This window comes from Manis javanica, chromosome 10 (assembly GCF_040802235.1).
Source record: "Manis javanica isolate MJ-LG chromosome 10, MJ_LKY, whole genome shotgun sequence".
NCBI lineage: Eukaryota > Metazoa > Chordata > Mammalia > Pholidota > Manidae > Manis > Manis javanica.
The window spans coordinates 66,475,190-66,547,278 of NC_133165.1; the positions used below are offsets into that span (position 1 = coordinate 66,475,190).

The window sequence follows — 72,089 nt, forward strand, 5'->3', positions numbered from 1 at the left end:
GCCTAGTGCTGATAGTTTGTAACTTCACCCTGGGTATTTCCATACCCGGCTCCATGTATTGGGGTTCTTTCCTGCAGAAGGGAGACAGCATACAGAAAAAGTGAGCAGCAGCATTGGCTTCTATGCAAATGAGATGGAGTTGGGGCAGCCAATAGTTGGCTAGTCAGAACCCATGCTGCATAATAGCTTACCTAGCTCTTGAGGTGAAACCAATTCTTCTTGACTTTGAGTGAAGGGGAGACATTTTTTAAAAACTGCTGAAAGTACTCTTACACTACCGAACAATTTAATTACTGAATTGGACATGTGGAAGGCTTATCCAAAGCTGAATATACTTTAGTCTCACCTCTCTTGAGCTAGAATTTAGAACAAGGTAGATTCTGCAGGAAGCCTAGCCAAGAAAGATCCCTTCTCTGAAGTCCCTGGTCTCCAAAAGGTGGATTAAAGCTTTTTGATCCCGCAAGTGAACATATATGGGAGGTCACAATTGTTCATTTCTATGCTTCCCGTGCTAGATATTCCCTTTGCCCCCTACTGATCCACTTTCCATTCTCTTCCACCTGCTCTCTGCTCAAGTGGGTGACCTTTATGGACCATATCAATGGTACCTCTTCTCCTCTGACTTCCACTTGAGTTCAACCAATGGGAGGCCCTTCTAGGAGATCTTAGGTCAAGAGAGGAGTAATATTATCAGGTATTTATTTTCCAGGCTCTTTCCATTGTGTGCCACTACTGAAGGCTATAGCTGAGTCAGGCAGTCTTCTTGGACAGTTACAGATAAGTTTTAGTAACTAATTGCTGCCTTTGGCCCTTGAGGCTCTTTCTCATCCTACAGCTCTTTATCATCCACTATTAGTTTCTCTTAACGCTGCCCATTCCCTCATAAATGAATACTCTATTAAATTCTTCTCCATGTTCCCGTTAAGTGTGTCATGTCTTTCCTTCCAAGTGCTGACTGACACGTCTTCCCAGAGAATTCTGAATAATATCTGTGCTTGTAAGGATTACCAGCTCCCCATCTCTCACTGTACGTAAACTTCCTAATTCGAATTTATGTTTATAAAGCATGTATCTCAGGGGCTGGCAGGTATTATTATATGTTCAGTAAGTGTTGGCTCCCTTCCATTCTTCTCATCCTCAACCTCACTCTCATCCTCCAGGTGAAGTGGATATTATTATCCCTACTTCTTTCAACAGGTCCCATTGAGGTTAAATAACTCTTGCCCAAAATGGCACAGCTGGGACTCAAGCTGAATCTATCACATTGCCCCTTATCATTACTTCTCACTAAATGATGATGATGTCCTATTTACATTTTAATTGCTCATTATTACCTACTACAGTGACTCTCACACAGTAGTTGCATTAAAAATATTTGTTGAATGGTGGAATGAATAAATTGTCATTATTTATACATTTCTCTAGTTTCTGTATAAGTTGTAGGAAAATACATACGATGATTACCAATTTTGAGTCCTATTAGCTCCATAAAAAGCGATGTCTAAAGTTGAAAATACGTCCACTCATATTAACGTTATTGTGTTTTGTTGTGGTCCAGCCCTTCACATGGACTTTATATTGCAATTTCAACTTCATTACATTCCAGAAACAAATTATTGAAAATACAAAGATAAATACATTTTACAAAGCACAAAATAAGCACTTGTAAGTAACAACACACTTTAAAACCATGGCAAGAAATGTTTTATTTTTTTAATGTATTTTCACACTAGTGCTGAAGAATAGTTCATGGCAAACTACAGTGTAGCTTTCACGTGTGTTTTTTTTGTTTTGTTTTTTTGTTATCATTAATCCACAATTACATTAAGAACATTATGTTTACTAGGGTCCCCCCTTCACCAAGTCCCCCCCCACCCCATTACAGTCATTGTCAATCAGTGTAGTAAGATGTTGTAGAATCACTACTTGTCTTCTCTGTGTTGCACAGCCCTCCCCATGCCTCCCCCACCACATTATACATGCTAATCGTAATACCCCCTTTCTTCTTCCCTGCCCTTATCCCTCCCTTCCCTCCCATCCTCCCCAGTCCCTTTCCCTTTGGTAGCTGTTAGTCCATTCTTGGGTTCTGCGATTCTGCTGCTGTTTTGTTCCTTCAGTTTTTCTTTGTTCTTATACTCCACATATGAGTGAAATCATTTGGTATTTGTCTTTCTCTGCCTGGCTTATTTCACTGAGCATAATACTCACCACCTCCATCCTTGTTGTTGCAAATGGTAGGATTTGTTTTCTTATGGCTGAATAAAATTCCATTGTCTATATGTACCACACTTCTTTATCCATTCATCTACTGATGGACACTTAGGTTGCTTCCATTTCTTGGCTATTGTAAATAGTGCTGCAATAAACATAGGGATGCATCTGTCTTTTTCAAACTGGGCTGTTGCATTCTTAGGGTAAATTCCTAAAAGTGGAATTCCTGGGTCAAATGGTATTTCTATTTTGAGCTTTTTGAGGAAGCTCCATGTTGCTTTCCATAGTGGTGGAACTAATTTACATTCTCACCAGCAGTGTAGGAGGGTTCCCCTTTCTCCACAACCTTGCCAACATTTGTTTTTGTTTGTCTTTTCTATGGTAGTGATCCTTACTGGTGTGAGGTGATATCTCAGTGTGATTTTAATTTGCATTTCTCTGATAACTAACAATGTGGAGCATCTTTTCATGTGTCTGTTGGCCATCTGAATTTCTTCTTTGCAGAACTGTCTGTTCAGGTCCTCTGCCGATTTTTTAATTGGATTATTTGCTTTTTGTTTGTTGAGGTGCGTGAGCTCTTTATATATTTTGGATGTCAACCCTTTATCGGATCTGTCATTTATGAATATATTCTCCCATACTGTAGTGTACCTTTTTGTTCTGTTGATGGTGTCCTTTGCTGTACAGAAGCTTTTCAGCTTGATGTAGTCCCACTTGTTCATTTTTGCTTTTGTTTCCCTTGCCCAGGGAAATATGTTCATGAAGAAGTCGCTCATGTTTATGTCCAAGAGATTTTTGCTTATGTTTTTTTCTAAGAGTTTTATCGTTTCATGACATACATTCAGGTCTTTGATCCATTTTGAATTTACTTTTCTGTATGGGGTTAGACAGTGATCCAGTTTCCTTCTCTTACATGTACCTGTCCAGTTCTGCCAGCACCATCTGTTGAAGAGACTGTCATTTCCCCATTGTATGTCCATGGCTCCTTTATCATATATTAATTGACCATATATGTTTGGGTTAATGTCTGGAGTCTCTATTCTGTTCCACTGGTCTGTGGCTCTGTTCTTGTGCCAGTACCAAATTGTCTTGATTACTGTGACTTTGTAGTAGAGCTTGAAGTTGGGGAGCCAGATCCCCCCCCGTCACTTTATTCTTTCTTCTCAGGATTGCTTAGGCTATTGGGGTCTTTGGTGTTTCCATATGAATTTTTGAACTATTTGTTCCAGTTTGTTGAAGAATGCTGTTGGTAATTTGATAGGGATTGCATCCAATCTGTATATTGCTTTAGAAGGATGGCCATTTTGACTATATTAATTCTTCCTAGTCAAGAGCATGGGATGAGTTTCCATTTGTTAGTGTCCTCTTTCATTTCTCTTAAGAGTGTCTTGTAGTTTTCAGGGTATAGGTCTTTCACTTCCTTGGTTAGGTTTATTCCTAGGTATTTTTGTCGTGACCCTTCAGGGGCCGAGGCAACACGCCCAAGGTCTTGATTCTTCTCTAGGCTTTATTGTCTAATCTCTCATGGTGGTTACAGCAGTTGTCGGGCAGCTTTTCTCCCTCCCGGAGGGCTCCCTTATATTCAGTCACCCAACCAATCCGGGACAGTATCATGCGTGACCTTTAAGCGGATAGGTGTCACGCGCCACTCTAAGCGGGCAGCACGAGCTGTGCACAGGTAGGGAAGTCTGCTGGGCCAATCCCCAACAAGCTCTAGGGTGTTGTCCAGCTAGAGTGGGGCTCAGCCTCAGCCGTAGGCTGGGCCCCCACAATTTTATTCTTTTTGATGCAGTTGTGAATGGAATTGTTTTCCTGATTTCTCATTCTATTGGTTCATTGGTAGTGTATAGGAAAGCCACAGATTTCTGTGTGTTAATTTTGTATCCTGCAAATTTGCTGTATTCTGATATCAGTTCTAGTAGTTTTGGATTGGAGTCTTTAGGATTTTTTATGTACAAAATCATGTCATCTGCAAATAGTGACAGTTTGACTTCTTCTTTACCAATCTGGATTCCTTGTATTTCTTTGTTTTGTCTAATTGCCATGGCTAGGACCTCCAGTACTGTGTTAAATAACAGTGAGGAGAGTGGGCATCCCTGTCCTGCTGCCGACCTTAGAGGTAAAGCTTTCAGCTTCTCGCTGCTCACTATGATGTTAGCTGTGGGTTTATCATATATGGCCTTTATTTTGTTGAGGTACTTGCCCTCTATACCCATTTTATTGAAAATTTTTGTCATGAATGGATGTTGAATTTTGTCGAATGCTTTTTCAGCATCTATGGAGATGAACATGTGGTTTTTGTCCTTCTTTTTGTTGATGTGGTGGATGATGTTGATGGGTTTTTGAATGTTGTACCATCCTTGCATCCCTGGGATGAATCCCACTTGATTATGGTGTACGATCCTTTTGATATATTTTGAATTCGGTTTGCTAATATTTTGTTGAGTATTTTTGCATCTACGTTCATCAGGGATATTGGTCTGTAGTTCTCTTTTTTGGTGGGGTCTTTGCCTGGTTTTGGTATTAGGGTTATGTTGGCTTCATAGAATGAGTTTGGAAGTATTCCCTCCTCTTCTATTTTTTTTTTTTTTGAGAGGGCGTCTCTCATATTTATTGATCAAATGGTTGTTAACAACAATAAAATTCTGTATAGGGGACTCAATGCACAATCATTAATCAATCCCAAGCCTAATTCTCAACAGTCTCCAATCTTCTGAAGCATAACGAACAAGTTCTTACATGGTGAACAAATTCTTACATAGTGAATAAGTTCTTACATGGTTAACAGTGCAAGGGCAGTCATATCACAGAAATTTTCAGTTTTGATCACGCATCATGAACTATAAACAATCAAGTCAGATATGATTATTCGTTTGACTTTTATACTTGATTTATATGTGAATCCCATATGTCTCCCTTATTATTATTATTATTATTATTTAAATAAAATGCTGAAGTTGTAGGTAGATGCAAGATAAAGGTAGAAAACATAATTTAGTGCTGTAAGAAGGCAAATGTAGATGATCAGGTCTGTGCCAATAGATTAAGTATTAATCCAAGCTAGACAAGGGCAACAAAACATCCACAGATGCAGAAGATTTCTCTCAAAACAAAGGGGGTGAGGTTCTAAGCCTCACCTCTGTTGATCTCCAATTTCTCACCTGATGGCCCCCCTGCGACTGTGCCTGTCTTAGGTTGTTCCTCCCTTGAGGAATCTTACCCGTTTCTGGCTAACCAGTCATCTTCCGGGGCCATACAGGGAAATGTAAAGTTGGTAAGTGAGAGAGAAGCCATATTGTTTGAAAAGGTTAGCTTTTTACTTCTTTGCAGATTTATGCCCTGTGGCTTCTATGCCCAGCACTTGTCTCGAGGTATCTTTACCACCTGGAGGAATTATGATACTCGGTAATTTTCTATATGCCTCCTCTTCTATTTTTTGGAAAACTTTAAGGAGAATGAGTATTATGTCTTCTCTGTATGTCTGATAAAACTCTGTGGTAAATCCATCTGGCCAGGGGTTTTGTTCTTTGGTAGTTTTTTGATTACCGCTTCAATTTCTTTGCTTGTAATTGGTTTGTTTAAATTTTGTGTTTCTTCCTTGGTCAGTCTTGGAAGGTTGTATTTTTCTAGAAAGTTGTCCATTTCTTCTAGGTTTTCCAGCTTGTTAGCATATAGGTTTTCATAGTATTCTCTAATAATTCTTTGTATTTCTGTGGGGTCCGTCATGATTTTGTTGTCATATGTTTCCATATATTGCTTGATCTCTATTTTAATTTGGTCATTGATTCATTGATTATTTGGGAGCATGTTGTTAAGACTCCATGTGTTTGTGGGCCTTTTTGCTTTCTTTGTACAATTTAGTTCTAGTTTTATACCTCTGTGGTCTGAGAAATTGGTTGGTAGAATTTCAATCTTTTGGAATTTACTGAGGCTCTTTTTGTGGCCTAGTATGTAGTCTATTCTGGAGAATGTTCCATGTGTACTTGAGAAGAATGTGTATCCTGCTGTTTTTGGATGTAGAGTTCTATAGATGTCTATTAGGTCCATCTGTTCTAGTGTGTTGTTCAGTGCCTCTGTGTCCTTACTTATTTTCTGTCTGGTGGATCTATCCATTGGAGTGAGTGGCGTGTTGAAGTCTCCTAAAATGAATGCATTGTATTCTATTACCTCTTTAGTTCTGTTAGTATTTGTTTCACATCTGCTGGTGCTCCTGTGTTGGGTGCATATATGTTTATAATGGTTATATCCTCTTGTTGGACTGAGCCCTTTATTATTATGTAATGTCCTTCTTTATCTCTTGTTACTTTCTTTGTTTTGAAGTCTATTTTGTCTGATACAAGTACTGCAACAACTGCTTTTTTCTCCCTGTTGTTTGCATGAAATATCTTTTTCTTTTTTTGAGAGGGCATCTCTCATATTTATTGATCAAATGGTTGTTAACAACAATAACATTCTGTATAGGGAACTCAATGCACAATCATTAATCAACCCCAAGCCTAATTCTCAACAGTCTCCAATCTTCTGAAACATAACAAACAAGTTCTTACATTGTGAACAAATTCTTACATAGTGAATAAGTTCTTACACGGTGAACAGTGCAAGGGCAGTCATCACAGAAACTTTCAGTTTTGATCACACATTATGAACTATAAACAATCAGGTCAAATGTGAATATTCATTTGATTTTTATACTTGATTTATGTGTGAATCTCACATTTCTCCATTATTATTATTATTATTATTATTATTATTATTATTATTACATGAAATATCTTTTTCCATCCCTTGACTTTTAGTCTGTGCATGTCTTTGGGTTTGAGGTGAGTCTCTTCTAAGGAGCATATTGATGGGTCTTGCTTTTTATCCATTCTGTTACTCTGTGTCTTTTGATTGGTGCATTCAGTCCATTTACATTTAGGGTGATTATTGAAAGAAATGTACTTATTGCCATTGCAGGCTTTAGATTTATGGTTACCAAAGGTTCAAGGTTAGCTTCTTTAGTATCTTACTGTCTAACTTAACTCACTTATTGAGCTACTATAGACACTGTCTGGTGATTATTTCTCTCCCTTCTTATTCCTCCTCCTCCATTCTTTATGTGTTGGTTGTTTTATTTTGTGCTCTTTGGTGTTTCCTTTAACTGCTTTTGTGGGTAGTTGATTTTATTTTTTGCCTTTAGTTCATATTTGGTTGGTCTGCTTTCTTTACTGTGATTTCCTTTTCTCTGGTGACATCTGTTTAGTTTTAGGAGTGCTCCCGTCTAGGGCAGTCCCTCTAAAATACCCTGTAGAGGTGGTTTGTAGGAGGCAAATTCGCTCAACTTTTGCTTGTATGGGAATTGTTTAATCCCTCCTTCATATTTAAATGATAATCATGCTGCATACAGTACCCTTGGTTCATTGCATTAAATATATCATGCCATTATCTTCTGGCCTGTAAGGTTTCTGTTGAGAAGTCTGATGATAGCCTGATGGGTTTTGAAAGGAAAGGAGTGACACACAGCAGCAATTCACCGGAGAGTTCCGCTTTATTAGGGAAAGGTGCTGGGTTATATAGGAAGGGGCATAGGGTGATTGTGGTGTTACTTCTACGGGGCTGTTGGCTGTTGGCTAGGTGCTGGGATTGGGAGGGGGGCGAGAGGTGATTGGGCTTCAGGTGGCGTCAGCGGGAACCGAGGACCCCAAAAAGAAGCCGGAAGTCTGCCATCTTACTGGTGGGAACCCTTCATTCCCCCCTTTCTCCTCTATGGGTTTGTGGACATTGCTTTCTCTCTGACTGCTTCTTGCTGAACAGGGGTGGAGAAGGGAGTGAGGGTTTGAGGATTGGGAGGAAAGGGTTGATAGGATTCCCCACAGTAAGGATGAGTTAGATGTGGACTTCTTCAGGTTGGAAATCAGTGAAGGTTCCCTGTAACCATAGGTTGAGGACCTGTTGATTCCAATGGTGCCAAGAGGATATGGGTGTCAGGAGCCAGGCGTCTGCGGCTATTGTTTCCAGGAACAGTTTCCAGCAGAGAGAGGGGTCCATCTCAGCATGTGGTGAGGAGGTCACGTGAGGGTGAGGGATCTTCTGTGGCCAGAAGCTGGTAGTTCCTGAGTAAAAGCTGGTTGAAAGCTTGATTAGAGATTTTTCCGACTTGGGATTTGATGAACTTTATTATACAGGGTAATAAGAGACAAACGAGAAGAATGACTATTATGGGGCCTGCAATGGGCCAGAGCCAGGTGAGGAGGGGTTTGTTAGTATTGAAGAGAATGGGTTGGAATTGGAAGCAGAGTGGAGACTGGAGGCAAGGTCGGTGAGTTTGGTGATGTCAGTTTCTACAATACCGGATTCGTTGATGTAATAGCAGCACTCTTCCTGGAGGAAGACGCAGGTGCCGCCCTTCTCGGCTGTAAGCAGATCTAGGGCCCGCCAGTTTTGAAGGGTGACTAGCTAGCGAAGTGACCTGTCTTTGGAGAGAGGCTAGGGAATCGGCAGTGGATGTCAGGGCTCCCTCAAGTTTGGCGTCGAGATCTCTAACTGCCCATAGAGAGTGACCCAAGGCTCCTCCCGAAAACCCCACCCCAATGGCTGAGGTGATCAAAGAGATACCGACCATGATGGGAAGGAAAGCAGCCCTTTTTGTGCGCGAGTGCAAGGGAGGTTGGAGCTCAAGGAATTCTGCCATGCTGTAAAGTGTAAGCTGTGGGATTAGGGTGACGAGAATGCAGGGTGTATCGGAGTTGAGAGGCAGTGAGTTGAAAAGACTGCCATTACACCAAAAGAAGTGTCCCGGTTGTGTAAAAGTCTTAGAGCCAGAGGTAGGAGTGTAGATAGAGAGGCAGTGAAGTGTGCTGGAGGGGGGTGAAGTTGGGCCTACACAGTGGTGGATGGTGAGATTATCTGCGTATTCTGGTTCCCATAGGGGTATGTCTGCCAGGGGACGGAGGGGTTGTCCTTCTGCATGGAAAGAGTAGTTGGAAATATTGAGGGGCACTGCGGCCAGCAGTGGGCGCTGTAGTGATGCGCACAAGAAACAATTGGCGGTGTTTAGGGTGTGGTTGAGAAAGATGGTGGTGTCCTGAATGAGCTGTAACCAAGAGTAGGAGGAATAAGAAGATGAAGAGGTGCCATCAAGAGTTTGGATAATGACTTTCTCGGAATGTCTGATATCTGATGCAACTTGAGAGATCTGGGAGCGAGAGGGAACATACTCTCGAGAGATATGAAGGGTACCGTGGGGGGTCGAGGACCCCTTGTAGTAAACTGAGGCTGTTACTCCAGCAGCCCATCGAGAGTCCCAGGGATCTGGGATTGATAAGGAGAATGAGCCATTGGGATATTTCATGAAACGGTTGGAGGAGTAATACTGTGGGTACTGGAAGTCACCCATGTAGTGAATGGTGCAAGACCAGTAGGGACATCCCCCGTAGGTGTCTTGCCATCGCCTGCAATAGGCTTGTCTTTGGTCATAGAGGAAGCAGAGGTAGGGAGAATAAAGATAGCTGTAAATGAATACTTCGGTGGAGGGAGGAAAGTGGAGGTACAAAGGCTCAGAGCAGCCTTTCAGAGGGCAGCCTGATGTGGCAATGAGGGCAGTAACTTTTGTTTGATGCTGTGTGTAAGTCTGCCTGACTTTGAATTGCCATACAAAGGAGGGTGGGGCGGCGGGGAAGACAATAGGAATGAGGGAAAAAAGCGAGAGAGCAGTAAAGGAGGAAAAAGTCATGATTCGGGTATGGATGGCAAAGGGGGTGCACGGGAGATATGGAGCTTCAAGGGATCAGAGGGATGAGGCGTGGTAGAGTAGACAGCATCTTGGGCTGTATCTGAAGGACTCTGGATTGTGACTGATGGGTCTTGGGTGTCCAGAGAAGGTGGGTCTTGGGTATTTGGTTTCAACCTGGAGATATGAATCCAAGGGGTGACAGAGTTATCAGGCAGTGAGAGCTTGGCGGCTGAGGGGGTGCAGAGAATAACTGGGTGTGGACCTTCCCATTTCGGGGTGAGAGAGGGCTGATCCTCTGCTGGCTTATAAAACACTAGTTGGCTGGGCTGTAAGACAGGAGGATTTAGGGAGGCGGATGGATCAGGAAGGAGCCAATCCTGATATTTCCACAATTCAGTGTGGAGGAGAGAGAGTAGTGGAAGGGCTATATTGGGAGGAATTGGTCCTTTGTGGGAAGGGAGCCCCAGGGGTAGAATCGGGCGGCCGTACATGATCTCAAAGGGTGACAAGAAGGAAGGTTTCTTTGGGAGGGCTCGAATGCAGAGTAGAGCTAAGGGAAGTAAGCGAACCCAGTCAAGGTGTAGTTCTAGAGATAGTTTGGTCAGGATGTCTTTTAGAGTCCTATTGGCTCTTTCTACTTTTCGATAAGGACAATGTAAATGCCAGGGGAGCGAGAGCGACTTGGAGAGGTTCTGGATAATTTGGGCAGTGAACTCAGGGCCGTTATCTGATTGGAGGGAAGTGGGCATCCCGAACCTAGGAAAGATCTGGGTGAGGATAGAGGCAACCACAGGCGCTTGTTTGTTAGTAGTGGGGAAAGCTTCGACCCATCCTGAAAATGTATCTACTAGCACGAGTAGGTATCTGGTACGTTGTACAGGGGGCATGTTAGTGAAGTCTATTTGCCAATCTGCAGTGGGGACATTACCCCTTGCTTGATGAGCCGGGAAGGGTCGGGCTTTGAGGGGGGTATTAGGGTTAGTGCGTTAGCAGATGGTGCACTTGCAGGTGATTTGGTTAAGTAGGGTTTTGTCTTCAGGAGAGAGAGGAAAAAAAGATTGTAAAAAATGGATCAAGGATTGTGGGCTGGGATGGAACAGGTCATGTAAGAGGCGGAACAGAGACTCTTTGTCCTGAGAGCAGAGGGCATCTTGTGATAAGGCTAAAACTGCAAGGGCAGACGGATTGTTGTCTGGTGTGTTTTCTGATAGGGCAACTGACTGGGCTACTCTGTCAGCTTTGTTGTTACCTCTTGCAATGGGGGAGTCATCTTTTTGATGTGATTTGCAGTGGACTATGCCTAGTCAGTGTGGGAGTTGTGAAGCCTCTAGAAGTTTAGTAATTAAGGCTGAATTAGTTATGGAATTCCCTTTTGTGGTGAGGAGGCCTCGTTCTTTCCATACTGCTGCGTGGGACAAGAGAATGTGGAATACATACTTGGAGTCAGTGTACAATGTGAGAGACATGTCCTGGGCCAGAGTGCAAGCTCTGGTGGCTGCAATGAGTTCAGCCTGCTGATTGGTTGTACCAGGGGGTAGGGCTCGTGCCTCAATGACATCTTCGAGGGAGACTACTGCATATCCTGAGTAGTGGGTGCCCTCATGTTTAAAGGAGGACCCATCAGTAAACCAGATGAGGTCGGAGTGTGAGAGGGCTCCTTCGGAGATCGTGGAGTGGCACGGAAGGAAGTTGTGAAGGGCTTCCAGGCAATCATGAGAGGGAGTATGAGGAGAGTAGGGCAGAGGAAGAAGAGTGGCCGGATTTAGGGGCGGGCAGGGGAGGAAAGAAATGTTTGGATTTTGGAGGAAAGAGGATAGTAAGGTCAGGAGTCTGGAGGGAGAGAGAGTCTGTAAACTTTTGTAGGTTAAGAGATCTTTTAGGTGATGTGGGGACAGAATGGTAAGGGGTGCTCCGAATGTTAGTTTATGAGCTTCTTTCTGCAAGAGCTGTCCAGCTGCTAATGCCCGTAGGCAGGGGGCCCATCCCGGAACTGTGGGGTCTAATTGCTTGGAGAGATAAGCTACTGGGGCAAAGGATGGGCCATGATATTGGCCTAGGACTCCTAGAGCTTGACTGGACCTCTCATGAATGTATAATGAGAAGGGTTTTGACAAATCAGGGAGATGGAGAGCTAGAGCTTCTACAAGGGCTTGGCAGAGCTTAATGAAGGAGTGTTGGGGTGAGGATGATAATAGTTCTTCAGGGGGGCCCGTGCTGAGGTCATATAGGGGTCTTGCCAACAGGGAGAAGTTAGGGATCCACGCTCTAAAATACCCAGCCAGGCCTAGAAAGGAAAGGATTTCTGTCTTGGTTTTGGGAACGGGCAGGTCAGAGAGGAGTCGTTTTCTGTCTAAGGTAATGGACTTTCTTTGTTGAGACAGAAGGAATCCAAGGTAAGTGACAGAAAGGGAAGAGATTTGAGCTTTGACGGGGGATACTCGGTAACCTCTGGAAGCTAGAAGGTTAAGTAGAGACGCAGTGTCAAGTTGAGACTGTTCCCACGAGGGACTGCAGAGCAGAAGATCATCTACATATTGTAATAAAGTGGACTCAGGGTGATCATGGTGAAACTGTTTGAGGTCTTGAGCTAGGACTTGTCCAAAAATATGGGGACTATCTCGGAAGCCTTGTGGCAAACTGTCCAAGTAAGTTGTACAGAATGTCTGGTGTATGGGTCCGTCCAGGTGAAGGCAAAAAAATCTTGGGAGGAGGGGTCTAGAGGGATAGAAAAAAATGAGTCCTTGAGATCTAGGACTGAGAAGTGGGATGCGGAAGCAGGGATCTGCGATAAAAGGGTGTATGGATTTGGAACTAAGGGATGGATAGGGACAACGGCTATGTTGATGAGGCGAAGGTCTTGGACAAGGCGGAAAGATCCGTTGTTTTTTTTAACAGCTAATATGGGGGTATTAAATGGGGAGTGAGTGGGTCTGAGGTAGTTTTTGTTTAAGAGATCTTGAATGATGGGTTGGAGGCCTATGAGGGCTGAAGTGGTTAGGGGGTATTGGGCCTGACAGATATACTGAGAGGGGTCACATAATTTGATAGAGGCAGTGGTACATAGGGCCATGGAGGGGCTTGTAATGTCCCAAACTTTGGGATTTACAGGGTGTATAAGGGCGGAACCGGAGCTTTCATTGGGTAGAGGGGGGTTGTCGGCTATGAGGGCCATCAGAAAGGGAGTACTGGGGGCTGTGGGAGTGGATATAGTTATGGAAACGTGGAGGAGGGAAAGGATGTCCCGTCCTAGTAAAGGGATGGGACACTGGGGCATAACTAGGAAGGAGTGGGAGAAAGGTATGGGACTGTCTAGGATTGTGCATAAAAGGGGGGGGTTTAATGGGAAAATCTGTTTACCTCCTACCCCGACTATAGGAGTAATGGCTCGCGTGGTAGGGCCCCGGTATTCTCGCAAGACTGAGAAGGTGGCTCCTGTATCTAGGAGGAAGGAGATGGGGCGACCATCTACTGTTAAAGTAACCCTGGGCTCCTGTTTGGTGATGGAAATGGTTGGGCGAGAAGCCCCCAGGCCCCATCAATCTTCTTCTGCCAGCCCCACTACAGAGGGCTTAGGATGGGGTTTTTCGTCCAGCCTCCCCTTCGGGTGGTTGGGCAATCAGACCCCCAGTGGCCCTTTTTGTGGCATCTGGGCATGGGGTGGTAGGAGATCTGGGGGAGGGGCACGCCCTTGACCAATGTCCCTCTTCCGCACTTGAAACAAGCTCCTGGGGGGGGCTTGTCTGTAGAGGGGTACCCAGGTTGTGGTTTTATCAGCTGGGCCAACATCTGGAAATTGGCCTGATCAGCTTTTTGTTTACGGCATTCTTTCTCCTCCTCCCGGTTATGGAAGACTTTAAAGGCCACTGTTAGGATCTCAGTCTGTGGGGTAGTGGGGCCCTGTTCTAACTTTTTGAGTTTAGCTTTAATGTCGGGGTAGCTTTGAGCTAGGAAGTATGTCATAAGGACCTGTCTTCCTTCAGGTGTTTCTGGGTCCAGGCTGGTATACTGTAATAGGGCTTGAGTGAGTCTGTCTAAGAACTCAGAGGGGGTTTCGTCTCTCTTTTGAATTATGTCTTGGAGCTTTTGAAAATTGACTACTTTACAAGCTGCCTTTTTTAGACCTGCTATTAAGCAGGAGGCAAAAATATCTCGAGAGTGGAGACCCACGGCGGTGTTATAATCCCAGTGTGGGTCTTGTTCGGGGACAGCAGTGGGGCCAGGGGGACAGGTGGGGTCAGTCCTGTGGGTTTCGGTAGCATGCGTTTGGGCGAAGTCCCAAGCTCGTCTACGCTCCTCAGGGAGGAGAGTATTGGCCAGGAGCATGAAAATTTCATGATGCGTGAGGCTGTAAGACTGGAGGGCCCATTGAAACTCCCTGATGTATGTCGTGGGATCAGTGGGAAAGGAACCTAGGCGTTTCTCTAGTTGGGCTAAATCTCCTATGGAGAAAGGGACGTGAACGCGCACGATGCCTTCGGATCCTGCTACTTCCCGGAGCGGGGCGATAATTTTGGGAGGCCCTTGGGACCGAGTCTGAGGGGGACTGAAGGGTTCTGGCTCAATCTGTGCAGGGGAAACAGGTAATTGGGGCAAAGCCACGATAATTTTGGGAGGCCCTCAGGAGCGAATCTGAAGGGGCAAAGACGGACGAGGCTCTTGGAACTTAGTTAGAGGGGGGCTGAAAGGCTCAGGCTCGATTTGCGGGAGGGGGGAAGTTGAGGGGGATGGAGGAGGAGGGGGTGAGGTGCAGGAAGAGATGGTGGAGGAGGGGGAAGGGAGAGGATGGGAGGCTTCTGCGGGGGTGGAGGCGGTGGCAGAAAAAGGGGGAGGGGCTGTTGTAGGAGAAGAAGGGGAAGGGAGAGGACGGGAGGCTTCTGCCGAGGGGAAAGAGGCAGCGGCAGCGGCGGTAGAGGAAGGGGGAGGGGCTGTTATAGGAGAAGAAGGGGAAGGGAGAGGATGGGAAGTTTCTGCCTCAGGGAAAGAGGCGGCATCGGCGTAGGAGGGTGGAGGGGTTGTAGGAGGGGGAGGGGCCGAAGGGGGAAGTCTGTATGGCGGAGGCTCGTCGCCCAGGTCAAAGGTAATTGAAGAGGGACTGGGAGTGTGTGGAGGAGAGGGAGATGGCTTGCAGGCTAGGAGAACTTGGGGCGGGGAGCAGGTGGTGCAGAGGCTGGGATTTTGAGCTAGGAGGCGAAAAGCTTCAATATAGGGAATCTCCTTCCATTTTTTCAGGCGCTGGCAGTAGTTAAAGAGATTGCGAGTGATGTTAGGATCAAGAGTTCCCCCTGCAGGCCATTGGTTGTTATTGTCTAGGGGGTATGTCGGCCAATCTTGGGAGCAATATTTACGGAGAAGTTTTGGTTTTATATCAGGCGTCAGGGAGAGGGTAGCCAGATGCTTAAGCAGGCATTCAAGAGGTGAACTTTCAGGGAGGGATGAGGAGGCTCCCATGGCTAAAGGACAGAGAAGGAGACAAACAGGGGAAGACAAACGGAGATCCTCGGACTGGAAGCAGACCACAAGGAGACAAAGGGCATCCCCGATGATCCTTGGTGGTCTGCGGAAACTCGTATACGAGTCAGAATTTCTTAGGAAGTGTGGGTCATCACCCAGACTTCCCTAAGAAGGCAGAGTGCCGGAGTCACGAGGTACCTAGCGCTAGGCGTTTTCGGCAGACAGAACAGATTTCGGCGGACGGAACAAAAGGAGGAGGGGGCAGGGAAAGGGAGCATTCTCATCCGCAAAGGAGTCACCTCGTTTAAGGCTGTTGGAGGGGGGAGCCTGAGAGTCTGCCGCAGCCATGAAGGCCTGAGGCGGGGATTTATGGCTGTCAGAGGAGGGGCCTGAGGGTCCGCTGCAGCCGTGAAGGCCTGAGGCGGGGATTTATGGCTGTCGGAGGAGGGGCCTGAGGGTCCACCGCAGCCGTGAAGGCCTGAGGCGGGGAGAGTTCCCTCCTCATCCCCGAGCATCAGGGCCTTGCTGGACGATCACGGTCAATGGCACTGCGATAGCTCGGAGAAGAGTGGCCCACCCCGGGGAAATTTTGCTTAAAAAGTTTCAGCTGAGGCGGGGGTTTATGGCTTTTGGAGGAGGGGCCTGAGGGTCCGCCGCAGCCGTGAAGGCCTGAGGCAGGGAGCATTCCCTCCTCGTCCCCGAGCGTGAGGGCCTTGCCGGACGATCACGGTCAATGGCACTGGGATAGCTCGGAGAAGAGTGGCCCACCCCGGGGGGAAAACTTACCTAAAGGCCAGAGAGGAGTGGTGAGTGTGATGAGCCAGCACCAGAAAAAGAGGACGAGGGCAAGCTGCTGCTGGTGTTGGGGGGAAGACGGGGCCCAGTTGGGGTGTCCCGTCTCCCGGGTTTCGGCACCAATGAAAGGAAAGGAGCGACACACAGCAGCAATTCACCGGAGAGTTCCGCTTTATTAGGGAAAGGTGCTGGGTTATATAGGAAGGGGCATAGGGTGATTGTGGTGTTACTTCTACGGGGCTGTTGGCTGTTGGCTAGGTGCTGGGATTGGGAGGGGGGCGAGAGGTGATTGGGCTTCAGGTGGCGCTGGCGGGAACCAAGGACCCTGAAAAGAAGCCGGAAGTCTGCCATCTTACTGGTGGGAACCCTTCAGGTTTTCCTTTGTAGGTGACCTTTTTTCTCTCTCTGGCTGCCTTTAATATTCTGTCCTTGTCCTTGATCTTTGCCATTTTAATTATTATGTGTCTTGGTGTTGTCCTCTTTGGGTCCCTTCTTTTAGGAGTTCTGTGTGCTTCTGTGGTCTGAACAACTATTTCCTCCCCCAGTTTGGGGAAGTTTTCAGCAATTATTTCTTCAAATACACTTTCTATCCCTTTTTCTCTCTTCTTCTTCTTCTGATACTACTGTAATGCAAATATTGTTCCTTTTGGATTGGTCACACAGTTCTCTTACTATTGTTTCATTCCTGGAGATCCTTTCATCTCTCTCTGCATCAGCTTCTCTGTGTTCCTGTTCTCTGATTTCTATTCCATTAATGGCCTCTTGCACCTCATCCAGGCTGCTCTTAAGTCCTTCCAGAGATTGTTTTATTTCTGTAGTCTCCCTCTGTACTTGCTCCTTTACCTCTTGCATATTTCTCTGAAGATCCATCAGTATGGTTATGACCTTTATTTTGAATTCTTTTTCAGGAAGATTGGTTAGGTCTATCTCCTTCTCAGGGGTTGACTCTGTCATTTTGGTCTGGATCAAATTCTTCTGCCTTTTCATGGCGATAGAGTTGTGTGGAGCTGGCACATGTGTCAGCTGGGAGAACGTCCCTTTTTGCCGTCTTCCTCTCCTGGGAGAACAGTGACCCCTAGTGGCTTGTGCTGGGCAGCTGCATGCAGACAGGGTGTCTGATTCTTGCCCTGCTGCTGTGGAAGAAGTTCTGCCCATTGCTGTGTGTGTGGCTGCTGCCAGTATTGCAGAGTCACGCCAGATGGGGAACAGGTGGGAGGTTGTTTATCACCATGAGGGGCCTCCAAGCTGTGCTGCTGCCCAGGGGTTTGGGGCGCCCGGAGTTCCCTGGGATTCCCGGTTATTGGACTGATTGCACTGGGGTGCTTCTGTCCAGCTGTGAGCTCCCTGTCCCTTTAAGATTTTCAAAGGGCACTTGCTTTTCTTTTGTCTCAGAGGCGCCAGCTGCAGGGACCCACTCACAGGTCTTACTGTCCTGTTTCCCTAGCATCCAGCACACCACACACTGTCTGTCTGTGCTCTCAGTGTGGATGGCTAGTGCTGGGTATTTAGCAGTCCTGGGCTCCCTCTTCCTCCCCTCTCCGACTCCTCTCCTCCCACTGGGACCTGGGGTGAGGGGTGCTCAGATTCCTCCAGGCTGCATATCTTACCCCCTTCACGAGGTGCTGGGTTCTCACAGGTGTAGATGTAGTCTGACTGTTGTCCTGTGTCTTCTGGTCTCTCTTTTAGGAATAGTTGTATTTGTTGTATTTTCAAAAATATATATGGTTTTGGAAGGAGATTTCCACTGCTCTACTTATGCTGCCATCTTGGCTCCTGCCATGTTTTTATTTTTTAATCAGGTGTGTGAGTTATTGTGATTACAGGTTTCAAGTGCCAGGCTCCATCCTGAATCCAAACGTATGGCTATACTGCATAATAAAATCTTAATTTTATGCTTTTCTTTTTTAAAATAAAGTTTAAATTTTTTCTTGACTACAAAGTTAAGAAATATATATTGTGGCAATATTAAAAACACAGAAATTTGTAAATAAATAAGGAACTAAAAATACTCATAATCCTTCTACTCCAAAATGATATTAGCATACTTGATATCATACATACTTGAGATAAACTTTTTTTTTTTTGGCAGTATTGATCACGCTGACAGCCTGTATGTAATCATGTGCTATAGGTTTAATGTTCCAGTCCTGGACTTTGAATCTTGAGGGAATGTACAAAGGAAGAACACTTAGTTGATAGGAGGTGGCTGCAGCTGAGTCAAAGATACAGCATTCTAGCAATGAGCTAACAATTAATGGTAGAATTCAGTGGAGTGACAGCAGTTGTCTCTTGGCAACAGTACTAGTAGTAGCTTCCTGAGTAGTCAATCTATCTCTATGGCATGATCCTAACTCTATTTTGTCTTCTTCAGTTTCTGCCCATTTTCCAAACTTGGTTCTCAAGCCACTTCATCAACTGTGAATTCACTGATATCTTCACAATACATTTCTTTCTTATTTATGTCAATTTGAGTTTTCTTTTACTTGCTGCTGAATGCATTCCAAGTAATTTTTTAGGGTGAACCTTTGAATTTGCCAGTGCTAGACCTATAAAAACTGCAATTTTATACATTTGGTTTTGTGGAATTTGGTAACAGGAAGTGCAGTGGTTGAGATGTGGAACTGATTGATTCAGGGAGGAGAGTAAGAGGGTGTGATGCTCCCTCCACTTTTCTGGGCTTTGCAATAAGTCCATCTTATTTAGTCACACCAAAATAACTGGTTTAACCAATAGCCTCTGAAGTGGATTATATAAATCTATTCACTGGGATATGGAAAGATATTAGACCTTGTACTTTTATATTTTTTCATTTAAAAATTAAAAAATTAACCATAATATTTAATATATGAATTGGCACTCAATCATCTCTCAATTCATATGTCAAATGGTTTTATGTCACTAAAGAATGCAGCAGGCATGAATCTATGTTTTCTGGGGCTTGATATATCTGTATTTTGGGAGCTTTCTTAAAGAAAAGGAAAACTGTGAATACTAAATAAAGTATGAAGGCAAAATGTTAACTTAGAAGAAGAAAATAAACACAGGAAATCCATGTCATGTGATTTTCTCATAAAGGGAAAGAAGTGTACAGTGAGTTAATAATTTTATGTGCCTCATTACTGAATGTATTTTTGCCAGTAGAGACTTCCCTTTAGGCTTTAAAGAGAACCAAATCTTCCACTTACAATTTTGCATGTCTTTTTAGACTGATTTTTGTAAAGAAAAGTATCTGATCCCATGCATTTCAAACTCTGTTTCTCCTCCAGTATTCACATACATCTAGTGCCTAGCATAATTGAACATACTCATATCACAGTATGATCTCTGGCCTTGCATCTTTCTACCACAGAAGCTGGATGAGTTGTCACAGTGGCAGTAAAAATATTCCTGAAAAGGATCACTATATCAAAATGGCTAACAATAACTTATACATAAATATTTTCCATTAAACCAAAATTAATCACCCTTCATTCAACTTCCTCTTAGATCCCCAGAAATGCCTATTGTCACTCCAACCACCGCCCAATGAGGAGGCAGTGTATGACATAGAGGAAAGTGGAGTGGAAAGGAATAGTGCCTTGAAACATTGTGGAAGGGACCCACAAAAGTGAGGAGCTTTGAATCATGAACTGCAGGTGTTTCCCTCACAACGCCTCCTGCTGGGAGACAATCCTGAGGAAAGAGGAGGATTTATTCCCAATACAGAAGATTCCAAAGGGACTCCTTCACACAAGCACTTAATACAACTTAATACACTTTCCTTGCAGTATGATACATGGCAATTTATGACAGCCCAGTTACATAGACTTACAGATTATACTTTCCAGCTTTAAGGTAACCATCAGAAAATGCCCTAGTTTCTTAAAAAGAATCCTAAGAAACCAAAGGCAAAATGTTAACTTAGAAGAAGAAAAGAAACACAGGAAATCCAATGTCATGTGATTTTTCATAAAGGGAAAGAAATGCACAGTGAGTTAATAATTTTATATACCTCACTATTTAATGTATTTTTGCCAGTGGAGACTTCCCTTTAGACTAGGCATTAAAGAGAACCAAATCTTCCACTTACAATTTTGCATGTCTCTTTAGACTGATTTTTCTAAAGAAAAGTCAAAAGCTAGTACAGTTATGAAAGTACAGGGAAAAGGTAAGAAAATAGCAGAGCCAACCCTTGTCTACTCCTGGTGAGTTCTTGCCAGCTCCATGAAATGAAAACAATGATGATGTAATAATATTTGACAAGTGTAGGCCACAAAATTTCAAGAAGACTATTTGAAATATGGATTTACATCCACTAATTATAATATGAAGCCATTATGATTAGCAAGACATTTAAAACTCTAGTTTATTTCATCCTCTTAACATTTTATATTTATATGGGTGTTCCTGATGTAAAAATGTTAATATAAAATGCCTAACTAAAATAATACAAGTATTTCAGCTGCATGATTAAAAATGTTATACTTGTAGAGGGGGATAAGTAATTTAAAAAATTTTTTTTATTAAGCTATTATTGATATACACTCTTATGAAGGTTACACATGAAAAAACAATGTGCTTACTATATTTACCCATATTATCAAGTCCCCACCCATACCCCAATGCAGTTGTGCTACACTGCTCTCCCTGTGATCCCCACACCATAAGCACTAAACATAATGTCCCTCAATACCCTTCTCCCTCCCTCCCCACCACCCTCCCACAGCCCTCCCCTTTGGTAACCACTAGCTCCTTCTTGGAGTCTCTGAGTCTGCTGCCATTTTGTCCCTTCAGTTTTGTGTCATTGTTACAGTCCACAAATGAAGGAAATCGTTTGGCACTTGTCTTTCTCTGCCTGGATTATTTCACTGAGCATAATGTTCTCAAGCTCCATCCATGTTGTTGCAAATGGTAGGATTTGTTTCTTTCTTATGGCTGAATAATATTCCATTGTGTATATGTACCACCTCTTCTTTATCCATTCATCTACTGGTGGACACTTAGGTTGCTTCCGTTTCTTGGCTATTGTAAAAAGTGCCTGATAAACATAGGGGTGCATTATGTCTTTTTGAATCTGAGAAGTTGTATTCTTTGGGTAAATTCCAAGGAATGGGATTCCCGGGTCAAATGATATTTCTATTTTTAGTTTTTTGAGGAACCTTCACATTGCTTTACACAATGGTTGAATTAGCTTACATTCCCACCAGCAGTGAAGGAGGGTTCCCCTTTCTCTGCATCCTTGCCAGCATTTGTTGTTCTTAGTCTTTTTGATGATGGCCATCCTTATTGGTGTGAGGTGATATGTCATTGTGGTTTTAATTTGCATTTCCCTGATGATTAGTGATGTGGAGCATCTTTTTATGTGTCTGTGGCCATCTGAATTTCTTCTTTGCAGAACTGTCTCTTCATATCCTCTGCCCATTTGTTAATCAGGCTATTTGCTTTTTGGGTGTTGAGGCATATGAGTTCTTTATATATTTTGGATGTTAACCCCTTGTCAGGTGTCATTTACAAATATATTCTCCCATACTGTACAGTGCCTTTTTGTTCTCTTGATGGTGTCCTTTGTGTAGTCCCATAAATTCATTTTTGCTTTTGTTTCCTTTTGTCAAGGAGCTGCGTTCAGGAAGAAGTTGCTCATGCTTATATTCAGGAGATTTTTGCCCATATTGTCTTCTAAGAGTTTTATGGTTTCATGATTTACATTCAAGTCTTTGATCCATTTTGAGTTTACTTTTGTGTATGGTGTTAAACAATAATCCAGTTTCATTCTCTTGCATGTAGCTGTCCACTTTTGCCAACACCAGCTGTTGAAGAGGCTGTCATTTCCCTATTGTATGTCCATGTATCATATATTAATTGACCATATACAGTTGGGTTTATATCAGGGCTCTCTAGTCTGTTCCATTGGTCTATGGGTCTGTCTTGTGCCAGTACCAAATTGTCTTGATTACTGTGGCTTTGTAGTAGAGCTTGAAGTTGGGGAGTGTAATTCCCCCTGTTTTATTCTTCCTTCTCAGGATTGCTTTGGCTATTCAGGCTCTTTTGTGGTACCATATGAATTTTAGAACGATTTTCTCTAGTTCACTGAAGAATGCTGTTGGTATTTTGATAGGAATTGTATTGAATCTATAGATTGGTTTAGGCAGGATGGCCATTTTGACAATATTAATTCTTCCTATCCATGAGCACTAGATGTGTTTCCATTTATTGGTATCTTCTTTAATTTCTCTCATGAGTGTCTTGTAGTTTTCAGACTATAGGTTTTTCACTTCCTTGGTTAGGTTTATTCCTAGGTAATTTTTTTCTTTTTCTTGCAATTGTGAATGGAATTGTTTTCCTGATTCCTCTCTCTGCTAGTTCATTGTTAGTGTATAAGAATGCCACATAGTTCTGTTTATTAATTTTGTATCCTGCAACTTTGCTGAATTCAGATATTAGACCTAGTAGTTTTGGAGTGGATTCTTTAGGTTTTTTCTGTACAATATCATGTCATCTGCAAACAGGGACAGTTTAACTTCTTCCTTGCCAATCTGCATGCCTTGTATTTCTTTGTTTTGTCTGATTGCCATGGCTAGGACCTCCAGTACTTTGTTGAATAGAAGTGAGGAGAGTGGGCATCCTTGTCTTCTTCCCAATCTTATAGGAAAAGCTTTCAGCTTCTCGCTGTTAAGCATAATATTGGCTGTGGGTTTGTCATATATGGCCTTTATTATGTTGAGGTACTTGCCCTCTATACCCATTTCATTGAGAGTTTTTATCATGAATGGATGTTGAATTTTGTCAAATGCTTTTTCAGCATCTATGGAGATGATCATGTGGTTTTTGTCCTTTTTGTTGATGTGGCAGATGATGATGATGGATTTTCAAATGTTGTAGCATCCTTGCATCCCTGGAATAAATCCTATGTGATCATGATGGATGATCTTTTTGATGTATTTTTGAATTCAGTTTGGTAATATTTTGTTGAGTATTTTGCATCTGTGTTCATCAGGGATATTGGTCTGTACTTTTTTGTGTGTGTGTGGTGTCTTTGCCTGGTTTTGGTATTAGAGTGATGCTGGCCTCATAGAATAAGTTTGGAAGTATTCCTTCTTCTTCTATTCTTTGGAAAACTTTAAGGAGGATGGGTATTAGGTCTTCACTAAGTGTTCGATAAACTTCAGCAGTGAAGCCATCTGGTCCATGGATTTTGTTCTTAGGTATTTTTTTCATTACCAGTTCAATTTCACTACTGGTAATTGGTCTGTTCAAATTTTCTGTTTCTTCCTTGGTCACCTTGGAAGGTTGTATTTTTCTAGAAAGTTGTCTATTTCTTCTAGGTTATCCAGTTTGTTAGCATATAATTTTTCATAGTATTCTCTAATTCTTTGTATTTCTGTGGTGTCCGTACTGACTTTTCCTTTCTCATTTCTGATTATGTTTATGTGTGTAAACTCTCCTTTTTTCTTGATAAGTCTGGCTAGAGGTTTATCTATTTTGCTTATTTTCTCAACGAACCATCTCTTGCTTTCAGTGATTCTTTTTATTGCTTTATTCTTCTCAATTTTATTTATTTCTGCTCTAATCTTTATTATGTCCCTCCCTCAACTGACTTTGGGCCTCATTTTTGTTCTTTTTCTAGTTTCATTAATTGTGAGTTTAGACTGAGATATGGGATTGTTCTTCTTTCCTGAGGTAGGCCTCTATTGCAATATACTTTCTTCTTAGCATGGCCTTGGCTGCATCCCACTGATTTTGTGGTGTGGAATTATTGTTGTCATTTGTCTCCATATATTGCTTGATCTCTGTTTTTATTTGGTCATTGATCCATTGGTTATTCAGGAGCATGTTGTGAAGCCTCCATGTGTTTGTCAGATTTTTCATTTTCTTTGCATAATTTATTTCTAGTTTCATACTTTTGTGGTCTGAGAAACTGGTTGGTACAATTTCAATCTTTCTGAATTTACTGAGGCTCTTTTTGTGGCCTAGCATATGATCTATTCTTGAATATGTTCCATGTACACTTGAGAAGAATGTGTATTCTGCTGCTTTTGGGTGTAGAGTTCTGTAGATGTCTGTTAGGTCCACCTGTTCTAATGTGTTGTTCAGTGCTTCTTTGACCTTACTTATTTTCTGTCTGGTTGATCTGTCCTTGAGAGTGAATGGAATGTTGCAGTCTCCTAGAATGAATTCATTGCATTCTATTTCCCCTTTTAGTTCTATTAGTATTTGTTTCACATATGTAGGTACTCCTGTGTTTGGCCCATATTTATTTATAATGGTTATATCTTCTTGTTGGATTGACCCCTTTATTGTTATGTAGTGTTCTTCTTTGTCTCTTGTGACTTTCTTTGTTTTGAAGTCTATTTGGTCTGATACAAGTACTGCAATTCCTGCTTTTTTGCCCTATTAGTTGCATGAAATATCTTTTTCCATCCCTTCACTTCTAGTCTATGTATGTCTTTGGGTTTAAAGTGAGCCTCTTGTAGGTAGCATATAGGTGGGTCTTGTTTTTTTATTCATTCAGTGACTCTATGTCTTTTGATTGGTGCATTCAATCCATTTACATTTAGGGTGATTATCAATAGGTATGTACTTATTGCCATTGCAGGCTTTAGATTCATGGTTACCAAAGGTTCAATGTTAACTCTCTTACTATCTAAGGGTCTAACTTAACTCACTTAATATGCTATTGCAAACACAATCTAAAGTTTCTTTTCTTTCTCTCCTTTTTCTTCCTCCTCCATTCTTTATATATTAGGTATCATATTCTGTACTCTCTATCCCTTGAATGACTTTGGATAATTTAATTTTGTATCTGCTTAGTAATTAGCTGTTCTACTTTCTTTACTGTGGTTTTATTTCCTCTGGTGACAGCTATTAAACCTTAGGAACACTTCCATCTATAGAGTCCCTCCAAAATAGACTATAGAGATGGTTTGTGGGAGGTAAATTCTCTCAGCTTTTGCTATCTGGAAATTTTTTAATCCCTCCTTCAAACTTAAATGATAACCTTGCCGGATAAAGTAATCTTGGTTCCAGGCCCTTCTGCTTCATTGCATTAAGTACATCATGCCACTCCCTTCTGGCTTGTAATGTTTCTGCTGAGAAGTCTGATGACAGCTTGATGGGCTTTCCTTTGTATGTGATCTTATTTCTCTCTCTCTCTGGCTGCTTTTAGTAGTCTGTCCTTATCGTTGATCTTTGCCATTTTAATTACTATATGTCTTGGTGTTGTGTTCCTTGGGTCCCTTGTGTTGGGAGATCTGTGGATCTCCATGTCCTGAGAGACTATCTCCTTCCCCAAATTAGGTAAGTATTCAGCAATTACATCCTCAAAGACACTTTCTAACCCTTTTTCTCTCTCTTCTTCTTCTGGTACCCCTATAAGGCAAATATTATTCTGTTTGGATTGGTCACACAGTTCTCTCAATATTCTTTCATTCTTAGAGATCCTTTTTTCTTCTCTGTGCCTCAGCTTCTTTGTATTCTTCTTCTCTAGTTTCTATTTCATTTATTGTGCCCTCCACCATATCTAATCTGCTTTTAATACCCTCCATTGTGTTCTTCAACAATTGGATCTCTAACCTGAATTCATTCCTGAGTTCTTGAATATCTTTCCGAACCTCCATGAGTATGTTAATGATTTTTATTTTGAAATCCCTTTCAGGAAGATTCATGACATCAATGTCATCTTTCTCAGGAGTTGTATTAATTTTACTTTGAACCAAGTTCCTTTGGCATTTCATATTTGTATATGGTGCCCTCTAGTGTCCAGAAGCTCTACTCTCTGGAGCTGCTCTGTCCCTGAAGCAATGTCGGGGGTCGCAGGGGAGTGGTATTGTTGCCTGGGGGGAGGAAAGAGCTGTTTCCTGCTTCCTGGCTGCTATGCCTGTCTCCATTGCCTGAACCAGTGGGCAAAGCACACAGGTATAAGCCTCTATGCTTTGTGTTTGTAGTTGCTGTAAACAGATCTTCCCTTTGGCTGGCCTAACACCAGGGTAGGGTTTGCCGGTTTGCGAGCCAGGTGGGGCTGGCCAGGAGAAAGGTGCAGTAGGCTGTGTATCATGGAGGGGGTCCTTGAAGCTGTGTAGCCAGCCAGGGAGCTGGAGCACCTGAACATCATGAAAGCTCCCAATTTGCTGGGCAGAGTGCACCCAGACGATTTTGTCTACCTGTCTTTTCTCCTGAGCTGTAAGCTCTGTGAAATCCTTGCCCCTTTAGCAGCCTTCTTGCTAAGCGCTACCTTGTTAGGAAGTCTCTCAGACTGCCTGTCTTTCTTTTGTCCCAGAGCAGCTGGATATGGATCCCTGCTTTCCACAAGCAGCTGGAATCTGTCTCACCAGGAATTCTGCCTGTCTTAACTTTCCAATTCCCTAATCATGAGAGTATCATGAAATGTAGGTTTGTGATCCCAGAGTAGATCTCCAGAGTTAGTTATTCAGCAGTCCCAGGCCTCCACTCCCTCCCCACCCTGTTTCTCTTCCTCCCGCCAGTGATTTGGGATTGGGGAAGGGCTTGGGTCCCGCCGGGCCACAGCTTTGGTTACCCTGTTCTGTGAGGTCTGCTCTTTTCTCCAGGTGTATGCAGTCTGGCACAGTCCTCTTTCTTGTTGCTCTTTCAGGATTAGTTGTATTAATTATATTTTCATATTACATGCAGTTTTAGGAGGAAGCCTCTGTCTCACCTCTCACACTGCCATCTTTAATTCCTACTGGGGGCGAGTACTTTTAAAAGTTTGTGGACCACATGGCAAAACTATGGCCTGTAGTATGTTAGAACTAAAATCATGTTCCTATAGAGATTATGGCATTTTTTTAGTTGGAGTAGGAATGATAGCATGTGCTAAATATTTTTGGATTCAGATTTGCCTTCCCCAACCATTAAGCTTTTGTCTATGTATTATAATCCATTAGATGGAATGTGTTAGATAGCCTTTAAGGTGTCTGCTTAGCTTAAAGAAACAGTCTTTCACTGACAATCTTTAATCCTTTCCTAACTCACAGAGTAGAAGTTGAAGCCCTGTTTTCACTCTGTGATCCCCCACCCCCTTAAAGAAACCTGATTGGAGTTGGGGTAAATGCCCGTAATAGCCGAGCTAATCAGTGTCTTTCTCCTTATATTTTGTAACTGAACCGAAGACAGATGGCCATCTTGAATGGTGGTTATCAGAACTCTAGAGCTGAGGTTGCCATTGCAGAGCCATGTGCATGGAAAAGGAGTAAGTTCTATACAGTGAGGAAGCAGATGTACAGAGAAATTTAGAACATTATATACCTCCTTTCCAACCTCTTTGCTACTCTTCTTAAATATTTTGATTTTATATTGTTTATATTGTTGGAGCATGCAATTGTGGGAAGGGAGCCACAGCCAAAGAATGTGGGCAGCCTCTAGAATAGGGAAGAGGTAAGAAAATGGGTTCTCCTCTAGAGCCTGGAGATGGAACACAGCCTTGCAATCACCTTGATTTTAGCCCACTCAGACCCATTTTAGACTTCTGAGCTCCAGACTACAAGATAATAACTTTGTGTTGTTTCAAGTCACTACATTTCTGGTAATTTGTTACAACAGCCATAGGAAACTACTACAGCCGGGCTAGAAGGAATTCCTCTGCAATTTTTAACATGCCATTGTCGACTCTCCTCCCAAGACACCTTGGACTTTCAATTCTATGTAGATTTGAATAACTGAATTTCAGAACGGAGAGGGGCCTTCATGGAGCACTTGAGGTAATGTTACTTGGCTATTCAGTTTTCCTGGTGAGCATGTTTTATATTCAAAAGAGATGGCTGAGTGGTTGAACTGTATTTTGGACAGCTAGGGGAACAAAATATGGAATCTAGGAACTGTTAAGAGTGGTGACTCTGGTAAACCATGTTTGGACAGCACCCTCAGAGGTAAAGGCAAACCAGACTGAATTAGTCCCCCAAAGGCTCTCAGTCATCTGGCTTAGGGTGATCATGTTTGTTGGTCCCCTAAGATGTCTGCCAGAAGAAAACAAATCATGAAAAAAAAAATCATCAAAGTCTTCATGTTATTTTTTCAAGTGTTTCAATTACGATGTTCTGCATATAAAAAGATAGTCAAGTAATAAGACAACAGGAGTGAGAACCAGCATAAACAATTCACAACAAATAACTAGAACAAAGAACTAACAACAAATCCAACGAGACTCCAGATGCTGCAGTTATCAGACTCAGATAATACCCCAATGATGCCTACTATATTCAAAGAGATAAAAGCCAAGATTAACCATTTTGACAATGAATTAAATACTATAAAAATGAACCTAACATGTTTTTAAAAGAATTAAATATAAATTCTAGAAGCTAACATTGCTAAACAAAACAATACCCCCAAAAAACAAAATAAATAGCTCTCTCTCCTTAACACCATAGGAGAGAGAATTCATAGTCTAGAAAATACATCAGAAAAAAAGTTATTCAAAATGAAGCATGGCAAAATAAAAGGATGGAAAATTTAAGAAAAGTTGGCAAGAAAATAGTAGATAGAGAAGCTCTAACATACATTTAACTGGACTTATAGAAAGAGAGAAAAGTAGGGCAGAAGTAATATTTGAAGAGGTAATAATGGCTAAGGATCTTCCAGAACTCATGAAAGGCAACAATTAATGTATTCAAGAGACCAGTGCATCATAAAAAAAAAAAAGAACCACAAATAAAAAGAAACACATTTCTAAACATACATAGTAAGAGCAGAAAATCAAAGAGAAAAGTATCTTAAAAGCAACCACGGAGAAAAAAATCCAATGACATTCAAAGGAACAGCCACATTGACAGCTGACTTTTCACAGGTAACAAGAGAAATCAGAATCTTGTGATGATTTTTAAGTGTACCTACTGAAAGAACATAAAGTGCTTCTATCATCACATCTCCTCTGATTCTCTTGCCTTCCTTTTTCACATATAAGGACCCTTGTGATTACTTTGGGCCTACAAGAAATCAAAGATAATCTCCCTATCACAAGATCCTTAATTATGTCTGCAAGTCCCATCTGCAATATAACATATTCAGAGGTTCTGGGGACTGGGATGTGGACATCTATGCTGGGCCATTATTGTGCCTGCCACATTACCAATATAAAAAATGCTCTCACTCCTTATGTAAGTGGCTCTTTTCTTCTACAAAGCCCCATGGAAAAAAGGAAATCAGTATTTAAACCACCACCAACCTTTAACCTTGATGAGGAAAATATTTTTATCCCAGTTTTAAAGATCTGAGATTGAACAGGAGAGAGGTTAGGTAACTTAACTGAGGTTCATCTAGCTGGTGAAGTGTCTGATTAGCTATTTGTAGCCACATCACCGGATTAGTCTCTATTACTCCAACCAAGCTTTTTCCACCACACCAAGTACAGCTATTGCTTGGCTTATCAGTGTATGATTATGCACTGTATGAATGAGTCTCTTAGGCATCAGTTTCCGTATCTGCAAAATGATAGCTGGACCTTATGACACCTTTTCCAATTCTCTTCCTGCTGGGACATTCTCTGATTCAGAAAGAAGCCCCTAACTTCAAGATGCCTCCCACCTTTGGGTTGGGTGGGCTCTAGGATGACTGAATTCAAGTTAGAGGCATCTGAACTATTTCAGAGAAAACCAACTGCAGACCTAAGGGGAAAAAGTGATGGGCAAGGAACGAAGAGGACGAGATGAAAGAAGACGACAAAATATAGAGACGGAAACATAAGAAGCATGCAAATAACATAAGTAAGCTGCAAATAACTCAAGATAACGATCAACGGGTGTCAAGCGTTCACGAGGCTGGTTTTTGCGGATGCAGAGTGAAACACTGTTCTCTCGCTCAAGGCGCTCACAAAAGGCTGGGTTACACTTTGTATTCAACCGGCGGACATACCTTCCACCTCTCTAGGAGCCTGGCTGTGAGAAATATAAGAAAAACTGAGAAATGCAAATACTACAAACGTCTGAGTGTAGCAGAGGCAACGCGAAAATAGTCTTGCAACAAATGGGACACCCCAGGCCTGGCCTAAGCAGACACAAATAGGGAACCGCCTCTGCCCTCAGAGACCCCGCTCCGCTTCCCAGCCCGCCGCGCCGCGGGGCTGCCAGCGACCGCCGCCCCGGTCGCCCACGCCTGGCCCCTGGGGCCGCGGAAGTGACGCAGGACGCTCCGCCCCCGCCGCTGGATCCGCCGCTGCTGCCGCGGCGGGCAAACCTGCTGGAGGAGGCGGCGGCGGCGGCGGCCGAGGCCGAGGGAAGATGGCGGACGGCGTGGACCACATAGACATTTACGCGGATGTGGGCGAAGAGTTCAACCAGGTACGTAAGGGCCTGGGCGCTCGCCGCCGAAGCGGGCGGCGCTGTGGCCGAGGCGCTGACCCAGGCCCGCCGCGGGCCGCAAGCCGGCGCGGCTGCAGACAGTGCGCCTGTGCCTCCTGCGGGCCATCCGCCGACCCCAGCGCGGCGCCTCCTCGCCGCTCGTTCTACGGTGTCGTTACGCAGGCCGCGGGTCCTACGGCCTCCGCGGGGCCCGGAGCGCGACCGCCCGCCGCCGTGCAGCCGCCGCCGGCTCCTCCCTCGCGGCCGCCTCGCTCCCCATTGTTGGCGGCGGCGGGCGGACGCTTCCCGCCGCGCTAGGCCGGGCGGTGGGCCGCGTGTGCGCGGGGAGAGAACTGGGCGCCCGCGCCCCTCCTCTCCCCTCCCCCGCCGCCGCGTCGGGGGGGAAGGCCGGCGGAGCGCGCGCCGCCCGCCCGCCGCGTCCTGGCCTTCCCGCTCGGGCCCCGCTGCCTCGCGTTGCTCCATTTTGTGCCTCTGTCGATGCGCGGTCGCCTCATGGAAGGCCGCGCTCACGGCCCTTTGTATCCCGCGCGCCCAGTTTCCTGGGCTCTCCTGCCCGCGTTTGCGCCAGGTTTTGGCCTGGCGCCTTCCTCCTGCTCCCTTCACACTTTCCCAAGGCGGCTTAGGTTGTGGGCACGTTCGCAACAAGTCCTTAGACTTTGGGATCAGAAATCGCGTTCAGAGTCGGTGCGCTGGCCCTGCCTCTGTGTCGGGGACTTGCAGTGCCTTTGAGGCCCACTCGTTCTTGGCCTGTGATGAAAATAACCTGTGAAGATAGGTGGCCGGGCCCAAAGGAAGACTGGAAGCGCGGTGGTTGGATGGAACAAAAAAAAACGGTAGCTCACCGAGAGATCAGAGAAGTGATTAAAATAAAAACCGTCCACCCGAAATTGCCATGGTGTAGTTTAAACATAAAGGGTTGTAAATATGACCCATTTTTTAAAGCGTAATGTTAAATGCCCTCCGAAGGATGTCCTTTACATTGTGAAAGGTTGGAGAAAGTGAGAATGAAGGTTTATCCGGTATCTTCCGCCACAGTTGCTTAAGAAGAATTAGCTGCGGAGTGGGATGTCTGTTGTTGGGCATCCTCGCAAAAGACCTCGCTTGTACTAGAGTAGTGACGTTTAAGCCTAAGCCTGCCGTTCACATTTTTACTGCCTCTTACGTAGTAACAGTTTTTAAAACCGAATTGTGCCTAACCGCAGTGCAACTAAAAGCTTTAATTTTTTTGTATTTTCCAGGTCCGTTTGAGAAGCTTAATAAAATTCTATTGGTTAATGTTTCTGTGTCCCACCTCGCCCCGCCCCCCAGTAAGCATCTTGTTTGTGACTAGTGGTTGAAGATTTTTTTTTAATAGGGAAAGCTAGAAATTGTTAGCTTTTTTTTTTTTTTCTTCAGGGAATCTGTGCCCTTGGTTTAAATATTATTAGAAAAGAAAAAAATTTTCCAGTTAGTTGTGAATGTTTCTTTCCTAGTGCGTTAAAGACGGGATATGTTTAAATAGAACCCATTGTAATCAAACTTTGTTTTAATATCTTTGTTATTTCATTGTGCTTATGTTTGGATATATGCCTGACTTGTATGCCTCAATGACAAATTAGAAAATTAACTTAAGCGCTAATTCTAATGCTTTTAAGGTCAGTAAATAAAGACCTCTAGGAAATTTTCCTTTTATCATTCCAGCCAAAAAGAGGGACATAACCACGTAAAGGAATGATTAAGCGTTGAAGACTTGTCTTCATTAGCTTTTCTTAGAAGAAAATATATTTGCTTTGCTTTTCTACTCACTATAAAGGAGATTTGGGATACAATTTTGAGCTTTCTTAAGGACTGTTTCATGAAATATTTTTTAGTCTTTCACATACTTAATTTGGGTTGGGCATTTCTCTAACCGTATAGCTGGATGGGATGATACTTTCTATCTGTGTACAGTAACTAGTGCTGTGTAGTAACTAGGCAGGAGGTAAGATTAAAATTTTGTAGCACTTATGAGGAACTACTTCGTAGGGTTCTTTTTAAAATGTAACTTTTTGTTTGACTTTCACCTATAGCATTTTATTTCACGCATAGTTGTAGGATTTTATCAGTAAGATCTTCATACTTTTGAATAGATTAATGGATTAAATAGAGACTTTGTTATTTTGCTGTCATTGGCCTTTGTAATCTTCTGCTTGCTGTGGTAATTACTGTATGAAATACGGCCGCAAAAGGATAGTTGTTCGCTTTTAAGTTTCATCTAGGTTTTAAAATGTTATTGATATATTGTATTGACCTTCTGCTGGTTGCTGTAATAAACTTCGGCTGTTATTTTATTGGAATTGAGTAAAATGTTCTACCAGGTATAACCACTCTTGACTTATTTTGGCTTCTAAACTGCTGTAAACATTTAAAAAATCTTTGTTCTAAAGTGTGCGCTGCAGTCTTAATTGCATTTGTGTCCTTTGAAATTCTCTGTAGCCTTTGTATTTTCCATTTTCTTCTATTTTAAATGGTCCTACTTTAATGAAGCTTTTTTTCATGTATGTATTTTGGCTAAGCACGGTGTAAAGCTATTTCAAACCTTGTGAGATGTTAACATGTCTTAAAAGAAACTTTAATTTGGGGATGGGCAAGAATAGTTAGTGAAACTATAGAGTTCCTTTTTTCACCAGATGAATTTAAGGATGGAGAATAAAGTTGAAGGGGAGGAGGCAGAAAGGACTCTGCTATTCTTTATGGGTGCTGTTTAATTCTTAAATTGAAGGTTTTTGGATGTAACCAAATTGAGAACAGTTGCTCCCGGGGAAGACTAATTTGAACTACTTCCAAATTTCTACATTACTTGAATTCAGAATTGAGAAGAAAGCAGTTCTGTTTCACCCTCTATAATGTGTATTAGTTCAGTTTAAACTGGGATTTGTACTCAAATGTAATAGTTATTAGCCTAATATTTAATGATTATAGATTTTTAGATTTTAACCAAAAGTAAGTTAAACATTTTAAAATTCAGTTATTCAGAATACATTTCTGAGGAGCTGTCGTATGCCAACAAGGAGGAATTCAAAATTTAGATAGTCTCTACCCTTAGAGTGCACTCTAGTAGGAGTGAGAGACAACACTGACAGGTCTTGTATTGAAGAACCCATCCTTTATGGGTTGTCTTCATCTGTAGAAGTTTTGTTGGTGGGAAAATGTCAAAAATTCTGTGAACTCCCGCAAAGTTTATATTGTGTGCATTGAAGTAATAGGTATTTTGCTTGTTCGGGGACCAGAAGCTCTTAATTTAGAATTTAGTTACTGGCCTGGGAATGACAGCAGTGCTGATTAAGTAATTTAACTACCCAGCTTTAAAATGAAAATGTATGTAGGTAGTGGCCAGAAAAAAATTCATTTAGAAGTTATGGACCCAGACATCCTCATAAGTCAACTTGCCTTTATTTTGTGAGTTACTATACTTTATATTAGTTACTGTATATCTACTCTGGTCAGTTGTTTAGCCAATTTGGAAAAAAAGTTTATTAGACAAATATCAGTGAAAACTGATTTCCAGTAAATGTATGTTTAATAGAAAACCCTCTGAGATAAGTCTGTAAGGTCAAGAATGAGGTGGGTAGAGATTCATTCAGGAATTTGGGTAGAAGTGTTTAGGGAAGCTAGAACTCTTCTCAGTTTCATTATTTGTGAGTGTAGTCATTCACCTACCTATAAATTGCCTGCTTTGTGGTTTATATGGCATATTTTTAGTACCAAGTTGGCTTCCTTACCATTAATTGAGCTTTTTACAGACCAATTTTAATATTTCAACTCAGAACGTGATTAGACAAAATTAGAAAATGATAAATTTTCTGAAAAAGATAAATACATATTAGATTATCTGCTTTTGGATTTTGGTGCTAGCTTTTTCCTTGGTATAGAATAAATTTTGTAAATGTAAAAATGTAGCTTCCCCCCACTTACATTTTTCTAAATGAAATTATTAAATTTAAAAAAATTTTTAATAGAGGGGCTATGAAACAGGTGGCCTTTGCTGAGCCATTCATTACTAGTAATATCTTATAATTCTGGTATGGTATTACAGTTCTAGGACTACCATTTTGGACCTGTCAGAATGAAGACTGTCATTCCAATAACGGTATACAGTATATCTATGGTATTACAATTTTATGGAGGTGATGAGGGAAAATATGTCTAAAAACAACTCCTTGAAGGGAAGGGGGACCATGATAATGAAAAAAAAAAGGTTGAGAAACATTGCCTTTAAAAAGGAAATAACAGAATTTTGGCTATCTTGCTATCTATGTTGTTTTTAAGTGTTTTTTCTGCCTCGGCAACAACCACTTGCATATCATGTAGAATAATCTTGAAATGTAAAGTCTTGTAAGGCTACCTTGCCTTTAGAATGATTGTAATGATTTAGAATGTAGGGAATGAAAAAAGTTACTTAGTGGATTTTTTTTTTTTAACAAACCCCAAGAGCTGTTGCTTACTGGAAGTTACATATAATGTGCAGCTCCACTGGTATTTAGCTACTGTGAAAAGTAGTTAGGAGTGGGCAGCATTTGGTGTTGAAAATAATTGGAGGGGCACTGTTGTTATTTTCTTGTTTCTGAATGCCATTAAACTTTCCTAAAGGTAATAATTGAAAAGACTACATGGTAAAACTTGACTCTGTTGACCAATTTCTCTTTGACAAAGTAGAAGCCATTTTCTTTGTTCAGTAGACTTTCAGAGCTTGCTTTTGTATGACCTTTGATAGATGTTTTGCATAATTTCAGAATATGGGTGTTTTCCTCCATTTTAAAGTGGAACAGAAAGGATGTTTTTTCTTTTTTTTTTTTTTATGTGGAGGATAGGTGTGATATGCTGAAGCTGAAAAGGAAGATTACTGACTGATAATACAAAAAAAGAGTGTGTGCTTTGGGTTGCACTTGAGTAATGGCAGCAAATGTATTCAGATTCATTAATATTTTTTCACCACATCCAAATGCATACCGTTGGGGCTAGAAGTACATACAAGCTGTGGCTTTGGAACAGAGCGAAGCTAACTGGTCCACATGGAGATCAAACCCCAGGACCATGGTCTCAATTAGCATCATACTTCAAACAATTGGAAGCAGTCCAACTACCAGACAAAATGGCTGATCCTTAATATTTGGTAGAATCATATCAATATGGAAAATTGGTTGGTGTCAACATAGGAATTCATGGACGGACAAAAATAGTAAGTGATTGTGGTTCACCAGGTTAGTGTAGCTGCAATTATGCTTGCAAATTACTGTCTACTTATGTAAACATTTTCTTAGATTTACAACTAATGAAAAATCAAGTAATATGTTAACCAATTTTGTGAAAGTGTAAACGCCAATACTTTTATTTTAGTCATACTATTAATAACCCTTGCATTCTTTTTTACTCTCCCTCAGACCATATATTGTGATTATAGTCTCTGCTGAGGAGGATGGAAACACAGCTCCCTTTGAATAAAGATAATAATAATTCTACTTGATGTACTGAATTGGATTGCAAGAGTTTAAAGTGTCCACTACCCCTTGCGGGAAGCTTTTTAGTATCTTAAATGTATGGAACCATTGCTGCAAACAGGCCACCTGAAGCTTCAGCTACACTGAAACTTCATAACAAAACTCACTCTCCTTTTTATAATTTTCACTGTCAGCTGCAGTTTGAGCATGTTAGTTTAACAGAAACTTGGTTTTGAAAGATTATTTTGGTATTGCTCTATAAACAAAATAAAATTATGGCATTATTCAGTGACTCGTGGTCTTAGTTTCTACCCATTGCTAAAGATGGCTTTGTTCTCTGACTTCCCATGAGATCTTGGGTCCCTTATTAAATAAGTCTTAGAAACATTCTGCCTTGTAACAAATTGTTATGTAAAGATTCTGTTATATACTTAGTAAATTGGTTAACTCAGTTATGCAGAAGATGACCTAAAGATGACTACAAATTTCAGGTCCCTTTGGCTATGTGTAGAAACATTTCCCCTTCTAGCTTTTTTCTTCTTTTTCTCATTATTAAAAAAAAAATCTTACCCTGGCTCTCTTCTGAATAAAAAACAATAGCTATGATTTTGGGGGGTCTATAATTACAGTATTTTGTTCATCTGTTTACAGTCATTTTGTAGATACTTTTATCTGGGTCATTCTCTATTCCATATAATAATACTCAATTATTATCCATATAATAGTAATCCCTCAAACTGTTAGCTCCTTCCCATGTGCCATTAGTGTAACAGTTTATCCTTAATAAGTTGTTTTAATAGAGGATACGAATTATGTCTGAACTCTTTAAACTCTTTAAGTTTGTTTTTTGTAATTGTAATTGCCTCTTCCTTTATTATCTCAAATATTCTTTCTATTTCATAAGGATAAAATAGTTCACATCAATTTAAATACTTGGTGGTAGAAAGAGAGGAAGATAAATACAGTTTTTCTTCTGATTATGTCTAATGAAGCCTGTGGCCCAGTAATGTTTTTACCAAAGGCAATTTAAATGGTGTTGAGTGTTGTGCCAATAACTGCATTTCATTTTTCTTGTGCTTATTTACGAATTGAACCCTCTTTGATTTTTCTCCTTTTCTGTTACATACCTGTTTCCTTTTCATTTGCCTCTTTGCTTTATATTTAGGCATGTTAGTGGTGTCCACTAGCATTGCTATTAATTCTGCTGGTGACTCTCTTAATGTCAAAGCTTTCCTAGATCTTTGTTCATACCACTTTTCTCTTGCTAATTGACTAGACACCTCTTGCTAATTGACTAGATTTCTCAGAAGTCAGGTAAGCATTAACTCGTTGTTGACTGAGAAAAATAAAACTTGCTAGATACTAATTTTTGGAGAGTTGTATTTACTGTTTCTCTTTCCCTTGTTCATTTGTTTTGACATTTGGAATTATTTACATACCACATTTCTTCTTCTCTTCCCTCTGGCTTAGCTCGCTATGCTCTTTTCTAAAACTAACAGCTTTCACAGGGTTGGGAAACAAGATCCTGAAATACCATAGAAAATAATACTTGCAATGGCTGTGAGTTTTGTTTGTGATATTTTGTGTCATTTTTCTTTAGGTACATCTATTTGTATCTATGTATTGTTTTTAAAAGTTTTATTTCCAAGGAAAGTTTTATTTTATTTTGTCTACGTGTTGTTCTTTTCCCAGGGGAACGTTATTTCCTATGTTATAGTAAATATCACTGGGAAATAGGATTCATTGTATAGAAATTCACTTGGTAGGCATCGCAACATTCAAGAACACATCTGTGACATAAAGTAAGAGAAGATTTGTACTGAGATCTTTGGGCCTTTTTCTATTTTCTGCCATATTTTTAAAACAAAATAGGTGATGAATTTGTATTCAAGTCTAGTAGTAGTCTGACTAGTGTATAATGTAGAGCATTATTTCTGTATCTCAGGAAGCTGAATATGGTGGGCATGATCAAATAGATTTGTATGATGATGTCATCTCTCCATCTGCAAATAATGGAGATGCCCCAGAAGACCGGGATTATATGGATACTCTGCCACCAACTGTTGGTGATGATGTGGGGAAAGGAGCAGCACCAAATGTAGTCTATACATATACTGGAAAGAGAATTGCATTATATATTGGAAATCTAACATGGGTAAGTAAACTTAACAAATGAATTAAATTTGGTAAATAAGTTTGAACTGTTCTAATAATGTTTTTCTCCATTTGTATAAAATAAGTGAAGTTAATAGGTTGGTTCTGTATGCTTGCTTATGCATTGAAGAAGGAAATACAGATAGCATTAAACATCTTAACTTACTACTTAGCCATCTCAGTTTTACAAAGAAAATGCTCACATAAGATCTTAAATCAGGATTTAGAACTGTGGAAAGAAAGAAAGAAAGAGACACAGTACAACTCCTAGTTTTAAAATTTTTCACTATCTAATTCATATTATAGACTTTGCTGAGTTTCATTTCTGCTCTTATATTTGAAATTTGATTTAAGGAAATACTGCTACAGTATTGTTCATGAGACTATAGATTATTAGTTGGGAGTCTCATTAACTGGATGTTCAATGTATCTATAATTTTATTAGCATTAAAACTTAAATATTCACTGAAACCGTCCTGTAGAATTTTTACATCTCTACTTAGAAACACTTTTACATATACTTGAAAGTTTAAAAATTGTCTGGAAATCAAGACTTGTCACCCTTCCCCTTCCTTAATAGTATTTTATTTTAAAATGTTTACATTTTTAAGTAACTAATTGGTCAACCTCCAACCACTTAGTCTGAGCAATTTTGTAATATTGGAGATAGTACCAGTGTAGTTATAAAAAGTGGTTGTAAGACTGAATCTTAGCTTCTCCACCTATTACTTTTGTGACCTTGGAGAAGCTCTTTAGCCTCTATTGCATCATGTGTAAAATAAGAATAATAATAGGACTTAAGGGGTTGTTTTAAGAGTTAAATAGTTAACATAAAGTACATAGTAAATACTCAATACCTGTTAGTTTTTTCCTTCTTATATTCAAACATAAGATGGAATTTATTTCCCTAAACAAGTTCCTTTAAGGAGAAGTGGACAATTGAGATTCCTTTTATTGAAAATTTAAAATAATAGCAGTCTAAAGCTGACGCACCAGAAATTCTTGAAGATTTAAAAAGAAATTTATCTTTAAGGGGGTGATACACTTTCTCATTTCTGAAGCCCTCATCAAAAGTTGAAGTTATAGCCTCGGGTGCTATTTAAAATGGGAGGCTTTGGCACTGAAATGGGAGTCACTGGCAGTGACTGTACCTACATTTGCGCTGAGCATTGATTTTTCTTTTTATTGTGAATTTACTCTTAAAAACTAATGAAACTATTAAATCTTGGATTTATTTCGATGGCTAATGAGAGGAAAATGTCTTACAGTGGACAACAGATGAAGACTTAACTGAAGCAGTTCATTCTTTGGGAGTAAATGATATTTTGGAGATAAAATTTTTTGAAAATCGGGCAAATGGCCAGTCAAAGGGGTAAGAATTTTGTTTTAATCTTTATTTCTTCTAGTGTATACTAGTAGCTAGTGACTAAAATTTTGGGGGTAACTTTCCTTGCAGTTAATGTTAATTATACACATGATACTTTATTATTCAATTGTCAGAAGGTTCTTGGACAAAGATTTGTATTCATTTCACTTATCTATGATCTAGCTCACTAAAACTAATAGAGTGGAGGTATAGACAGGTCAGGTTTACTTAATTTTCCTGAGTTTTTCCCAGTTTTTGTTGAAATGATTATTGAAATGGTAGTCTGAAGAAATGTTACTATCCCTTTGATTGAGTGATAAGGAAAGATGGGCAACTGGAAAATAATGTGCATAAAATAGATATTTTGCTTTACTTCGTTAAACTTTATTTTCTCTAAACTGTACAAATGAAGTAGGATTATTATAGGAACAGAAAATACAGATAAGCCAAAAGTAAAAAAATGAAAAGCTACAATCTCACCATGTATAGATGATCACCCTTAACAGTTTAGTGAATATACTTAGAGGTTTTATCCAAGTGCTTATATCATATTCTTATTGAAAAAAAATGAACAGGATTATAATTCATGTTTTATAACATGTTTGATACAAGGAGTAAAGCAAATATTTATCAATAAACACATTCTCTCTAATGTCTAATTCTTCCCATCATACCTTGTATGCTACTGTAATTTATTTTACCATTCTTGTTTTTGGTTATTTGGGTTTACAGTTTTTGCTATTATAAATAATGTTGTGGCTGGCATCATTTTATATAATTCTTTAAGTGCAGATTCTGGATTTTTTTAATAGGATAAATTGCTAGAAGCAGAATGATAAAGTAAATAAGCCAAAATATGCTTATTTTACGTTGACCAGTGTGCCAGTTAAACCAAGAATATTTTCAAAATGTGTGCAGAATCTCACCGCTTCTAACAAAATTCACTTCTACTACCTGGTCCGAGCTACTGGTCTCTTGAACTTTTGCAATAGCCTCCTTGTGTTCCTGCTTTCACCCTAATCTCTTACAGTCTGTACTACCACACACAGTAGAAGATGGACTAGAGTAACATCAATATTTGTCTGCTCAGAATCTACTGAGGCTTCCTCTCTCAGAGTAAAAGCCAGACTGTGGCCTGCAGGCCCTATGTAATGTTTCCCACCATTACTTCCTAGCATTCTTTGCCTTCTTATGCTGTTTCAGCCCCATTAGTCTCTTTGCTCTTCCTCAAGTGCATTGCTACTTAGAATCTAAGCCGTTTCTGGGTTGACTTTCCCTCTAGTTATCCACATGGATTTCTCTTTCCCTTCATTTAGAACTCTGTTTTAGGAGTTACCTTCTCTGGCCTCCCATGCAGAATAGCACCACTCCCATCACTCTGTTTCCTTTTTTTTTTTTTTTTCCTTTATTATGGTACATTTTACTTGTTTATTGTATTGTCTCCAGCTAGATTGGAAGCTCCACAAGAGCAGATTTTTGTTGTTGTTTACTGTTGTATCCCTGGTACTAAATGTGCCTGGCATGCATTAGGTGGTGCCCAAAAAACATTTGTTAAATTAATGAATTCATTAAATTTCTTCCAAATACTTTGACCCAAGATAATCTTGGATCAAATAGCAGAATTTGTTAACTATAATAAGGGATCTGGGCCATTCTGAACATTAGGGAGAGAAAAGTTCTAAGCTTTTAAGAGCCCTGCTGGAAATAACCTGGAATATCCTCAGCTGTACAAAATGGCAGTCATTTGTTTTGTTTCTGTTTTTTAATTTATTTCTTAATTGAGATATAGTTTACATACATACCATAAAATTCACACTTTGAAGTGTCAATTCAGTGGTTTTTAGTGTATTTACATATCGTGTAACGATTATCACTAATTCCAGAACATTTCATCTCCCCCAAAAGAAAACCCATACTCATTAACAATCTGTCTCTGTGGATTTGCCTATTTGGAGCACTTCATATAAATGGAATCATATAATATGTGGTACCATGCAGCTGACTTCTTTCACCTAGCTTGTTTTTATGAATGTTGTAGCATATATCAGTACTTAATTATTTTTATGGTTAAATAATACTCCAGTATATGGATAGACATCTTTTTAATACATCAATCATTTGATGGACTTTGGGGTTGTTTATACTTTTACTGTTATGAATAATGCCCCAGTGAATATTCATGTACTAGTTTTGTATCAACATATATTCTCAATTCTGTTAGGTGTATGTATACCCTTAGGAATGGAATTATTGGATTGTATGTTAGCTCTATATTTAACCTTCTGAGGAACTGCCAGATTGTCAAAAGTGGCTAGCACATATTACAGTACCATCAGCCATGTATGAGGGTTCCAGGTCCTCCACAGCCTCACAACACTTGTTAACTGTTCTTTTTATTATAGCCATCCTAGTGCATGTAGAATGGTATCTCATTGTGGTTTTGATTAACCTTTCCCTGATGGTTAAAGATGTTGAGCATCTTTTCATAATAAACAAAAAGTGGAAACAACCCAAACATGCATCAACTGATAAATGGATTTTTAAAGATGTAGTATTTAATGAAACATTATTTAGCCATAAAAAAATTAAATACTGACAAAAACCTTGAAAACGTCATGCTAAGTAAAAGAAGCCAGTCACAAAAAAACATACTGTGATTCCATTTACATGAACAAATACATAGAGACAAAATGGATTAGTGGTTTCTTAGGGTTGGGTGAGGGGAAGAAATGGAGTGACAGCTAATGGCTTTGGGGGTTTATTTTGGGGTGATGAAAATGTTCTAAAATTGATTGTGGTGATGATTATAAAACTGAATATTAAAAATTACTGAATTGTACACTTTAAATCAGTAAAGTATATGGTATGTTGTTACTTAAAAAAGTTATAGATGAAAATGTGAGCTTGTATAGATTTAAAACTTACTTTCAGTTTTCTTAGGTAAGAGTAAATTCAGGCGTTTCCTTTTTAATGACAGTAACATGAATCCCTCACCTCTTTAAACATATAAACATACAGGTTTGCCCTTGTTGGTGTTGGATCTGAAGCATCCTCAAAAAAGTTGATGGATCTGTTGCCTAAAAGAGAACTTCATGGTCAGAATCCTGTTGTAACTCCATGCAATAAACAGTTCCTGAGTCAATTTGAAATGCAGTCCAGGAAAAGTAAGCAATTCCTCAGAGGCTTTTATTAAAGATGTGCATTTTAACCACTTTTACTAGCATTTGCCAGATGTTATTCTAGAGATACTGTCTTAATATTTAGTTCCTTGAAGAATCCATTTTAGAAAGTCCTTGCTTTGAATTTAATAGCTGATTATGACTGTGGTCCTATGTACTAGAAACCTCCCATTTTTCTCTAATTGTCACAGGCTAAGTATTATACAGGTGTACAAGTTCTCTAGTCCTGCCATTCTTGTCCTGTCATTTGCATCCTAGAGAAAAGAAGAAACTACATTCTAATCCTTAGATAGAAGGAAAGTTATGTGGGTGTATGTTGTGGTGGGGGAGAAACCAATGATAACCAGAAAACACTCGTTTATTTTCTACTTGGCACCAAGACCTTTCACCACTTCGTAAAGTGAATATAGAAAAGGTTTGCCATTATACACTTAGGAATGGTACCACTTAAAGAGGTAAAGTAGATGGTCATATAATTAACAAATTCAAGTGGCAATTTTTCTTTGAATGTTTTAGCACACAAGACTTAATGACTGTGAGAAAATTTAAATGATGTATGCTTAGTGAAAATCTGATTTCTATTGGAGAATTTTGGTCTTGGCTGCTGCAGAGTACTAGTATTTTGAAAGTAACTCATACTTAATTGTTGGAAATACATTTAAGTCTGGATGCTTTGAGACTTCAGAATTAAATAGATGTGAATGTCACTTGGACAGGCCCAAGGCACCTGCAAATTAGTATACAGTGTAAATGAACTTTGATGTAGGGTTGTTTCTAATTACAGTGGTTACATTTCAGAGAACTATTTTAATAAATGCTATTTATGAGTATTTGGATATTTGCAGCTACACAATCAGGACAAATGTCTGGGGAAGGTAAAGCTGGTCCTCCAGGAGGCAGTTCACGTGCAGCATTTCCACAAGGTGGTAGAGGACGGGGCCGTTTTCCAGGGGCTGTCCCAGGTGGGGACAGATTTCCTGGACCAGCAGGACCAGGAGGGCCACCCCCACCTTTTCCAGGTAAAGTTTTTTTTAATTACCATGGATAAAATGTGTCTACCTAATACCTCTTTCCTTTTCTCTCTTTTTCAAGTAATGCATTATTAATGTGACTTACTCTCCTTGTTATGCTATTTTTGGAATCCAGGAAATTTGATCAAGCATCTTGTTAAAGGAACTCGGCCTTTGTTCCTGGAAACTAGGATTCCATGGCATATGGGGCACAGCATAGAGGAAATACCCATTTTTGGCCTAAAAGGTCTTTATTTTTCTCCAAACTTGCTTGACTTATATATAGAATATTTACATCAGTCTTATTTTCTTACTTCTTAAAAAATCCTTTCAAGACCATTTTTCCTTGTTTCACTTTCTAGCTTGGCATCAGAGTAGAATATAAGGTGGGTGATTTCATTGTAAGAAGCGTGTGTGCACTGAAAGATGGATACTAAGCATTGTAATCTTTCATAAATGTTTTAGTAATTTTTCTTAAGCATAAATTGAGCTAGTTAAATTTGTAAGGATATACTTCACCTTTGTAGTTGCTAGTGTAGCATTTACCATATAGGTTTTATTTAAAGAGAAAGAATCTTGGTCTGTGAATTATGCTTTAAAAGTATAATTTTGGCATGAAAGTTAAAATGCCTTATTGAAGTATTTTTTTTCTCTCTCTCCTTTATTCTTTAGCTGGACAGACTCCACCACGTCCACCCTTAGGTCCTCCAGGCCCACCTGGTCCACCAGGTCCTCCACCTCCTGGTCAGGTTCTGCCTCCTCCTTTAGCTGGGCCTCCTAATCGAGGAGATCGCCCTCCACCACCAGTTCTTTTCCCTGGACAACCTTTTGGGCAACCTCCATTGGGTCCGCTTCCTCCTGGCCCTCCACCTCCAGTTCCAGGCTACGGCCCACCTCCTGGTCCACCACCTCCACAACAGGGACCACCTCCACCTCCAGGCCCCTTTCCACCTCGCCCACCGGGCCCTCTTGGGCCACCCCTTACACTTGCTCCTCCTCCGCATCTTCCTGGACCACCTCCAGGTGCCCCACCACCAGCTCCACATGTGAACCCGGCTTTCTTTCCTCCACCAACTAACAGCGGCATGCCTACATCAGATAGCCGGGGTCCACCACCAACAGATCCCTATGGCCGACCTCCACCATATGATAGGGGTGACTATGGGCCACCTGGAAGGTGAGTTAGTATGCATCTGTGACAATAGTCTTGATTTTTCTGTTAAGTAAACAATAGTCTACGCTCCGTCACTGAGAATTTTTTTTTTAATTACGGTCTTTTCCTCAGACACTCAATTTTCTGTATTGTCTTCTTCTTAGAAGAGGCAGTATTGTAGGGTAAAAAATTGAACAGGGTTGGAAATTATCCAACTCTGCCACTTACTTATCCATGTGATTTAGGGTAAGTCACTAAATCCTGAGGATTCATTTGCATCATTTTTCAAGTTAAAAGTGGTTAATAAAGATGATTCAAGTAAGCAAATGGAATTATTAAGCTAGCATTAAGATTTCAGAATCTCTCATTTACCATTGATGGCACTAACTACATACAACATTAAAGATTTTTCATTGTTTTAGAAGCCAGGTAAGTTTGTTAGATGGTTACTGTTGATTATCTCATGCTGATCCAGAGTCCTGAGTAGTAAATTACTAACTTTTAATTAAAACGGGAACATTTAATAATTTGCAAATATATTTGGGTGGGCAAGTGCTTGTAAAACACAGGCTTTGTGGAAGTTAATGGCAATTCTTAGAGAAAAGACTGGGGGGACACCACTGTTGAAACTAAGTAATCTCTTAGCTCCCTTTCAAAGTAATTTAAAATTATTCATACTCAAGCCTTAATTCGGAGAACTATGTTTATAATCCCCAAGAACTCTCTGGATTTGATTTGCCTCTTTCACTTTCTTTTGAGTTTATCATTTGATTTTGTACTTTTTAATGATAATTATTAAGCAGCTTTGTATTTCAGTTTGTCTGGTAATGTACTGCAGGAATGGTTATGAGCATCTGCCTAATTCCATATAATTGTGCCCACCCACAGCAGTTAATTTGATATTGTAAACAAAGGCTATTGACAGCTACCTATCCTTAGAAGTTGCACCTTTTTGACTGCCAAAAATACTTTGTTTTCTTTAGAAAGTGGTAAACTGCCAAGTTAGTATAACTTCTGTTCACTTTAAGTTCAGTGAGCAACTGCCTATCAATTACTTACCCTAAGTGTGTAAGAGTGGGTTAGGTATCTTGGTTAGACAGTTTAAAATTTGAGTCTCATATCCTTTTCCTAACATTATAGAATTTGTGCAGTATCAGGTTTTCAAAAATGGGGAGAGGGATTACTATTGATTAGTGTTTTATGAAGCTTATTGAGAACTCATCTTCCATGGGATTTTTTTTTTTAAGGGGGGATAGAATGGGCACAAGTCTCAGCACTTAAGTTGAAATCATACATGGGTTTTTGAACAACTTGTAATTTGGTGTCAGGATGTTTATAAAGTTTTGGGAATAATAGTAATAACAATAATGCCTTAAAATGATACAAAAGGATAGATCAGCTATTTCCTCATTGCATTGCAAAGAACTATTGCTTGCCTCAATTCAGTGTCCTACCCTAGTAACTAAGATGGCAAAAATTTTGACTTTTCCTGTACTACACATATATAATTTTCAGAGTTGTCAAGCACCTTTAGAAAGTCTTGGCATTTCATTACAGTTTTTTTCAACAGATACATACACTTAAATAAATAACCTTTATTTACCAGATACTTTTCTTAGGTACTTAGTAGCAAACAAGATAGTCTAAAATGTTCTCTTGCCTGAAATTCTATTCATAAACATTTATTATCCTTGTATTGTGAGTTGGGCCCTGTGCATAGAGGATCTGAACATAAACCAAATTCCTGCCCTTGATTGTGTAGGGTTATATTCTTTGCTTTTTTTTACGTATATATAAATATATATTCATACATAACCGTGTGCTATATAATACATTACATCAGTACAATTTATTGTCTGTTTATTTTTTGTGTAATTCTAAAAAATATTTATTGTAGATATGTAAATATGTCATTTCTGGCCTCCAGGAAGACTAGGTTTCTAAGGTGCTAGTTTATTTCAGCTGGAAGATCCTGGTGTAAGAGTGTTTTGCTTAGACTTGCTCTCTTATAAGAGAAAAGAACATGCTTTGATGTAAAAAAGTAACAACCAGCTCAGAGGCACTTGTTAGAAGCAATTAATAATGAATTGTTTTATATTGCTATGACTAACTTAGAAAATCTGTTGAGTACGAGCTAAGGTTTATTTTGATTTTATAGGGAAATGGATACTGCAAGAACACCATTGAGTGAAGCTGAGTTTGAAGAAATCATGAATAGAAATAGGGCAATCTCAAGCAGTGCTATTTCAAGAGCTGTGTCTGATGCAAGCGCTGGTTTGTACATTTCTTCCAGTGTTAACATTTCTTATTTATGTTATTAGGAATGACCTAAAACTTTTACTACAGTGTTGAAGTTTGGTCATTTATATGTGGTAGTTATGTTTGTATTCCAAATTGTTACCTGTAGTCTATTTAAAAGGCACTGAAGGAAGCTGTATGTCACAGTGTAGTGGAAAGATCCTTAATTTCAATTTTTAGGTCTAGATTTAAGTACTGGCCCTGGCATTTAATGGTTTAGGAGCTTTAAGGCAGCTCATTTATTGCTATATTTACAAATAAGAACTTATATGTATTCATAAAATAAGCAAAATAACAACAAATTGTGCTGACATTCACATAAAAAAGCCTTTTCCAAATAGTTGAAACACTAAAAAAAATTAAGACATCTAATGTAGCCATTTTAAAGTGCATATTATAATTACCTCAAGTGGTGGATGGTATTTTGAAAACCAGATTTAATTTTAACCCATTTTCTTCCTCTCACAGGTGATTATGGGAGTGCTATTGAGACATTGGTAACTGCAATTTCTTTAATTAAACAGTCCAAAGTATCTGCTGATGATCGTTGCAAAGTTCTTATTAGCTCTTTGCAAGATTGCCTTCATGGAATTGAATCCAAGTCTTATGGTTCTGGATCAAGGTAAAACTTTTCCTGTTTTGTGTCTATTTAAAACTGCTACTCTACAAATAGAAAAAATAGTCCGTTTGGGGCTTTAAAATAGGACTTTGATTTTACTTACTACTGTTTTTTCAGCAACTAGAGTGATGTTTGTTTTGTTTTAAACTCTAAATTAAATGTCAGGTGTTCACTTGCTTAAAACCCTTCAAAGGCTACTAGTGACTCTTAGAGTAAGACTAAATGAATAGTAAATAATATTGAGGCACTGTATGGTATAGACTGTAGCCCCTGCCTATCTTTTTCAGCTGCATCTTATACCTCTCCCATTACTCACTGTTTTCTCTAGCCATATTGGATTCCTTTTTCTTTCTCCTGGCACATTAAGTACTTGACCCACTTGTTTCTGTACTTGATATTCCTTCTGCTGGGAGCCCATTTCCCTGGCTCTTAATATAGCTGGCTCTTGTCTCAACTCAGTGTAACTTCCTAGGAGGGATCTTCTCCCAGGTTATTCTGTCATTCTTTTGTTTCTTTCATAGTATTTTGCCATTATCTGTTCTTATTTATTATTAATGCCCTTTCTTTTCACCACAATACATGTTGAAAGGTAGAAGAGGTGGGTCTTACCTATCTTGTTCACTACAATATTTCTAATGGCTGAACAGTGCTTGGTGCAGAATGGATGCTAAATAAATATCTTTTGAACAGGGGAGTTAATGAATAAATGATCAATCCATTCCTAGTTTTTTAATTAAATTCCTTATTTTAACATTACTGCTAACCTTGAAATTTTACCTGTTTTTGAAAAGTAGATCTTTAATCTTCACAAGATATTCTTAGATCTGTCTTTAGTATACTTTATCTGGCGGTATAATCTTCTTCATTAAGTTAAGGCAAATGAGCTTGTCTTTGTCACAGGCCCCAACTTTATAATTATTATTTCTGGCTCAATGTAAGGATCTTTGTATCTGAACAAATTTTTCATAGCTAATGACCATATCATTCTTTTTATTATTAAAGTATCATTGATACTCTTATGAAGGTTTCACAAGAAAAACAATATGGTTACTACATTCACCCATATTATCGAGGTTCCCCCCCATACCCCATTGTAGTCAGTGTCCATCAGTGTGTAAGATGCCACAGAGTCACCACTTGTCTTCTCTGTGCTACACTGCTAATGACTATATCTTACATATTCTTTTTAAGTCCAAAGTAAGAACTTCTGCCTTGATCAAGGAACTTGGCACTTAATGATGTTTGCTAAATCTAGCTGTCTGATGCAAAAATGGAGATTTAAATTAATAGGCAGTTGTTACTTCCTTACTGTGAATTATGGAATTTAGAATTTCTAGCAGTGTTTTAGGCAGTATGCTTCAGTTAAATTACCTCTTTTTTTGTTTGTTTTATAAGACAGCTCTTAACACATTTCTCTTTAATAACAATGTGAATAGTATCCCAGGTTTTTCTAGAGATCATAATTACTAGGTCTCTCTGCTCCCCGTCATGGACCCCCAGCCCTTCTAGCAAACGTGTATGTTATTTGAAAGTTTCTTGGTGGAGTACCACTCATGCTAAACAAAGTTTTGGTTAGTTATAAATGTAAAATTGATATTTATATATAGGTTTAGGTAACCTGTATTGATAGTGGTAATTTTTATGTTTGTAAGTCTCATTGTATATTGAATGACTTTAAGAATTTTATATCTTAAAAAACAACCTTTTTTATAAGTATGGTCTTTAGTTTGTAACACAAGTCTTTTGAAATTTTCCCTCTTTTGCCTTTGTTTTTCATTCAGTAAACACTACATGTCTGTATTAGGCTACTAGTTATAATAGATGTAATAGATGCTATGATATATTGCCCTGGTGTGCCTGGTTCCCAATTTTTAGGTGAATATTTTTTAAAATGCAATTCATAGTTCATGTATGTAGGTAGGTTGATAAGTCATTGCAGTTCAGAATATCATAAGTCTAAACTAGATTTATAAAAAATTTTGGTGTTTAAAAATACTGAATCTTTTTAAGCTGTCCATTTATGGAGAGCATTAATTCAGTAATTTCTTTTAGAAGACGTGAACGATCAAGAGAGAGGGACCATAGTAGATCACGAGAAAAGAGTCGGCGTCATAAATCCCGTAGTAGAGATCGTCATGATGATTATTATAGAGAGAGAAGCAGAGAACGAGAGAGACATCGGGACCGGGACCGGGACCGAGACCGAGAACGTGACCGAGAGCGCGAGTATCGTCATCGTTAGAAGGTGGGTACTCCTTGTTCCTGTTGTACTTAGCATATGTATTATTAATAGTAATTGTAACTCCAAGGCTATTGTTTATACAGTATATACCTACATTTTAAATGGTCCGACTACTTGTTCTGAATTTAACCTTCCAGAAACATCTGAGAAAAATGATTGGTAAGTAATGACAGGTAAAAAAATGTGACTTCTTATCCTTTACTATTGTATTGCTGAGTTAATAACTTTTGGGTTTTAGATTGTTTAATGGTATTAAGAAAGCAGGAAAATAAGAGAACTCATTGTCTACTTCTAATATCTGAAAATTGAAATTGTCTTAATCACATACACAGTTTTCATATTTAAAATAAAAAATACAGGGAGTTGATTCATACACACACACACACACACACACACACACACACACACAAAATGTGCTTGGACTTTTAAATTAAATTGGAAGTTTCTCTCCTTAAACTAACTTATATTTATCCCTAAAACTCGAAGAATATCTAACTACCAGTATAATAGCTCACAATACAGGAGGATGTTTTTTCTCAGCATTGAAAGGTTTTTCTATTAAAAAGTTTTTAAGAAAAGACACTTTTCCTGGCATTTGGTTTTTGTTTTATAAAAGAAACAGTAATTTGCAAAGAAGATACGAAACTTTATTAAAATGGGTTCAGGGTACTCTATATCTAAAAGTTGTATCAGATCACACATCCCAGGTTAGGATAACTTTGAAATGATTTTCTTTGACCTTTCATTCATAAACCATAATCATTGTGTCTTTTTTCTGTATTTTAAAACTATTTCTTGTGTACATTTATCATAAAATGGGAAGAGTTGTCTGTTTATACTTCATTTTCACGTGTAATTTTATTTTTTATATTTGTGAACAGCATTTATTCATGTGAAAAGTGGGGGGAGGGCAGGTATAAGATTTATGCATGTGACAGTTTATTCTGTAAACAAATATTTTTTCTTTACATGTTGATGGCATATCCAAATTAGGCTAAAACAAACCCCTTGTAACTATTTAGATGATTATTTTCCATAATCATGGGAAGCATTGAACATTCAATCATGGTAATTATCCGTATTTAAATTGTTAAGGGTAAAATCAAAGACTTTTTCTCAAGTATATGTAATTCTGTGGCAGAATAGCAGTTTCTTTAAGCAAGTGAGATCCTTTTTGAATATAAGTAAAATGTAAAGTCTTACTTTTATGGTACACAAATGAGATTATAGTTTTAAGGGCTTTTTGAAGAGAAAAGGCCAATTTTAATACTTTTCTTTGCATTTCAAATATGCATCTTGAATATTTATCAAAACTAATACAAAGTTCTCCGTGTATTGTATTACAGAACTTAATGTAAATCTCAAAACATTTTTTTAACATGAGGCAAGACAGTTTTCACTTTTAAAAAACTAAGCTTATTGAAACTGATACTATTTTTGGATATAAGTAAGAATGTTGTATCATATAAATCTAGATACTAAATTTTGAAGATATAGCTGCCCACCTCACCCCCCAGCCCTCACCCCTAGGTTGAACACATCTTGATCCCATCTTTTGAAAAAATTCTCAGTGTCCATGAGTTCCTTAAGGTGAATTGTGGCCAGTTTACTACTTGAAATGCCTAACTGTATCAGCCATTTCATTTATAGTAAGGTCATACATGTTATATTTTTACTTAATCTTTGTCAGTTAGCAGCCAGCTTCTAGTAACTGAGGAAGGCATGATAACAAAACTCACATACATTTTCAGGCATCCCCAAAATTGAATGTGCCCATCAAGGGGCTTCTGAACCAGTTTGTGCCCAAAATTAATTAATGAATTTTCTTACTGGTTTTAAACTAGCATAGTCAACCAGGTTAACTCCTTGAAAAGCCCACTGTCAATTTTAAATACTTTGAATTGACTAACATTGCATTACATTCCTGTAATGGGTACACCTAACTTATATCATGGCTTGAGTTTCATTACATTCAGATATTAACTATGAATTCCTAACTTGCAAACTATTGTTGACGCTTTTTCTTAACCACTGATGTGTACCATACCAAAATGCCCATGTTTTGTTTGTACATTAATCAGAATTGAGTTGTAATATTGTTATGTGCCTTCATCCAAGCATTGCACATAAGCATTTCTAGTGCAAAAAATTCTGTTACCCTGGACTACTTGTACCTTTGCTTTACCAAACAGTATTTATTGTGGATATAGATGTACATAAAGGGGTGGGGACTGGGATTAAATACATTCAAGTAAAAAAAAACAAAAAACTATCTGCACATTTAATCACATCAAATAAGGTCTGTTGACCTTTTTAGGAGTTTTAAAATATGAGTCCTTTTGAGTTTTCATGTAAATCTTAAGTGGACTGAATGGAATGAGTAACTTGGAAGTTAAAGTGAATGTCAGTAAGTCTGTATACAAATAAAACAATAATGTAATCTATTATTAAAGTGATGATGAATGACTAAAGGGGCAACTTCTTAACTGGAAACTTAATGATGTTGGCAAACTGTTAATGTCTGTCCCATCTTAATTTTTTGTGTTTGAACTGTTGGTAATGTTAATTGCATTCTCTCATTTTAAAAATGTATTAGTTTTTCTAAGAGCATTTAGTATTCTAAGTTCAAATAGATAATATTTGAATGGGATTATCAGTATTGTAAATTTTCAGTATGTAAACACATTGTGCTTCATCTTCTGTAATTTCTGCCTGTATTCTCAGACCACTCTGAGCAAAACAAAAGTAGTAGAGTGTTTTCAGATTGTACACTTCTCACAGAAATAATTTTACTTTCATAGTTGAGTTTGTTTTCTTTTAGATTGTGTTCCTCTTATTACTTGTTTGGAACAATGCTACTTAGCACATTTCTGTAACAATTCAGTTTTTCTTTGTGTACTATAGAATAACGAACCGAATTATTTTTTTAAATACTCTCTATTCATGCTTTTCCTTTCCCTGAAATATGAGGTTTTACATATTCTCAAATCATTGCCCATTTCTTTGGTAGAATTTTTAAGTATCGTGTGGGATGTGGATTAAATAACTACTCTTTCCTCTGTTGTACTGCTTTTCTTCTACCATGAATTTCATGATCATAGATTTTATTGTTACTGCACAAGATTTAGGGGTCTTTGAATTCTTCATTCAGTTTATAGCTTTCCATTTGTTTGGGAAAAACAAAGCCAAAAGAATAAAAAGTTCTTATGTTAAAATGTTTCATCTCTTTAAGATTTAGAATTACTTTGAAGGTTATGTGAAAATTAAGTAACTCTTAGTTATCTGATGAATGATACTAGTGATGATATTTAAAATTTATTTCTGCAACTCTTAAGTCATCTGAAATCTGCCTATTACTGTCCAGCCCTGCCTGTATTTCATTGTGTTTTCCCATATATCCTAACTGCTCTGCTTCATCTGGGTATGCTAGCTCTCACCTCTACTGTAATTTTCCTTGCTTTTACTCTTATTTGCAAACTTGTCTGACTATATACATAGTTATCTTGATTAAAGTGACAGGAGGGTAGAAAGTGATTCCTTGAGTGTATGTATAGTGTATTTTTTGCTCACGGTGGTTTAAGAATATGGTTTTGTTTACAAATGATTAATGTTCCCTGTTCAAAAAAAAAAAGACCTCAGTGCCAGTGTGAGTCACCTTGCTCTCTCACCTTCATCTCAGTGTGAAATTTACTACCATTGTTCTAGTTTGTAAATTACATTGTTTTGAATAAATAATGTTTTGAACAAATATTTAGTTAGCGTTTTTTAAAGAAAACCTAATAACCAAAAAGGGGTTAAGGGTGCCCTATATGCTATGCAAATTAGTCAACTATGGTAGCATGTTTTAACTTACAGTGAATTCTAAATCACATAAACAGCTTATTTTGCAGTGTCCATTTTTGTGAAATTTTGGGGCAAAGCTGAGTTTTCTTTGTGGCAAAGTTTGTTTCTACTATTTAGTGAATTGCCTAGAGTAACAATCTTACATGTATTATAGTGTAATAAAAGGCTTTAGTTAAAATGAGGTAAGTACCATCTCCAGAGGTAGAAAAATGAAAATATGTTTTGGTAGTAGTAAGGGAATTTTTTGATGAATACCTACAGTAAACAATTTTGTGTGATATGCTCTAGTCAACACAAGAAAGGGTTGGCTTATATTTAGATACTTCTGTTTCTTTTGTCCATACCATCTCCATTCCTCTCATTAAGGATTTTCATATAAAAGTGAATTTTGTTTCACTGAGTTAATGAAAACACGTCTCTAAAATTATATAGAATCCATTAATTCAGTATATTAATGTGATACCTGTAAAAGAGCCATATCTAATGTATATTTTAATCTTGAAAGATGAATTTTCCATGAGTTTAGAAATACTTATGCTAACAGATTTGCTTAAATGAGTTTCTAACACTCATAATTTGAGTTGTTAGTATTGGCTTGATCTCACATTATTATCTCAAAATGCAAGTGCTTCTCTGTATTGAAATTTCTCTTAGTGCTCACTTCACAGACTTGATTAAAGAGCTGTAGATTCCATTTATCTTCTTATTCTTTTAAGTGTTTACACATATCTTTCTTTTATAACTGATAGCTAACCCAAGTAATTTTGTGGCTTTGACACAGATTTGACCAAATGGTATTCTGAAAATATGAGCATTGAATGTATTTGTCACTTTTAAGCTTCTTTTTGCTATCTTTGTTTATGGAGATGTCTACTTAGAAATTTGAGACTATAAAATATGGATTTGGATTACTGGAAATGGGTTCTATTGCCTTCAAATTCGCTTCCGTTTGAGATTGTAAAATTTGTATTTCCAAATGGATATATGTAAAGTGTTTAGAAATAGTCTGTCAGACTCTCCTTTAGATTTTATGTCTGTATGGTGAAAATGAGAGACTTACTAGTAAACATCTATCTATAAATATAATCAAGAAAAAGATGAGTGTATTTTCCTTGATAAAGATGTATGTTATAACTTCATAAATAGGCTCTACGTAAAAAAGTATAGAACTCTCCATTGAGTGATGAATATATAAAGTTGCAGTATATGCCATAGGTGTTTTGGAAGGGTTGGATATTTTTGTTCGGCTCACTGTGACTTTAAGTAATTCTTCCCTCTTAATGTCCTGATCTCTCTTTTTCATCCCTCCTAGCATAACAAAAAAATTGTGGGATAGCATTCTTTTGCAATTAGATTTATGATCCAGTAACTCATTTTTCAGATTAGAACATATTCTTTGTCTCTCTTTAACACCTTTTAATACCAGTTTTTAAAAGTGCATTGCAAATAATAAAAATAAAGCATATGAAAGCTACCTTTTTAGATTTTTTTTCATGAAATAATTCCACTTAAAGCTCCATCAGTGTGAGATAAATGTACAATAGAAGGTAACATTACCTTAAGTATGTCCTTGAAAAATCTGGGCAAATTGAAATTACTCATTTAAAAGAAAAAGTCCAGGATTATAACATCTGTTTTTATCTTTAGCAGTTGTAAAAGTTAGATTTTTGTTTCTAGGCAATGTGAATGCATATGTGTATTGATGTTCTTAAGATTATTATAGCCTAGTTGGGGAGGAAAAGACACAAAGTTTCTAGTTGTGAGAGAATATTGATTACTCTTAATTACAGAGAAAAAGGGATTTTTCTATTATTTTTAATGACAGAATATTATTAAATATTATGCCCTTTTGCCCCTTATTACATCATCTTATTGAAATGCCCTCTTGGAATTTACATTTTAAATATCTGGTGTTTCAGTGATCACTTATATACAAGTTAAATTGAATGTTTCTTTTGTGAACCTCTACCTGAAGTTTGTATATTTATGTATTTTTGAAATTTTAGTTTATTACATTTATTGGGGTTTTTTTTTAATGTCAGTTTTCAGTGAAATTTATCATTGTAGATTCCTATTGAGCTCTTCTGGTTAGTTGATACGTTACATTAGATATTTCAATACAGGTGGAATAGAATGAAAGTAAAGTAAATGTTTTAAATTTGTATTATGTCAAGATTTGTATGTGGATGTCATATTTATTAAATGTGCATACTGAACTATATATTTACAAATTTTGTAACATGGAGCACCATTTGGTTTATAACGTTTGCAGAAGTTCCTGTATGCTGTCAAATAAATACAACTAATTTGTAAAATAACTTTTTGCATTTTATATTCATTTCTCATTTAATTGTTAATGAGTTATATATAGAATTGATATGTGAGTGAAGGAAAATATTTACATTAAAATCAAGCATTTTTCTATTTATTTTTGTAGTAAGCATATTTTAGAAAATGACTTATAAATGTTTACATCATCGCAGAAACAGTAGTTGCTATATTTCATTTGTTTCCCTCATTAAATTATAAGGCAAATATTTAAGAAGAATAAAATCATAATGTCTGAGGTTTAATCATCACGTAAATTGGGAGCATTTCTCCACCACAAAGGGCAGCTACTGTTTCAATTAATTCTTATTTTGTGTTAGAGTACATACAGTGAAGTAGATGCACGCACGACTTGTGTATGTATAGTTAAGCCAGCGTTTTTCTGTGTACTGTGGGGAATAGCAAAATCTACATCACAAATTTTGACACATTACAGCTGAAGGAAGAGGAACACCTTCCAAGACAGTCTTCATGGGGGAAAATGATGCTTGTCCAGCAGTTTGCTTCTTGTGATTGAACTGAACCTGTAAGGATTCATGGATAAAATGAACAGGAATAGATCTGAATAAAGCAAATCTGCATAAATGGTAACCAGTAGCTCTACTTTTATTTTTTATGTTGCTTAACTGTTCTATTTGAAGGAAACCTGTGTGATTTAAAAAGTTATAGCTTTTGCAACTTTATTACTGGTTATATACATTTGACCATTATAATGTGCAAGCAATTGGAACAAAATGTCAAGTAAATGCTTGTTTTTATAGTAGTTTGTTCTTGTTAAAAATGTTCATATGATAATGTCTGTAAACAGCACCACTTTGATTACAATAGATGTAGTGTTGTAATAAACTGTTTAATGGGGCTGATGTGTAAAGCTGTTCAAGTTATTTGATGTTTACACCTCAGGGAAAGTCTTGTGTTCAGCAATATCTAAATGATAATGTTACTCTGACATTTATACTGTCCTTTAAAAAAGCATTGCAATAGCATTTTTGGATATGCATCAATCTATATAATCTTGGCGTTCAGTGAATTAAACATACTATAAGTATCTCTTGCCCTTGATTTTGATATTAGAATAGGTGATAACATGGATATTTACTATTTCTATATTCTGCTTTTCTAGCTGTTTTTACCTAGTTAGCTTGTGATTTTGCTGAATGGTATGTTATCTTGTAAAAACTGAAATTTCATGGACATAGCAATCCAGTCAATGTGTTAGGGGTCAAAATTCTGTGGTTTTAACACTTTAGTAAAAACCCATACTTTATTTGCTATAGTGATGCAGCTTAATTATAACACAGATGTACTGAAACGCTTAATTGTAAACTGCTAGCATTGAAGAAATATTTTGACAATTCTGATTTGATGCGGCAGTTATTTGCTGTTTTATATTGATCATGCTTATGGTTTATTTTTGAAGCCATGGGCAGTGTAAATACAGCCGTGAAGCAGACAAATGTGAGTAAAGACAGCCTTAGATTTATTTTCCGGTTATTATAGATTTCTGAAAGGTGTGATGTTTATTATCAGGTTATATTCTCCTGTGTGTGTAATGGGAGAGTATAGGTGTACTCTATCTCCACACTTTAGGAATTTTTTGTATGTTCACCAACCGATTGATTCATGCTAGAGTTACTTAAAAGGTTTTTTGCAAACCTGCCTTGCATATAGGTCCACATTAAAAGCACCTGGCTAGCATGTGTTGTTAATCACAAAATCAGCATAGGCAGAGCCTCAACTTGATTAGAAATTTTTACAGGAAAGTCATTCGGAATCACTGTTTCAGAAATTTGAGGTAAAAATCCTTCAACAAGTTAATTTGTTTTTAATGTTTTTAAGATCTGATTATCTGTGAGATAACTTCTGGTAACACATATAGGCTTTTGAAAAGTATGGCCGAATTATAGGACAATGCTTAAAGTATTTAAGCACCCCAGATATTAATGTCATGTTCAACTGTGGAAGCCCTCCAGAGACCTACACTGCAGCGCTTCACTTTCATCTTGTGTACTCTCACACTAATTACAAAATTAGCTGCTTTAAATCATCCATATTATTGACAGTTTTGTTTTTCAAATGTTTTGTGACTAGAGTGTGCACGGGATCGTTGGTGTTTATCAGAACTATTTGCTCTCATATTTTTTAACTGTTCTGTCTTGTTGAAAATGCAGTTGCTTTTTTAACATTATTTGAGAGTTGTATCAAAATGAGTCTTCTTGTTTTGTGCATAGGTGTTGTTTTTGTCATTTCTTAGCTTTTTAATACTTTGATTACAATGCCCTAATGTGAAGAAGTATGGACATAAATACATTACAAGGGAAATTAGTTAATAGTAAGCTTAAAAGGTAAGTAAATGTCCATGAGAATAAATTTTTCTCTGAATAATTTTAAAATGGAATCATAAAAATCTGAGCTTGAACTTGAAATGAAGCTGGAAATTTTGTACTAATTAAATCCTTTACCTTTTCATTTTTTATCAGTGGGACTCCTTAATTGCTCATTCTATATCACTCTTCTCCCTAGCTGGCTGATCTCATTACATGATTTTTGTTGAAGACAATGTGAGTGTACTAGAATTGTTTGCTGCTAGTCCATTATTTTTAAATGTTGTCAGAAGTAATTTTTCTGTTTGACCTATTTTTGCAGTCTTTCTCTACCTGGTAACATGAATGTAGGGTGGTAAAGGTGAAAATTGCAAGCCTTATTTTATTCTTCATACCCCTTCTGTCATTTATGGACTGATGTTTTTTGAAAACTTTTTTTTTTAATGTGTAAAAACAATCCAAAGAAATAACTCTTTACACAGACACCAAAAAGAGAAAGAAAAGAGTTCCAGAGACATTTTCATTTCTTAAAATAATAATAATAATAATAATTGTAGTAGTGGATATAAAAGCCAATGAGTTTTAATTTTAAACCATAGCATTTTTTAGTGCTTTGCAGTCACATTTTTTTCAGCTATTAAAGTTAGGAATGATTTATACAGCACCTGAGTGGTATTGCTTCTGAAGCGACATTTTGATGTGCTGGTTTTAGTTAAAGGACATATTTGTGGAAGAGATATTTCACTGTAAATTTGGAAATGCTTATTTTGTTGATTTTCGTAAGAGTTGGAGTTAAGTTGCAGTGGCTGTTGATCATAGTTTAGCTGCTTAATGGCCCCTTACCTAGAACATTCTTAAGTAGTTAAATACAATTTGGAGTTCACAAATAACTTAGTGGATTATAGCATAAGGTATTATTTTCATTTAATTCTCCCGTGGAGAATATTCCTTTGTTTTTTACTAGTTTAAGGTCAGTTCTTAAACATGGAGGTTTTAATAATTGTATAACATTTTATAGTAAAAGGGGGAAATTGTTAGAAGGGTAAAGACTCTTTCCCTGTGTATTTAAGTGTGCCAATAACCTACATACATAAGGCTTTATACAATGAGATGCTACTGCAAGGCTTTCTGTTGGCATACTTTCAGCATTTTGGTTTTCATACCTGAATGACCATTGCATTTTTCTGTATCTTTTTCTGTATCTTCTTAAGATGCTCCAATTTTGTGTTTTAAGCTTTAGCTTGCATTAAGGGGGAGTTTACATTCTCATTCTTTACTGAGAATACAGTATTGAGATTCTTGCTGTTTTACAGAAAACTGCCTTTTGAATTTTATTAAGATGATTTGCATCCCATGGCCATCTGTAAATTTTTCCTGCAGTTGTATTTCAGTGCACGCTTATCATTTGTACATATTAGACATTTTTGTGCTAAAATATATTAAGTGAGATTTTTGTAGCAAAGCATCCTATTTTTCTGTTCTGTGTGTGTGTGTGTGTGTGTGTGTGTGTGTGTGTATGTTCGTGTTACTTCACTTTAACCTTCAGTTGAAACACTGGAGTATTTAATTTTTTAGCAACTTGACTCCTAGAAGCCTTAGACTAATTTTTTAAAGAAATATTCAACCAAAAAGTATAAATTTATTAAGATGTGGCCTTACATATAGCATTCCTTGTGTTTATAATGTGATATTTTTGGAGAAATCAAGAGGATTAAAATTTCATTGTAAGTTGAAATAGAAAATGTGCTAAAATGTCTAGGCTTCTGGGAGGAAGTTCTTGTACTCTTCTTTCTTGGCATTAGAAAGAAGCAGTATGAATTATTAATATTCAGAATATTGAGGCAGTTGTGTCCTGTTCAGATTGATTAATTGTCTTAACCAATGTTTCTTTAAAGTTTCAGGTTGTTGGCATTAACTCTGAGTGTGCAGCTCCTATGTTTTTTGTATGGGACGTATAAATACTTGTTTAGGTATAGACAGTTTAATGTTTTAAAGACTTCTTGATACATTAATTAACATTATAATGGGAGTCTTTTGAAATGGTAGGTATAGTTTAATTGAAGTCACACAAATAAATCTTGAAATGGTATCTGCAGATAGTAAATATTATGGAAAGTTTTTCATGTGAGAGTATCTTAAAACTCCACCATGTGTGCAGATGTTCTACATGAATTTCATAATTGGATAGACCCTGCATTTAGTAAAAGCATTTCATTTTGAAGTTGTGTTCTTTCTGTTGCACTGTTACTGGGTAACACTTCTCAGCATTCTGTAAGTTAAATAATTTTAAAATACAATGGTGAATTCGTGTTTATTTTTTTACTTTGAAAATTGTAGTACTCAGGTGGTATTTAATGGGAAAGGATCCTTTGGGGTTAATCATAATGTATTCTAAGGAATGCATCTATAACATTGGTGACTTTAGCCTTAAAAAAAAAGTTATATTCTTATTATTCCTTACCCTTCATCCCATGGTATATTAGCAAAGTAGTTTACAGCCTTGTACAGCCTTACAAAGTTGTTTTACAATTTTTAATGGAAAGCCCTTAACAAAAAGAAACTGTATCATATTACCAGTATCCATGAATTACTGAATCGTTTGTAAATAATTTGTCTAATACCAGACGGCCAAAGAAAGTCTTAAAACTAGCTATTGACTCTGTGGTGACTTCACAATAAGATACCTGTGCAAAAGGTAAGGTGATATTTGATCAAATAGACATCTTTTTGGTGTCCATGGCAACTAGACTTCCATATTAGCTTCTATTAAAAAGCTCATTCCATTTTATTAAAATGTTTGTATTGCAATTTTGTGTTTAAATGTTTACTTTCTGTCTTTTCTTTCTTTAGCATTTAGGTGACTGTTGAGCAGTTTGCTATACTGGCCACTGTTGGCCTTAAACTGCACTAGTAACAAGCATGGTATTTATCTTGTATTGAAAATAAAACACAGTTTTGATAATATTTTGCTGTTTGTCCTTTCATTTGATTCATAATTTGTTAACCATTGTATATGGATTGAATGTCTATTGGCAATATGCAGTATAACAAATTGGACTGTTATCTGTATTTTGTCTTTAAGCCAGCCTTCTAGGTTGTGGTTATTTTCTTCTGTATTGACATTTTGATTGTCTTTTAAAGCAATTGATGTCTGGCTAAAATTAGGATTTAAAAACTTAAAAGATTTCTAGGCTCTTTTTTTGTGTGTGACATTTTTCTTATTAAGGTATCACTGATACACATTCTTAAGGTTTCACATGAGCAACATTGTTATTACTACATTAACCTATATTCACCCATATTCAAGTCCACCCCCCCAGCACACACACCCCACTGCAGTCACTGTCCATCAGCTTAGTAAAACGCTATAGAGTTACTACTTGTCCTCTCCATGCTATACTTAGGCTGTCTTACTCTTAAAATAATGATTCAGAAAACATTTGTGTAGTTTTAGGAAATTACTAATCTTACTAGACTAATCAAATAAAAATGTCTAGTTTGCAGCAAAAATATTTCACCAGCTACTTTGGAAACTATAGAGTACTTTTAAAACAGTAAATAGTGGTGATTTCAAGGAGGATTTGTGTGCCAGATATTACATCAGGCCCCACCTATACACTTTAAAGTATAGTGAAGGTAACATTACTAAACAGTTTAAATAAACAGGATTAACTAGGAATCTTTTTTATGCCCGTGTTAAAATTGTGGTTCAGGTTTTGTTTCCCTGTTCCTCTGTTAATATGTTTACACTTTAAGGAAGGTGGTGTTCATTGAGTTAATTGAGACTTGCAGAGAGTATTTGAGTATTTGACTCAAAGAAAAGATTGTTAGGACATCTTTTAACCAGATGCCACACAAAATTCCAAAGGAGTCAGTCAAAGCCTGGGGCTTTTTGATAAAAAATTTGTAGGCAGAATTTTCCCAGTTTCCTAGCTCCTAGTCTTACTTCCTAAATATTACCATGAAACAAGAAATGTTACTGCAAATGGTTTCCAACATGCATCTTCATCTCCTTTCTATTCTCAACACAGTTCTTTGATTTTCATGCTAATATTAAATTGAGACCTGAAGGAGGAGTAAGAGTGAACTTGGTGAAGAGGGAAGGGAAAATACCCTCTAGGCAAAAAGGGGATTGCACAGAAGGCCAGTTTGGCAGAAAGCAGCATATTAGGAATTGGGAGGATGCCAGTTTGGCAGAAGTAGAGCACAAGGAGCATAGCCTGTGTACGGGGCTCAAGAAATAGTCAAGGGCCAACACTTTGTAAATCACGCTAAAGATTGTCCCAAGAATAATGTGGAATCATTGAATTGTGTGCAGTGTCACAAGTAGATTTCACATTTCAGAAAGTGTTTTACTTGCAGAATAATGAAAAGAATACATGAGGCAAACCAGCGGAACTATCTACAAGTGTTTTACTACAAGGAGATAGTGGGGATAACAGGTAGAGAAAAGTTTATTTAGCAAAAGATTTAGGAGACGATAATACCTAGTGGAAGTTTGGGTGGGAGGATGACTCTTAAACCTTATGTAATGGTATGTATGCCATTGACTGAGATGGGAAACTGCGAAAGATGTGTGTAGGCTGAATTAAGTGCCTTTGAGATCCAAGAAATAGCAACTAAGTCATTTGGCTGTATGACTTTGGAGTTTAGAAGATACGTGGGTTAAAGCGATAACTTAGTAACAGTTAAAACCATCTAAATATGGGGAGAATGGAGAGTGGGAAAAGGGAAGGTGAGGGTCTGGTACAACTTGAGTTGAACTGATAAGTGACCATTGGGATCAATATTGTGAGAAGAACTAGCTTTGGACTGAAGATAAACACCCTCAGGAGGGAAGATGTGAATAGATAAAAATGGGAATTTGTAGGTTGTAGGTGGGGTAGTAGAAATTTTAAGACATTCCTGTCTAGTGACTTTCAAAGAATTAAGGGCATTGTGCAGTGGCTCATGGCTGAAGACTGAGTGTGAATTGATATTAATGATGTAGAAGAGTTGCTGGGTCATGGTTAATGCAGCTGAGGGTGATGTCCATTTTTGTAGCAGCTGTCCACTTACTAACATCCAGTCATCTAGGAGAAGGTAGGTAGTTGGATCAAGCTGTGGGATGAAGAAGGCATTAATAACTGCCTTCAATTTAATGGTTGTCAACCCAGTAGCAGAACAGATCCTCAGTTGGTTTTGCCAGGTGAGGGTCTGCCCATCAGCACTTTAAAACATTGCTGTTATTTTCTCAGACTTATTAAATCATTGTTTTATATTAATATTCTTTTACAAGTAAGCCAGTAGACTCAGGGATCATGACTAATAGAATGGTGAGTTGAAGTTAGAATGGGTTTTTGGTTCCAAGTCAGCATTTTTCAGTTTTTTAATGTTAGCAGACTAAGCCCCCAGTGCCCTGTGAACTTAAAAAGCTTTATCTAAATATCTGAACTGTTAGCATTTAGGAATATGTTGTACATATTCATTTCCACAAATATCAAGCATACCTACTCTGCAAGATACTGTGCCAGGTGCTTACATGTTAGGCCATGGCAGCTTATTGGCATCTTATTTTAAAAAGTCTCATGTAAATACTGGCACGGGTTCTACCTACATAATTGCTATAGCTGTGGTAGAGTTTTTATCATGTCTCTGTTCAAAATCCTACCTGTTAGATACGGTAGATGGGTTAACGTCTGTGGGAATGGTAGCATTGTGGAAATCTTGGCGTTGACTCAGGTATTACATCCCCCTCCCCCCAGTACAGTAGTAAAAACTTGAGTACTGCTGTGTGACACTTCAGTTTTTTCCCTAAAACTGGTTGTCATTTTTACTTCTTTATTCAGCTTTCCCCAAGTAGGGGGGGAATGACCTTAAATAAAAACAAAGTATAAGAGTTCCTACCCTAAGAACATACTCCGTTTATTAGAAAGCCATTTGCAGAATGTAAATACTGGAACCAATAGTTACTGACTGAATCTGGTGATGGCTGGCTTTTCAATGAATAGTGTATCCGTTGCAAACACTTATTGAAATCATTTTTATGGAATTCAGAAGTTATTTCAGGATTGCTGGCAATCATTCTACCCTAAGTGTGTAAACTTAACCTCTTTCATATTTCACATTACTTAAAAACATGGTAGGTATGTCTGTATGCTGGGAGACTGCCTACCTATGAACTTTTTAGCAATCTGTTTTATGTTGACCTTAGCTTATTAAATCATCTGAGTATCTGAATGGACACTAAAGAGGGGGAGATGAATGGTATGACTCCTGTCATCCCTATGGAAGGAACTTGGGTGGTGATCTACTAGAAGTTACCTTTTACCAATTGTTGGTCCCACTTTGTGCAAATTTTGAGGGTGGAACGTGTCCTCTTACCAGAAGTTGATCAGTTAGCATAAATAGGCAGGTGCAACAGGAGTTGAAAGTGAAGATTTTAATTTAAATTTTCATTATTCATTATTCCTTCCATCCTTAGTCTGCTTTGCAGTTTCTCTTCCTTAGCCTTTTAATTTGGGGTACTCTTAGGCTTAGTCACCCTGCATTCCTTGGTGCTCTTTTCCTGTCTAATGGCTTTAAGTATTAATAGGCTGTCAGTTTCTAAATTTATGTTTCCAATCCAGACCTTTTCCCAAATTGAAGACTTAAGTGCCTACTGGACTTTTTCCTACAATATCTAATAGGAATCTCAGACTTGCCAAGACTGAACTTTTACCCTCTCCTCCCCCAGCACCTGCTCAGCTCAGTCTTCAACAGCTAACATCACCACCATCATTTAAATTGCTTAGGCCCAAAACTTTGACTCTTCCCACACTCCATATCCAATACATCAGGAAATCTTAAGTCTACCACCAGAAAATGCCTGGAATCTGACCACTTACTACTATTTTCACTGCTTTCATGCTTTGCTTATATTACTGCAGTAATTCCTAATAGGTCTCCCTACCACCTGCCCTTTTGGCAGTTGTCATAGAGTTTTTATCATGTCTCTGTTCAAAATCCTGCATTGGCTCCCCATTTCTATCAGAGTAGAGCTTCGATCCTTGAAAGGTTCCTACATGATTTGACCCTGATTGCCTCTATGACCTCCTGGTACCCTCCACCACAGTCACTGCATTACAGCCACTCTGCCCTTGTGTTCCAGACAGGCCAGGCACAGTCCTGGCATAATCTGCATGGGCTGTTTCCCCTGCATGGATGCTTTGGATATCTGCATAGCAGTGTCATCTTAATGAAAATTATTTTCACCTTTTTATTGAAGAATGGAACTTGCTACCTCCCTTACACTGCTGTATTCTTTTTACAAATGTTTGTTACCTAACACAATTTGTTACTACTTAGCGTTGTACATGGTATATTTGTTGTCCATTTGACTACTGAGGCCCATGAAAGCAGATATCTTGTTTTATTTTCTAAGTTCCAAATACCTACATCAGTGTGTGGCACAGATGTTCAATGAATACTTGAATGAGTGTCCTGTATGTGCATGTCTACTCTACCTTTAGTTTATTCAAGTATCCCCCACTTTTCTAAAGTTTGTGTTTATGCCACATCACTTTTACCCAAGACCTACAATAGGAGCTGTTTACACTAGTCAAAAGAATTCTAAAGAGGATTTATGATTGTATGAGAAAAGGTGAAAAGTGAGAGTGTGTTCAGTGTTTTGCATCAAGTGGTTGTAGAGGCACAGCTCATACCCTGAGCAGCAAGAGTTAGACCACCAATTGCCTTCCCCAGGAACTACACATAGCATCAGGCCATCATAGCTTTTTGAACTATGTGAGTAGCTAGCTGTTCTTTGTCTCGATTTATTTTGTGTGTCTGTTAGCAAGCTGTGTCCTAAAGTGTCAGAAAAACCTAAGAAAAATTACTTCTAGACCTGTAAGTGCTCAGGATTTTTTCCATATAAATTCAAGGTCATGCTTCACTTTATAGCATTTTGGTTTACAAAAGTTTTCATAGGAACCCCCTCTACGTTCATATGGGGAAGCCTATAATTACAATTGTTAAGAGCTAATTCAACAGCATTTTCAAGTTGTAAAGTATAACACAAAGTTGCCCTTTTAGTGATTTTTGAATGTACATTTCAGTGGCATTAAGTCCAGTCACAATGTGCAGCGATCACCACTATCCATTTCCAGAACTATTTCATCATCCAAGCAAACATTGTACCCATCCAATAGTAACTCCCCATTCCTGCCCCACCCCCAGCCCCTGGCAACCTCTACTCTACTTTCTATGAACTTGCTTATTCTAGGTACTTATAATTGGAATTACACAGTATGTGGTCCTGTGTGACTCGTTTATTTCACTTAGCATAGTTTTCAAGGTTCATCCGTGTTGTAGCATGTATCAGAATTCATTCCTTTTTATGACTAATATTCCATTGTAAATACATTTTGTTTATATCATTGGCTGATGGGCATTTGAGTTGTTAACGCTTTTTGGCTATGGTTTATATGCTGTTATGAACATCAGTTTAAAAAGTATCTGACCCCCTTCTTGCTGTTCTTTTGTGTATATACCTGGGAGTAGAATCGCTGAATCATATGATAATTCTATGTTGTAACTTTATGAGGAACTCTTAACACTTCTCCTAAGTGACTGCATCATTTTACATTCCCACCAGCAGTGCATGAGAATTTGTTTCCAGAACCTTCCTGACCAACAAACACTGTTATATTGTTTTCTGATAATAGCCAACTTAATGGCTGTGTCATTGTCATTGTGATTTTTAAAGTGACTCATCTTTATTGGGTCTTTCCAAAGTATTTAACCAGTTTTTATTGATTTTCATAATACTGAGTCATGAGGATCACAGGAAAAAGTATATTGGTATAGTTTAGGAACAAACAGCTGACACTCGGTAAATGTAATTAGTAAACAAATTTTTAGAAATGTATTGAGTAAATTAGTTTATAAGAGAAAATGCGTAGGTAGATTATGTGGGAAGGCACTTGAATGCTTTATAGTACCAGTATTTTCTTATTAAATAGTCTGAAAGCTTGCTACTGAAAGTGTGGTCTACAGGCTACTGATATCAGCATGACCTGGGTTGGGAACTTGTTGAATCTGTGGCCCCGCCCCGGGCCTAGGAAATTAGAATCTGCATTTGGACCAAGTGGTTTACATGCACACTGAAGATTAACAAAATTTTTAACTGTTTTTAAAGGCTACATGGCATATTTTAATCAGTTCTGGTCATTGGTTGTTCGTATTTTTTTCACTTGATTTTTAATCAGTACAAAGAATACTGCAGTGAATATAAGTAAATCTGAAAACACTTCTCCATTTTCTATAAAGTAGTTTCTTGGATTGAATGAATGATTCATTGATTGAGGATGAACATATGGGTTTTTGACACTTAAAGTTGCCTTCTGCTTTACCTTTGATGCTGGGATTCTTGTTCACGAAGCCTAAGAATGAGCTCCACAAACACTCAAGGTAGGAGAGCAAGGTGTACAGGCTTTTATTTAGAGATAAAGTGAAAGGACAGAGCTCCTGGCTCACACCAGAAGGGGACAAGAGAGAGTGGGGTGGTGCGTTGTCTAGGGGTTTTATAGGCAGTTGAGAATTTTTGAGAACATGTAAAAAAGCTTAGGGGTGTGGACTTATGTGATCCCAGAATATTTAGAATTAACACAAGCAACTTCCTGCTCTGAAGATTTCTTCCTGAGATACCCATCTTGGTCTGGGGGCATAGGAAACAAGGCTACCTGCTCAGCCCCCAAGGTGGGCTGAGGTATTGTTTGCTAAAGAGTAGATTAAGAAAAATAATAATAATAATAAAGGGAGAAATGTGGGATCCACATATAAATCAAGTATAAAAATCAAACGAATATTCATATTTGACCTGATTGTTTATAGTTCATAATGCGTGATCAGAACCGAAAGTTTCTGTGATGACTGCCCTTGTACTGTTCACCATGTAAGAACTTATTCACTATGTAAGAATTCGTTCACCATGTAAGAACTTGTTCGTTATGCTTCAGAAGATTGGAGACTGACAAGAATTAGGCTTGGGGTGGATTAATGATTGTGCATTGAGCATTGACCCCCCTATACAGAATTTTATTGTTGTTAACAACCATTTGATCAATAAATATGAGAGATGCCCTCTCAAAAAAAAAAAAGAGTAGATTAAGAATTTCTAATGCCTTAACTTCTTGGGTATTAAAATGCAATCTTATCTTTGAGGTGGAATCCTTCTTGCCTTTTACTGTGCTGTTTATGGCTGGGCCTGCAGGCTGAATTAGTTTGCCCAGTTTGCAAAATCGAGACTTCATCAGATCTAAAGGAGGAAAGACAGCACATAGGCCTGAGCCTTTTAGCATGTTAAAGTAAATCTTACACATGATTATAAATGATTAGCATAATATAAATGTGCTATTCTTTATCTGGGGTATATTAACTGATCTCACTGAAGAATGACTCTAGAGCTGAATGTTTAACACAGTTTTAGTGGGGGGGGTTCCTTGCATGTAGTTGTAATGCTCTGACTGCAAATATCCTGTCTTTTTCTGGAGGCCCTCACCCTACTCTGACTACACCCATGGTCCCTGTCTCACCTTTACCCTGGCTGTATGTGAAAAGTGTGTATTTCTCCAAATCCTTTTCAATAATGGGTGCTTTTTAAAAATTACAATTTTTGGGTGAAAACTGGTATCTTGTTAGAATTGCGATTTTTACAATGGCTTATGTATTTTTTAATGTTTTAAAAAGCTGGTGTGCTGCTATCTAGTGGTAGATTTATGTAAGAAATAAAAGGGTGAGTCATGATTTAGTAATTCTATTTTATAATTGAGAAAGCAGTTCAGTTTATGCATTCAGGCTTAAGGTAATACAGCCAATAAAGGGCAAACAAGAATTGGAAGATCCAAGCCAACCTCCAATATCTAAGAAAGATCTGAAACATTACTTTCTAATCCAACATCTCTTTTAAGTCACAGCCATACAGCCAAGTCAGAATGAATATAGTTTGTTATTACCCTGATTTTTCTGGTGAAATCAGTTAATAATCATTTAATGAACCTTTTTTATTTCCATCCTACTGGAAAATTTCTAAATTTACTCCATGCACACAAGAATCGTTTGAAGAGAGGGTATGTTGTACCTGCATATTGTGCACTTATATACACAGATCATTAATTAGAGAATATATTTAATATTTCTTTGAAGTGTGTGGTATCCTAACATCACTCTGAATAGAATTGTCATGGTACTTCTAAGAGGGCTTAGTTTTACTTAGGTATACAATGCTTGTTTTTGTTTTTAACCCTAGATGAAAGTATATCTTTTTTAGCATTTGAGTTCCTACTCTATGCCAACTTTGGAACCCAGGAAGGGGATATAAGCCAAGGAATATTCTTTCTGCTCTCTGGGAGCCAGGAAATAATTTCTACTCAGTAAATACTCAAAATAACTGCAATGTGCAAAGTACGTGGAGTACACAAAGAAAATAATGTGCTGTCTGCAAGAAAGGAAGGAACTAATATATGCCAGTGCCTTTCCCATGTGTTATTTCATGTAAGCAACAAGTTTCATTTTACAGGTGAAATAAATTTAGAAAGATTCAGAAGCAAAACAGTAATACACTTTACTTTGGAGTCAGAAGAGCCAACCTGGAGACTGACAGTGGGCCTTCTTGGGGGTCATTATTTACAGATGATATAAGACAATGCAAACACAGATAAACAAACGAAATGTCTTGCAAGCTCTTTGAACAAAAACTAATAAAAAAACCAGATACACAGTAGGTAGTATTAAATATAAGATGTTCAAGCCTTCTTTGGAAAAAGTTTTAAGCCTTTATTTGAAGACATTATACATAACCAAATTAATAGTCATACCATGTTCATTAATAGGAAGAGTATTTTAAATGTGACAGTTCTCCTAAAATTGATCTAGCATTAATGCAAATCTAGTTAAAATCACAAGAGATTTGTTTCTCTTTGTTATTGAACTTGCAACTCTGTTTCTAAACTTCACTATTAAGTGAAGGCAAATAATAACCAAGAAGGAGATGGAGGGAAGACTTACCCTGTCAGATATAAGACCTTTAATAAGATAGTACAGACTTGGTGCAGGAATAGATAAACAGTCCATGGAACAGTATAAGCAGGACCAAAAACCACACATGAAAACTAAGTTTATGCTAAAATGGAAATTGCTATGGACTATTATTAAGAAAGAACCAGGATCTTCACCTAATGTTTATGTAAATACCTATTTGAGACTCAAATGTGGATTTAATGGGAGAAGCAAAGCTAAACTGTTATAAAAAGAAACTATAGGAAATAATTTTATGACATTAGACCAAAGTATAAATCATAAAGGGAAAGATAGATAAATGTAAACACATTAAGAACTTTTAACACCAAAATGAAAAAAATAGAAGCCCCCAAACCAGGAGATAGTTGAAAAACAAAATTGACAATGACTAATAACAAGAATATAAAAATCTTAACAGATCTGTAAGAAAACAACAGAAACCCAGTAGAAAAATGAGTGACAGACATGAACTAACATTTCACAGAAAAAACATCCCATAAGTACATGAAATTATATTCAACTTGATTAGTAATCTAAGAAGTGTATTAAAATTACAGGTGCAATGAAAAATACTGCTGGAAGGGGTGTTTATTGGTACAACCACTTTGAAAAGCAGTTTAACATTACATTGCAGAGTGCATATATACACTAGGGAGATGCATCTCTGCACTAGGAGGCATTTACAAGAATGTTAATAGCAACATTAATGGCAAAAAAATGAAACATCAGATGTACACCATCAATAGGGTAGATATAGACATTTGTATAATGAAATACTCTATGGCCTGGAAATGCAGAACTCAAGTTGCACACAGCAATTTAAGTGAATGTTAAAAATTATGTTGACTGGAGGGAGGAGAAAAGATGGTGTGAGAAGTGTAGCAGAAATCTCCCAAAACCATATATATTTTGAAAATAGAGCAAATACAACTATTCCTAAAAGAGTGACCAGAAGTAAGAGTACACTGGCCAGTCTACATCTAGGAGAAGTGAACATCCCACAGAAAAGGGTGAGGTAAAAAGCCACGACCCAGCAGGACCTAAGCACTCCCCCAACCCCAGCTAACTGGCAGGAGGAAAAGAATCAGAGCAGGGAGGGAGTGGAGGCACAGGACTGCTAAATAACCAGCCCTAGAAATCTACCCCAGGAGTACAGATCCACATTGCATTGTGCTCTGGAGTTTAGAGGAGCTGAAAACCAAAGTCAGACTAAGACTGCAAACAGGTTCCCATAACCACTGCCCTGGGACAAAAGAAAAGCAGGCGCTTTGAAAGACTTCCGAACAGTCAGAAAGCTGCTAAAGGGGCAGGGGTTTAGGAGAAAGAGCAGGTGGACAAAATCAGGCTGGTACACACAGCGCAGCAGATGGGGAACTTTCAGGAGCTTCAGGTGCCTTATTGCCCTGGTTATCAATGCAGTCCTGAGGTCCCTCACCACAATAAGCAGCCTGTCGCTCCTTCCTCCCTGCCAACACCCGAACGCAAACCTGCTGGCCCTGCCATTGCTGCAGACCAGCTGGAGGGCAGCCCCACCTACAGCAACTACACAGATTAATGCAGAGGATTCTCATTGTGCACAGCTAACTGGCCCAGATGGTGGAGACAGGCATCATGACTGGAAAGCATTT

At 38.4% G+C, this 72,089-nt stretch overlaps 1 protein-coding gene across 4 annotated transcripts; it reads left to right on the forward strand.

Annotated features, from left to right (window-relative positions):
• The first annotated feature begins 30,274 nt into the window (after window positions 1-30,274).
• CPSF6 (cleavage and polyadenylation specific factor 6) lies at window positions 30,275-56,960 on the forward strand. Of its 4 annotated transcripts, none has more exons than XM_037017024.2 (11): window positions 30,275-30,432; window positions 37,855-38,064; window positions 39,332-39,435; window positions 42,448-42,593; window positions 43,454-43,627; window positions 43,755-43,865; window positions 44,291-44,795; window positions 46,930-47,045; window positions 47,538-47,691; window positions 49,741-49,933; window positions 56,538-56,960. In XM_037017024.2, exons 1-10 carry the CDS (start codon window positions 30,373-30,375, stop codon window positions 49,928-49,930), a joined length of 1,770 nt encoding a protein of 589 aa, XP_036872919.1. In that variant the 5' UTR covers window positions 30,275-30,372; the 3' UTR covers window positions 49,931-49,933; window positions 56,538-56,960. The 4 variants fall into 4 exon arrangements, with proteins under 4 accessions (XP_036872919.1, XP_036872920.1, XP_036872921.1 ...); XM_037017025.2 differs by having other exon boundaries at window positions 49,744-49,933; XM_037017026.2 differs by lacking the exon at window positions 43,755-43,865.
• Window positions 56,961-72,089: the final 15,129 nt, after the last annotated feature.

Excerpts from the sequence above, each read along its gene's own strand:
- CPSF6 (XM_037017024.2), top strand. The coding sequence starts at position 30,373 with ATGGCGGACGGCGTGGACCACATAGACATTTACGCGGATGTGGGCGAA. Across the intron at positions 43,866-44,290 it reads ACCCATTTTTGGCCTAAAAG|CTGGACAGACTCCACCACGT; the intron begins GTCTTTATTTTT and ends TTTATTCTTTAG. Across the intron at positions 47,692-49,740 it reads TCTTATGGTTCTGGATCAAG|AAGACGTGAACGATCAAGAG; the intron begins GTAAAACTTTTC and ends AATTTCTTTTAG.